Here is a 70,393-nt window from a genome sequence, read left to right on the forward strand (position 1 = left end):
ATTATTGGCTATCTTAATGGCGCTCTCATTGTCACATAGGAGTGGGATTTTGGACACATTGAGGCCATAGTCTCTCAAGGTTTGCTTCATCCAAATAAGTTGAGCACAACAATTCCCCGTCGAAATGTATTCCGCTTCGGCGGTGGATAGGGCGACGGAGTTTTGCTTCTTGGAAGACCAAGAAACAAGGGACCTACCCAAGAATTGGCAAGTACCCGATGTGCTTTTCCTAGCCACTTTGCACCCGGCATAATCCGCATTGGCATAACCAATGAGATCAAACCTCGCTCCCTTAGGATACCAAAGACCAAGATTAGGTGTGTGCACTAAATATCTAAGAATTCTCTTCACGGCCACAAGGTGACACTCCTTCGGAGCGGCTTGAAATCTTGCACACATGCACACACTAAGTATAATATCGGGCCTAGATGCACAAAGGTAAAGGAGTGAGCCAATGATGGAACGGTATACCTTTTGGTCGACGTCTTTACCTTGCTCGTTGAGGTCGAGGTGGCCATTTGATGGCATGGGAGTGTGGATTGGCTTCGCATTCTCCATTCCAAACTTCTTGAGCATGTCCTTTAAATACTTTGTTTGGCAAATGAAAGTTCCTTCCTTGAGTTGCTTGATTTGAAGGCCGAGGAAGAACTTCAATTCACCCATCATGGACATCTCAAAACGCTTGGTTATCATCCTACTAAACTCTTCACTAGAAGACTTGTTAGTAGAACCAAATATAATGTCATCGACATATATTTGGCACACAAAAATATCATTATCATGTCTTTTAGTAAAAAGAGTTGAATCGGCTTTCCCGATCTCAAAGCCGTTTTTCACAAGAAAATTTCGAAGACACTCATACCAAGCTCTAGGGGCTTGCTTAAGCCCGTAGAGTGCCTTGTGGAGCTTGTACACGTGGTTGGGATATTTTGGATCCTCGAAGCCCAGTGGTTGCTCCACGTATACCAACTCGTTGATAGGCCCGTTGAGGAAGGCGCTTTTGACATCCATTTGATATAGCTTAAAATTGAGGTTAGTAGCAAAAGTAAGCAATATGCGAATTGACTCAAGTCTAGCTACCGGCGCAAAAGTTTCACCGAAATCTAATCCTTTGATTTGGGTGAACCCTTGCGCCACTAACCTCGCCTTGTTCCTTATCACGACCCCGGCCTCGTCTTGCTTGTTGCGAAAGATCCACTTAGTGCCAATCACATTTTGCCGAGGTCGCTCCACCAAAGTCCACACTTCATTCCGGGTGAAATTGTTCAACTCCTCTTGCATCACCATCACCCAATCCGGATCATTAAGAGCTTCTTCCACCCTTAGAGGTTCAAGAGAAGACACAAACGAGTAATGCTCACAAAAATTGCAATATGAGAACGAGTGGATACTCCCTTGTTGATGTCTCCTAAGATGTTGTCGGTGGGGTGATCTCGTTGGATACTTTGGTGGATTCTTGGGTGAGCTAGATTTATCGGAGAGGGTGGCACTTGCTCGCCTTCTTCACCTTGATCCAAGCTTGAAGTAGAGGGATCGTTGGCTTGGGTCGATGTAGGTGGCTCCACTTGTGTTGAGGAAGAGGCTCCTTGTTGTGGCTCCCTAGGACGTACGTCTCCAAGAGCCAACCTTTTGATTGCTTCGCTAGGGTCCTCCTCTTCACCTAACACATGTGAGTCAACTTGCTCTACTTGAGAGCCGTTAGTTTCGTCAAATGTCACATCAGGCGCGATCTCAACAATACCGGATCCATATCCAAGCAAGAACCCCTCATCCACTTTAGGAGCAAACTTTGAGGATCTAGCCTTCTTATTAAGAATGTAGCACTTACTACCGAAAACACGAAAGTAAGAGACATTTGGTTTGTTACTGGTAAGAAGCTCATAGGGAGTCTTCTTAAGAAGGCGGTGAAGATAGAGGCGGTTGATGGCGTGACATGCGGTGTTGACAGCTTCGGCCCAAAAGCGGTCCGATGTCTTGTATTCGTCCAACATTGTCCTCGCAATCTCGATGAAAGTCCGATTCTTCCTCTCGGCTACTCCATTTTGTTGAGGTGAGTATGGAGCCGAGAACTCATGCTTGATGCTTTCTTCTTCAAGGAAACTCTCGATGCACGTGTTCTTGAATTCCTTGCCGTTGTCGCTTCGAATGTTCTTGATCTTGAGGTCGAACTCGTTTTGGGCTCTTCTTGCAAACTTCTTGAAGATGGCTTGTGTCTCACTCTTGTCATGCAAGAAGAACACCCACGTGAAGCATGAAAAGTCATCAACAATAACAAGACCATATTTGTTACCTCCAATGCTTAGATAAGCAATTGGCCCGAAGAGGTCCATGTGAAGAAGCTCCAACGCTCTTGTAGTAGTCATTACGTTCTTGACCGGGTGATGTGCTCCAATTTGTTTCCCGGCTTGACATGCACTACACACCCTATCTTTCTCAAATTGAACATTTGTTAGTCCAAGGATGTGATCATGCTTTAGAAGTTTGTGAAGATTCCTCATACCAACATGGGCTAGCCTCCGATGCCAAAGCCACCCCGTGTTGGACTTAGCCACTAAGCATGTCTCATGTTTGGCTTTAGTTGAGGAAAAATCCACAAGATAAAGCTTTCCCTTGAGAACACCCTTAAAGACTACCGAGGAATCATCCCTTCTAAATACGGTCACATCAACATCGGTAAAAAGACAATTGAATCCCATGGAACATAATTGAGAAACGGACAATAGATTGTAATTTAGAGATTTTACCAAGAGGGCGTTGGAAATGGAAAGGTCATTTGAAATTGCAATCTTACCCAATCCAATTACCTTTCCCTTTCCATCGTCCCCAAAGATGATGTTCTCTTGAGAAGTGCCATTTGGATCAAGAGATGAACACATTGATTCTTCTCCGGTCATATGATTAGTACAACCACTATCAATCACCCAACTTCTTCCACCGGAGACATATTCCTACAAGAGATCAATTTTTAGTTTTAGGTACCCATACTTTCTTGGGTCCTCTCATGTTAGTAACAAGTGCCTTAGGCACCCAAAGCACTCTCTTGATAGAAATATTTTTACCCCTTGGGCCAACATACTTAGCAACAACGCGACCACTAGCGTTCTTCCTAAGAACATAAGATGCATCAAAAAAACAATGAGAAGCATTATCATTAGGAAGGATACATTTGGCCTTAACAAAGTTGCTAAGACATTGGGGCTTCTTGATCATCACACTCTTGTCCACCCTTCCTTTAGGTGGAGGAACATACCCAAGACCGTCATGGTTGAAGTTGTCCCTTTGATAGCCTAGGTACTCCTTTAGGGCCTTACTACCCATATGGCACTTAAGTAAGCCATTATGAAGGAGTCCCATAAGCTTCTCGTTTTGCTTTTGCAAAGCACTCAAAGAAGTAGAGTTAGTAGCACAAGCTTCAATATCAATATCTTTGCACCTCACACATGGTTCATTGCTTGGGACAATTTTGGAGCACGATGCCTCGCTAGGGAGAGAGACATTATTCTTTAAGGTTTCGAACTTCTCTTCAAGAGAGAGGTAAGCTTTGTCCAAGTCATCCACTCTCTCTTGAAGTTGAGCGTTCGCCACCTCAAGATTAGCATGAGACTCTTTGGTTTGCTTGTAAAGACGTACCAAAGCCTCATTTTTCTCTCTCTCCTTAGCAAGTTCACTCTTGAGTTCATGAGACCGCTCTTTCTCACGAATGAGCAATTCCTCTTGCCTCTCAAGAGTTGCATATTGATTCTCAATTCTCCCAAGCAACTCACTCAAGTTTGGTATGGATTCCTTGGCTATGGATTTGAACAACTCGTCATCCATAACCTCATCCTCAACATCTTCCTCCAAATCACTAACAAGATCAACATTAAATGACTTGAGGGGAGAGGGTACCTTAGGCTCCTTTGCCATGAGGCAAATGGGAGCATCCTCATCACTTGAGTAGTTGAAGAGTCTCGGTGGTGATGAAGGCTTGACGGCGAACGTGGCAACTCCTTCTTCATCACTTGAGCTTGACCCGGAGTCGGAGCCGAAGATCATCCCAAGGTGAGCTTGGCCATAGCGATCATGCTTGCTATGCTTGTGCTTCTCCTTCTTCTCAAGCTTCTTCTTGTCTTCCTTGAAGTAGGGGCAATCCTTGATGTGGGGGCAATCCGTAATGAAGTGCCCGAGCTCTTTGCACACATAGCACACCCTTGCGGAGTATCTTCCACTTGACTTGTTGGAGGAATGCTTGGACGAACTTCTCTTGAAGAAGCCGCTTTGCTTCATGAACTTGCCGAACTTCTTGACGAAGAGAGACATCTCTTCATCATCGATCTCCGCCTTGCTCTTGCTCTTGCGACTCTCTTCTTCTTCTTCCTTCGCCTTCAATGCCAAGTCTTCCTTCTTGATGCTTGTGGTTGAGGTTTGGTTGATGTATTGGATGACCTCCTTGGACTCTTGCTCGAGCATGTCATGGGCAAGGATACGTCCGAGCAAGTCATGAGGTGTGAGAGTCTTGTAGTCCGGACGCTCACGAATGATGGTCACCAAGGTAGAGTTCCTTGGAGTGATTGCTCGAACCATCTTCTTGACCACAACCTCATCGGTCATGTCCTTGGAGCCAAGTCCCTTGATCTCATTAACGATCTTGCTCAATCGATCATACATGTCGCTTGGGCTCTCACCATCCAACATCACAAACCGCTCAAATTGCCCCTTGAGAATCTCCACCTTGGACTGGCGAACACTATCCGTGCCTTCATGCAAATTCCGAAGCGTGTCCCAAATTACTTTGGCACTCTCAATGCCATCCACACGGTTGAACTCACTTCCACTCAAGGCGCTAAGAATTGGATTAGCGGCTTGAGCGTTCTTGTGCTCATTCTCATCGTCCTCCTTGGTGGGTTCCTCGGGATTCTGCAAAACATAGCCTTTTTCGACTATTCTCCAAATCAAAGGGTTAATAGATTTCAAATGCATCTTCATCTTATGTTTCCAAGCGGCATAGTCCGTACCATTGAAGTACGGAGCTTTGCCGCTATAGGTGCTCACATAAGATGTAGATGTGGAGAGATAGTCATAAGGAAACGTAGCTCCCTTATCACCATCCTTGCCATTCCCCGTTTGACCCGACATGATCTCTCCAAGCGGTTAAGCCTAATTACGAGATTAGGCTCTGATACCAATTGAAAGGGTCAATTAGGCCTAGAGGGGGGTGAATAGGCTAATTTAAAACTTTATGCGGAAGCTAAAACTGAAATAAGGTCGGAAAGTCTGATCCACAGTCAGACTATCCGAAAATATCAGATAGTCTGATGTTGGATCAGACTGTCTGATCCACCAATGAAGCACAACAAGTAGATCTATCACACAAACAAGAGTAAAGCACAAACAACGACTAGATCTATAGCGGCACAATTAAGCAAAGCTAAAAGGAGGATGAAGGGAGATCACCAATGATGAAGTTCACGAAGTTGTTCCTGGAGTTCAAATCCTTGAGGGGATTCTACTCTCCGTTGAGGAGCTCACTAAGAGCCGGGTCTTTGCTAGCCCTTTCCTCAAGAGGTTGCACTAAGCACTCCTCCTTCCACTAAGGGTATCTCTTTCCTTGCGGAGGCGAGATTTGGCCTTCACAAACTTCTCTCGGCCAACCACACGTAGATCGGTGGCTCGGGAGTGACACCTAGCCGTCTAGGAGTCCTCAACTCCAAAAGCAACAAACACCACACAACTCTTGGTCAAACCCTAGTGCTCAAGATCGAGTGAAACACACACTAGGCCCTCAAACACCAAATCCACAACCACCAAGATCCACCACACAAAGAACAAGGAGGGATTTGAGAGAGGGAGAAAGAGCTCAAAGATCCAAAGCACCTTAGCACCAAGCTCAACCCAAAGTGAATGAGAATGAAATGAGTTGGGTAACCCTAGAAAAGGGTTAGGTGGGGGGTATTTATAGACCCCCCAAAAATGTGGCCGTTGGAGGGGAATCTTTCAGCCCACGTCGGATAGTCCGATACAAGATCGAATAGTCCGATATTTTCAACCTCCAAGGCAACGAGAAACAGAGAATGAAGTTCCATGAAATTTCGGACTTTCCGAGACATCGGACTATCTGATGTTAAATCGGAGTATCTAATATTTTAGAAGCAAAAACTTCATCCTTAAACAGAGACTCAAGTTCTATGAAATTTCGGAGTCTCTGTATCATCGGACTATCTGATCCGACATCGGATACTCCGATACTTAGAAAAACTTACTCGATAGGATTTTTTTTAAATCAAGACAGAGAGTGAAGTTTTGTGAAAAATCGGATAGTCCGATACATCGGATAGTCCGATTTCAAATCGGATAGTCTGATGTTGCTCAAGTAAAACTGCAATAACTTTTTACTCCGAACTCCGATTTCGAAGATCTTGGACTCTATGGAAAGCTAGTTTCGTGGGCTATCAAACCCAATATAAAACATGGTCCAAAACCTTTAAGAGATGTTGAAAAACTTGCAAAGAAACCCAGCGTAAGTGTTGTGACAAGTGAAACAACTCGGGATTGAAATTTTGACTTAGGTTTTTCAACTCACACAAAGATGAAACATTTTGAGCACTAGTATTCTACCAATAATATGCATGTGGTATCCCTCTTAATAGTACGACATTACTATGACACAATGTAAGGTAAAAGATACAATATATCATTTGATCATTGCCACATTGCATCGTGATGTCGCATTCATGGGGTATGCATCTCATTACAACATGTCGAAGACATAACAACCTTCATATTTGCTTGAATAAAAGTGTTAGTCCTCTCTAATCGCATTGTAATCAATCATCAAAATCATTAGGGGCCTAGATGCAATTTCAGAGTTCAAGGGGCTTCAAACATTTACAACTCACGTATCATCAGGGAGACAACACAAACACGTCCGAAAACTGGGATATTTATACTATTTCACAACTGGCGAGCAGTTAAACCGAGATAATCTTTACACACTTCAAAACTGACAAATAATAATACTACTTATCACCACAACAGAGAAAGGGTAAAGGAGAGAATGATGCAAAAAAAAAAAAGGGTAAACCATATATGATACTTGGCACGCTTTGATACCACCAAACAATTGCGATAAGCTATAGCTTCTCCATATGACACCCACTCTGTTCTGAAGATGGCTTTGCCACGACACAGAGCAAGACGCATATGAATCAGCGTGTGGTAGGCTCTACAGCTGCATGCGGACTGTATAAGACGGCCTCCGACGCAAAAATGCCGTTTCACAAATTCATGGAGCTCAACGTAGGAAACACCTCCCTTCAGGTCTGAAATACGGATAAAAAAACGGTTAGCTGCCATATGCTTTTTTTCTTCTTTTTTTTACATTTTCATCAGAACAGTGCCCATAGCTACAAAATGAAATTAACTTGGCATGGAAAATTAATGTGCATTCATACCGAGGTATGTTACATGCTACTCCCTCCGTTCCATATTGATTATGAGAAAGCAGAAATTCTAAATTCTAAATTGACCAGCACATAACCCTGGCTTTTGGGGTACTAAAGAACCCGTTTCTTATACATACAGGAGTTAAAGTCTACATTTTTCTTGATTTTCTTTCTCCACCACATACTCATTAAATAAAATACAAGGAAGTTAAGCCTTCCTACGGAAGGGAGGGAGTATAAAGCAACACCAAAGATAGTGTGGGTGAAAAACCGATTCTCATCGATATAGACGTGGTTTACATTTTACACAGACTTCTTAATCTTAAAAATGAGCAGAGCACACTTCGCAAGTATTATATAAACAGAGACTAGAAAACTGAGTCAACCCTGTGGACTGTATCCAAGTTCACAGGTTGGCAGTTCGAATACATCAGATAAATAGAACTAGATTGACTTTGCATTCCTATTTCAGTGACAGGGATCCTATTTGAATTATTTGCAAAAGTTTTAATATGTGGTAAAAGAAATCTACCAGGCTGTTGCCTCCTACAGGATCAAAGTGTTTTAAGGGCAAAAATTGTAGCACATCATTATTTGATATATGACTAAGAAAAGGCCACAAGATACATCCAAGAGCGACATAGAATACTTAAAGATTTCCCCCACATAGAAACCATAGAACACATAATGAACAAACAACGAAAAAAAAACAAGGCAAACCTGTTATGTCGAAGAAGGTAATAATATTCTCAGTTGCTATCCATTAAACTTTATCAGCACTGTCAGGCTCATCAGGAACGTGTCGCTTCCGATAATGGAAATAAAGAAACTGAAGAATAATCTGTGATAGATGGTCAAGGGTATCTACAAACGGTACAATAGCTCCCAAAACTCCAATAGACCTTCCAAAAAGGAACATCCAATGCAGAATAATGCAGTTCTCTAGATGCAAAGGAAGCAACAAGTCAACTTTTTATTGGAATATATGCATGTATGGAGGGAGAGAGATGCAGATGAATCTAAAGCACTGCGAAAAAGAATAACTGATATGGCAGTATGGTGCACAATAGTCTTTAGTTAAATTCCAAGGACCAGTCATTTTATCTTGAAAAATTGTTAAGCATCAGACATACCCTTCTCAGTTACATATGAGTTCAGATGTAGGATGTGCATAAATTCCTGCCTTCGGGTTCAGTGAAAGAACATAAAGCAAGTAGGAAGTATTGGCTCTAAAAGTAAAAAGCTTGCAAAAGGATACAAAAGTATCAAGCAAAACACATCCTCCAGCATCTACAAGCCACGGTAGATTCGGCTTAAGTTTTGACCAATCCATGCTTTTCACAAGTATACTGCATTGGAAAACAAGAAACGTGATAACAGTAAAAGTCCATTTTAAAATTGCGTGCACCTTATATATGTTATACGGGCAATCAACAGGTCATAATAACTAAATCTAGATAAAGTTAACTTCATATATTACCTTCCAACGTATGTCACATTTCCCACTAATGCAAAAGTAAACATTAGTGGATTGAGTCCCTGAATGAAATTAGAAGTCAAAAGGAGTTACACAATAGAAGGGAAAACATTTGCAAACAAACAAAAATAGTAGTTAGTTGAGTAGATGCAACAAAGCGATCTATTTGTCTTAACCAAATATAAAGAATAGAAAATTGAAATCGGTCTCCTCAGTAAAAATGGCGATGAACTTGCCTCAGCATTCCCTCTTTTCATCTGCAAAGTAGAGACATGTCAGACATATCATTAAAATTGCACTGCTCATTGCCTAGAAAATAAATCCAAAAAGTATAAGGTGTGTTCTACTTTGTTAGGGAAAGGCTTTGACAAAGAATTACTCTATTAGGATAAAACTTTTGTGACACAAATTTGACGTTAGTAGATATGTATTCAAAAGCATTACTTATGACTATGCTTTTGTATCGCATAAATGATATCCTAATAGAGCAATTATTGGTCAAAGCTTTGTCCTAATGAAACAAAATACGCATTATATTTTTAATGGGGGCAGTAACATTTTAAGATCAATCAAAATAGCCATATAATTTAGTGCCAGAAAAGTATTTCCGGTAATAAAAATAAAATATACAAGTGACAAAGTTTCATTTATTCAATATACAAATTTTTTTCTACTTTCCAAGTTTCCAGAACTCTCCCATGAGTACAATAGAGTGAAAAAATATGTAAGAGTATATGTGTGATTTAAAACTCAAAATGCACTTTTTACCAGTTGCCACACAAAATTGCCATGAACACATTTCTCCTAATCTCAATATAGTAAGAAAGAAAAAAACGTTGGGCTATTTGTGAAGTATTACATTTAACCAGATCTGGGGAAGTCGTCCACCCATATAGATTACCGCCATAGCCCAACCAAGGAAGCTTCCAATTCCACTTCCACTGCCATTGCTGACAGATGAATCTGCATGGTCATCCTATGAAAGAAGATTATAATGTATCAACCACTGTTGCAACTTGCAATTATGAAAAAAATCATACTAGATAGATGTACTGCTGGAGCTTACCGCCAACAGTAAAAGCCTTCTCCCGACAGGTATGACAATACCATTTGGCACCTCTTGATGGGTTGTTCCAACTAAAAAATGCAAAACACTCATACCCAAGAGAAGGGACATCCACGGTACCTTAATTCAATTTCGAAATGTTTTATTAATTCAAGCCTCATGAGATAACTAAGAGGGTATTGCAGGATTTAGCTTACCACTGAGAGAGAATTCTTTATTAAAGGAGATGCTGCATATTGTGCTGGGGAAAACTCACTGACCAAGGATTCCTTTTGGTCATCTATTTCTGGTGGAGAATTTGTTTGATGATAATTAGCCGACCATGTGCCTGACATTGGCACTGGGCTGCTTGATAGAGATCTTGCTGACCTGTAAAATAAAACGGGCACCTCAATGCTTCTGAATTTCTACATATTTTTGCCATAATGCTTGATCAGCAAGCTATTGTCCTCCTATAAGTACCATATGGATGAAACAAAGCGATATTCTAAGTTCTTATCCAAGCAAACGAAGGATGGTAACTTCAAGGATGAAAATACGAGGAAACATTATGATTCAAGAAATTACGTGTAGTAGTATTCACTGAGGCTGCTTGGGCCATGTCGATGCCGTACTATTTCTGTATTAACTGTAATTGGAGAACTTGTTGGAATAGGGACGGTTGCACCTAGGTGGCTATTGTTTCTGATTTCCCCAATAACCTTGGGCCCCAAAAGCTTTTCTCTCAATGAAGCATCAGCACGCTGATGCCTCTGAGGCTGCAAATAACAGAATATATATAATTAGGAGAGATGGAAAAAGTTAAAGCTGCCTGACAATTTCAAGTTAATCTGGCCTATGGTTGAATCAACCTTAAACAGATTCATCAAGGATAACATAATGATACAGAAGACATATGCCTAAAATGACTAAGCAATTAAAGGGTCGATGTATTGTCCAGAAAAGGAAAATAGTACACTTTACGAACACATGAAGGCAGTAGTATAATTTGCATATGATGGTTGAAGTGGCAATGCATCGCATGTTAAAATATCCATGTAGAAGCAGATGAGAACATAATAATATGCCACATCTGATGCAGTCACCTTGCTTGTTGCCCTGGCTTTTTTTGCTTTAAGACGGTGATATATGTGGCTATAGTATACTGTCTGTCCAGTGAGAATAACAGTTGTGATGGTGTATAGCTGCATTCCAAATGGCAAGTTTTTGGGTGTCAACAACCACAAGAAGAAATTAAACAACAGAAATCCAGAAACCTGATTTGGCGCCTTACCAGAGCCATGTAAAATTGTGTTGGCAGCTGCAATATATATAGAACAAGATAATTAGATAAGGATGATTTGAAGAGAGGTTTTAATATAACCTCATGGGTAAATTTCATCACATCAAAAACTGTTTAACATATCACACGATAAGCAAACAAAAATCAGATTTATCTGCCATAGATGGCATCCATAGATTTATGATCTATCTGGAACTCCTTTTCTGGGCTAGAATTGGAACACTTGTCTAAATGGCCACTTTCAATAGGGGTGTAATTATGCCTTATCTAGTGGTATTCACAAACTATACAACTCAGGTATAATAACTCCGTATCTCTAATTGGAGGAGGAAGGCATGATTTCAGAAGATTAGTGAATTGTCCCCCCCATGTTTGTAATGACCAACTCACTACACTGTTGAAAGGAAATACTACTAAATCATATGAGAGATGTTCATCAAATCAGAGCAAAAACAAGTGGTCGTAGGATATTATCATGGCAAACTACTGTTGTAGATGATTAAGAAGTTGTGGAAATAATCTTACCGTCTCAGGTTCCAAGAAGCAGCCAATAAGGTTAAAAAAGTCCCTGCGTAATGGCATAAGAGTACAAGAGAACATCAAACACTGCATTGCACATAAAACTGTCAACTACAAATATTATATATTAGTAGTATAAGTCTCCTAGAAACATCAGGAACGTGATGAAATGGCTCACCCAACAATCCATGTCATTAGAAAAGCAAGGGAAAGGCCTTCTGTTGACTTATGCTTGTAATTAGTTATGATCTGTGGCACCTCAGCAACTCCCCAGCTGATGACGCTTAACAGTCCAAGCGTCAGTGCCATGCCATCCCTCGTGCTACAAAGGCAGTACTTCAGGTAGGTTTGAGCCCATTTTGCGCAATTCGCGGCCGACGGGCAGCTAGGGCGATGTGCTCCCGCTCCACTGAAGATGCCCATTTGTGCTCCAGACCTGAAGCAAAATTGCAAGGATAAAAGGGAGAGTGTGTCAAAAGGTTGTACAGCCGCTTGGTTGTTTAAGGCACTCTTAACTACTTTACATAAAGAGTAAACAGAAAATGTTTTTGGAGCCAAATTTTAGCTTCCTTCCTGAAAAGTAATCATATTGACATGTGAAAAACAAGTTTTAGTTTTTCCTTTCTCTCTTATTACTTATTTTATCAGCAAAAGACGGAAAGGATCAAATAGTCATACGTCTGAAAAGGCAGAAAGCCGGCATAAATTAGTGACCATCACTCTCGGATTAGAAATGCAATGATAGGCAATTAGTTAGTCATCACATAGTACTACTCTTACCAGCGAACAACCATAAAAACAGACAAAAATAAAGGAACCGTAAACACGGACAAAAATAAAGGGGAGAACCGAACAAATAATTTCCTATAGAAAGTGGGAAAGCAAAAGTAGGAAAGAATATAAAAGAGGATATCCTCATATTCATCAGAGATCATAAAGTGGCATGAAAGGAATAAGAATAAGAAAGAATATCCACCGTAAATAAATTATTAATTAGTTACAGCTTGTTTCCCGGCAATAAACATGGAGCATAATTAACTAGTGCACAAATCTGAACCAGAATTTGGAGATCCTTGTCGACAAGGACTTGGAATGTGCGAGTGGTCTCCAGGCTCTCTGGAGTGTTCTCCTCCACTGTCCACACAAACCAGCCCCAAAGAAAGAGCCGAACGACATGAACAAAAACCAATTATTATTTATTTTTAATGGCTCCCGTCCTACTCGGCTTTCCCCTCCGCCATTGTTGCAGCGGGGCTGCCTAAACATGGCAATTGCTCCGCCCATCCCGACGCGTATGATGGAAGACTAAGGTGGTGGCCAGAAGCCGCATCAACCATGAATGAACCAATTAACCGAGGCACATCGAGGAATCAATCACAAACTGCAATCCAGCAAACCGCCGCGTGTTCATTGTTTTAAAGAAACAAGGGGGGTAAATCGTCGAACACAAGGCGTGCGTGCGCGTGGTGGTCTAATGGCAATGCGTCAGCGTCGCCCCCCAAAGCGACAAGAACAACCTGAAATCAAATCGGAGGCGAGAGAAAACGTATACCAACCAACCTAGTACCAATCTCGCCGCCAAGAACGCACTCTACGTGCGTTCCCCGCCGAGGAAGAAACCAAACAAACGGAGCAGGGGAACACAAAAAAAAAAAGAAAAAAGAAAAATCTTGCGGTGAAAACGGAGGGAGGGAGGGGGGAGAGGCAGGGGTTCGTACCGGAGAGAGAAAAATCTCACTGTATATATATTTTTTTAATTTCTCCCTTGGTCTGGAAGTGACGAGGTGGAGTTGGAGAAGAAGAGAGAAACAGAGAGGAAGCAGGTGAGGTGGTCTCTCGGTCTCTCGATCTCGCTGCATATTTATCGCCTCGCCGCGGCAGCGATGCTGCCTCGGCCTTTGCGGGGTGTGGCCCCCCGGGGCCGGGCCCTCTATCTGCCGTTGCGAAGTTGTATGATACAACCAACCTACGACGAGTCTTTAAAAAAAACAACCCAATGAATCTGGACGTTTTTTTTAATAATCGTCTAGATTCGTAGTAGTAATTTATGGTTTTTTTTTGACGAAGGAAATATAATGAACGATGATGTGAACGTTATAGTCTAATGAGACTGGAGCTATATGGAAGAGGAGGTGAATCATTAATATATGATTTATTAATTTATTGAGGATTAATTATTTTTAATTTTAAAAAAAGTGATTTCTTAGGGTTACGGATAAGGTATAACCGTAATAAACTTTATCCTAGGAGTTATGAGATGTATACGCTATACTAATCCTTTTGAGTTAAGGAAATTATTAAGTTTTTAAGGAAATAATCTCTATGAATAGAAGGTGTCAGAGTTGTATTCGAAGGAGATAATGATATTAACCTATCCTACAGGGTCCGTTGTCTCCGAGTCATACTTAGAGATTAAGGTGATCTGCGGTATAAATAGAGCCTCCTTGAGGGGTGCTGATCATCAAATCTCAACACAAGACACCTACAATAGCAGAAGCAATTCGGAGGACTTGAAGCCAACTCGCTGATAGATCTCATCAAGGCACTCTTGACAAGGATATCGTCGGTAATTTCGGGATTCCGTTGTTTTGTATTGTACTATGTGGTTTTCTTCATAATTCTATATAAACTGGATTAGGGTTATTAACTTACGAGGAACCGGAACCAGTATAATCTTTGTCTTCTATATGCTTGATGTTGTATCGTGTAGATCCTCGTACCAACATACCCCAATACTCTTATAATACGGTCCACGGGTATCCCGTCGATATGATTAATATGTTTTTTAAAATAACTTTCTTATAGAAAGTTTATTAGAAAACGTATCATTTAATACTTTGGGAAACATGTGTGGAAAGAAACATATTTCTATGAGTAAATTGCGTCAGTGGTATACGAACTTGGCAGGTGGGTGCAATTTAGTGCAACAACTTGAAAAATATGCAGACCGGTACATGAACTTAGCAATCAAGTGGATTTTGGTCAAAATGTTGTTACATACATATGATTCAGCCTATTTTGTTTGTTTTACTATAAGCATAACTATTAGATTATTGGTTATGAGTACAATTGAATATATTTGACTAGTAGAATCTCTTGGAAATTATGTTACAACAATTTTTATGCACTTAGTTTTAATGATCATTATATTTTTTATTGAAATCGACAGGTTATTTTATTATTGCAAGCAAGCAACAACAATACATCTAGACCATTATTATTTGACAATCATTATAACTTATTAGATTATTGGCAATGATGACTGCTTTTTTTTATTACGTGACTTAAAAGGTATGGTGTCTAATATTAATTTTTTAACTAGAATATACGTACTAGCCAAGTTGTTGGACCTAAATAATCATTTTTAAGTTGTTGTACTGGATCGCATGTACATACCAAGTTTATATACAATGGATGCAATTTAGTATATTTCTATGTTACCTTTACGGCTTTACTGTAGGCGTCATTCCTAGAACACATGGGATATAACGTGGCTGGACTGGACTCTCCCGTGTTCGGCAGGAGCCCATGCATTGCGCGCGTCTCCTAGTACTCGGTAGCTCGCCCTTCCCCGGGTAGAAATTAAACGGGAGAACTGACGGACGCCGACGTGGCATCGCCATCTACGGTCATGAGCCCACGAGGGCATGTAGAATGGTACTCCCTCGTATTTCACTGTATGACGTCATTGATTTTTTTGATAAACGTTTGACATTTCATTTTATTTAAAAAATTTATGTAATTATAATTTATTTTATTGTGATTTGATGTATCATCAAATGTTCTTTAAGCATGACATAAGTATTTTTTATATTTGCATAAAAATTTGAATAAGACGAGTGGTTAAACGTTGATTAAAAAGTCAACGGCGTCATACATTAAAATACGGAGGGAGATAACTAATAACGGGCTCTTTTTATTATCATGCAAGTAAATTTGGTGACGTGGAAAAAAAAGAGAAAATGAATGAGAAACATCGTTGTTACGTATGACAACAGCTTAGAGTCGACTCTTAGTATTTATTAAAGGAAAGTTTATTGCATGTGAAAAAAGAAAAAAAATATAATAAAAAATATTTAGTGCATTAATTATTTAGAAATTTTATTGTCTCTTAGTCTGTAGTAATACTCCATCCGTTTCGAAATGTTTGACACCGTTGACTTTTTAGCACATGTTTGACCGTTCGCCTTATTCAAAAACTTTTGTGAGATATGTAAAATTATATGCCTACAAAAAATATATTTAACAATGAATCAAATGATAGGAAAATAATTAATAATTACTTAATTTTTTTAATAAGACGAACGATCAAATATGTTTAAAAAAGTCAACAGCGTCAAACATTTCGAAACGGAGGGAGTATTAATTAATATATAGAGAGCTCATGGTACACCCTGAGCCAGCCAGCCGCGATCGATCGATGCCGTGCGCTGCGCGGGCGGTGTCACCGTGTCCGCACTCATGCAGAGGTATTTGCGTCGTCGTGTCGCGGTGGAGGGAAACGATCGACGAGCGAGTGAACAACCGGCACAATTCCATGCCCGGCCCGCACAACTGTTGAGGAGTCATGGGGCTAGCTAACAGCTCAAAGCTCACCTCCTGCTCGTACTCCTTCCGTCCCAATATACAATATCTATTATTTAACTATTTAGATTTGTATTACTAATATATGTTATATCTTATATTATATATATTTATATTGGAGTAAAGTCCATCACCGGTCTCTAAACTTGTACCGATGTGTCATCCTGGTCCCTAAACTCGTAAATCGACCGTTCAGATTCTCAAACTTGTTCGACTGTATCATCTTGGTCCCTAAACTTGCAGATCACTCGTTTAGGTCTTCCAACTTGTTCAGATGTGTCACCTCGGTCCCTAAACTTGGATTTGAATATCATTTGGGTCAAATAGGACGATCTAAAGACTTTATATTTAAAAATAATTCATAACTTTTCCATGTGAACTCTAATAAAGACAAACTTTATATTAAACTTGTAGCCCTCGACGTGATCTACAACTTTGTAGTTGAATTTTTTTATTTTAAGTAATTTTTTGTCCCAAAATGTAATTTTAAAATTAAAATTTCAAAATCTATAAACATGCAACAATATTTTGGGACCCTAAACAGTTTTAATTCAAAAACTTTTCAACTACAAAGTTGTAGGTCGCGTCGCAAAGTTCAAACTTTCAGAACCATCGACTTTGGAACAAGTTAGATGATCGTAGCTTCGAAATCTTTGCCTTCCACTCTTCTTCTATACATACTCTCTCCGTCCCAAAAAAACACTCAACCTAGTATTGGGTCTGATGTTTTTCTAGTAAAACGAATCTGGACATCGTTGTACTAGAAAACCTCCCATCCAATACTGGTAGAATTTTTTGAGACGGAGGGAGTAGAAGAAGATGAACATTGAACAATATATGTTTTTAAGGTTGTGTTTTTAAGTCGATGTTCTTAAGTCGATGTTCCCAACTTCACTAAATGGTACATTTAGAAAAATATATTAGTTTCTTTAAAATATCATATTAATCTAACTTTTATTTTTAATTAGTACTTAATAGGGCCAATGGACGTTTCATTTTACAGGCCATAGAGGAAGGGTTTCCAATGCAACACCTACTCTCGAATGCACTCTAAAGCAACACACACGCTTTTAAAGCCACTAGCAAAATCTTCACCAACCAATCAAGTGAGCCTAATGTGGCCGCTACGGCACTGCCTAAGGTTTACAATCCTATTATTGAAAAAAAAAACTCATCAGCTATATCTCTAATTTTCTAAAAAGAAACACTAAAATCATGCTTTTTTTTTTACTTGACTGGAAACCGAGTATTTTTGTGTTATCGAGCCAGCTCAATAAGTCCGACCTGCAGTAACATTCAGTGATACCAACTTAGCCTTAATAGTAGGGATCACAATTCCGACGAAAACCGGTCGAATTCCGCAAAATTTCGAGGTTTCGACGCGGCTCGAAAGTAGAAGCCGTCTGAGATTTCATTGAGATTCATCCAAATTCAAAATTGAATTGATAAAAAAGAGGAAAAAATTAAATAAAATCTTATATATGGTATGATATTCATAGAACCTATTGGGATATAAATTTTTGAAAAAAAATTGATGTATTCTGTGTATTTAAATGAAATTTACAGTAGGGAAGAAAAGAATAATGAATTAAAAAAAGGAAAAAATAGTTTACCTCTTTTTCTTGTTACCGATTGAAATTTCGATGATTTTGCTTGGAATTTCGCCAAAGAGGACCAGTTTTCCCGAGCTTATCGGTAAACTCAGGGAATTTGTAGTCAATTTTTGGTTTGTGAAATTTGTTCGGAATCTACCGGATGTGGCGAAAACCGTCATTCTGCCAGAGCTTGAAACAGAAGGCTATCTCAGAATTGTAAGCCCTGCTTGATAGAGTACAAGTTGTAATAAGCTGGCATACCTTATAAATTATGGTAGAGAAATGTGACAAAAAAAAGTTGGCCGAGCCTAAAGATGAACCATCCATCCAACACTAGCTACTCCCTCCATTTCATATTAGAAGTCAATTTGACTTTTTTCTAGTTAATCCTCTTTTAGGTTTGATTAAGTTTATAGAAAAAAAATAGCAACATCTACAACACCAAATTAGTTTCATTAAATATAACATTGAATATATTTTGATAACTTATTGTTTGTTTGAGTTAGAAATATTGCTACATTATTCTATAAGTTACCGATGTCGCCGCTAAGAGCGTACATTCCCCTAAAACCAAACAGATGGAGCAGGGGAAAGGGAAAAGATATCATGTGATGAACACGAAGAAGGGGAAGATCCGAAGAGGGGATCGTACCGATGACACTACTTGCTTCTCTCTTTCCTTGGTCTGGCAGTGATGAGAAGATGAGGTGATGCTGTGACGACGAGGTGGGAAGGCAAGAACCGAAACCGAGACATATAAAAACCGGCCGTCTCTTTCTCGATCTTGCCGCGATTTTATCGCCTTTGTTGCCTCTGCCTCTGCCTCGGCCAGGTGTGGCCCTCCTGCCTGCCTGCCTTGCCCTGGGCATGTGGCTCCGCTCGCTCACTCTTCTCATGTCTCTCTCCAACTCTCATGTCGTTGCGAAGGCCATGCATGGGGTACAACATACGACGAGTACGAGTCTATTATGACGATACTCACCTTAGAGGTCACTTTTTAAAAAAATGTTGCATATGACCTCTTTCTTTTCTGACTAAACTGCAGATTTCATCGGTACAATTTTTCAAACCGCTAAAATATGTTTTATGCAAAAACTTTTTATATAGAAGTTGCTCTAAAATATCAAATAAATCTATTTTTTAAGATTTTAATAATTAAAACTCAACTAATAACACGCTAATGACTTTCTAGTTTTATTTCCCCTTAATTAATCCTCATCTTCATCACTTGCGAATAGTAGCATTGTATTATTTTGAAGTTTCAATAAGTATTTGATGATCTAGTAACTAGGTTATTTGTAAATGTTTCAGCAAGTGTTTCTATTTTTATTTTTCAACAATTACAGATTCGATATATCACGCGTGATACAAAAATATTTCAATGAAACCAAGTATTTCACAAATATATTATATGTTTCGTATGACTTTTAAATGTTTTACTCGTTGGGACTTCATGTTTCATGTAGTGATAACCCGATATATTTTTTAATGTTTCACTTGTCTGAAACATGTTATTAAGTGGGTTGAAACAATAATTTTATAACTTAGGAACAACGATTGCTTTTTTAGACATATATATCCTTCTGTCATGTAAGATTATGTTATGAAGATTTATTAAAAAAAATCAATGGTGCAATTAGATCATACATTGATATGTATTTTAGAAAAAAAAATATTTAAAACAAGATAAAAATAAATATACATGTAAAAAAACAGAGAAAGGATTAGAGGACAGAGACGGCATGCTCTAAGCTTGCATGCGGTGGCACATGCAATGGTATACAAACGATAGTGTTAGTCTAGCAGGCACGTGGAACATAAAGATAGCACGTAAGTAGGCAGGATGGGCATTCGATATTTGGTGAAATAATGCACGTCCGGCGTGAAGACTCCTCGATTTGGGAAATTTCTTCCCCCGGCCTTCTGGGCCAAGGGAAAAAAAATCGGGCGTTTCATCCCTCAACCCGAGCGAGCAGAAAAAGCAAAAAGTAGAAAATCAAAAGAGTCATCATGCAAGGCTTCAATTGTGCATGCAGTGTGGGACTCCTGAAAGGCACAATCATGTTGAGATGGACATGTGGTGTATTAAGGGTGTGTTTGGTTCACGGGCGAGGTTGGATGGGATATGACAATATTAATTAACAACAAAAATAAACTAAGCATCCCTAATAAATCCTAATCTTAAAAATAATAATCACTAATTAATAACACAACATGCTAACTATAACCAATTAGTTGCTAATGATCGCAGTTAGGAAAGGTGGATGATCTCATTGGGACTTAATGTTTAGTGTAGTAATGACCCAATATATTTTCAATGTTACACTTTTCTGAAACATTTTATTAAATGGGCTGAAACTAACTTGAACAAAATTGCTGCTTTTCTGAGATAAATATATCATCCGATTAAAATATAGTCATGTAATATCTCGTTATAAATATTTAATTATAAATGCAATGATGCTATCATGGATATGCGTTTCAGAAGAAAAAATAGTTAAAGCTAGATAAAAAATGAATATGCATTTACTAAGAAAAGACAGAGAAAGAATTTGAGAGCAAACACTACTTGCTCTGTGCTTGCATTGGGCGGCACATGCAATGGCATGCAAAATGATATTGTTAGCCTAGCAGGCATGCATGCGCATGAGACGTAAGGATAGCACGTACTCCCTTTGTCGAAAAAAAAATTAACTTCTAGAGTTTAAATTAGTTTAAATTTTGTTAAAAAAACCAAATTCTACCATCTTACCTACTCTCAGCACGTAAAACGAGAAGTTTTATTTCTTCAGTACCCTTTAACTAAATACCACTCTTATTACTTTTTCAATGATTAAGATCATTTTAGTCATTCTCACTCTTCACTAATTCCATCTTGGGATGCTACAAATTTTTTTTTAACAGATGGTAGGTGAGACGCGCGCCGGATATTCGTTCAGCGCAGAGTCTCCTCTATTCGGGAAATTGCTTCCCATTGTCCGTTCGAGCGAACGGAAAAAATGGGATGCTTCATCCCTCAACCCAAGCGAGTAGGAAAAGCAGAAAAGTAGAAAATCGAAAGAGTCATAATGTATTGCTCCAATTGTGCATACAGTATGGGACTCATGAAAGGGACCATCAGATTGAGATGGACATGTGGTGTATTAAATCATTTGAATCTTCAAAATTCACATGATTATTTTCTTAAACCACTTATCTTATCTATGATCTAATTGTATCGTTAAATCCGTTATAATTGAATCTTTATATATGATATTTCAATATATTTTCAATGTTGCACTTGTCCAAAATATTTTATTAATTGGATCGAAACAATATTTTCATAATTTTGACGGTTGATTTTTTTGATATATTTCAATCAAAAAATAGTCACGCAAAATCTCGTTACAAAAATTTACTTACAACAAATACAACGATATAGTCGGATCACATAGTGGATATGTATTTTAGAAGAAAAAATATACACGGAGTCTCCTCTCAGAGTTCGACTACAACTAGCACGGAATAGATCATCTCTATCGGACTGAAATCTTCGTCTGTCAGAAATCACGAACCAAAGTTAGGCCGAGTTTAGTTCCAAATTTTTTTTTCAAACTTCCAATTTTTTTATCACATCAAAACTTTTCTACCCATAAATTTCTAATTTTTTTATCACATCGTTTCAATTTTAACCAAACTTCTAATTTTAATTTTAGCGTGATGTTAACACACACGTCCGCGCGCGCCTGGTGTTTCGCAGATGTCAGTGGGCTCCGTACGTGTGCGCCCTCGCCCTTCCCCGGAAACAGCCGGCTCGGGTAGAAAACGGGAGAAGCGACGGGCACCGACGTGGCGCTGCCATCTCCGGCCAGGCAGAGGCGATGTCACCGTGTCCGCACGCATGTGACATGTCGCCGCGTCCCACTTCTCACCCAGCGGAGGAGGAAACGACGAGAAAAAGAACCACCGCGCGTCAGAATTTCACACCCGTAACGTACACCGTACGTTCAGCACTCATGCATGTGATTGCTCCTAGCCAAGTTCAGAACCATCGACAGGTAACTTTCACCACCAGGCACCAAGGGCCCGTGTAGTTTGCGAACGGGAATTTTTGACGTGTCACATAAATTTAAAATATTAAAAATAGACTAATAATAAAATAATTTTAAGTATTAAATATAGACTAATAACAAAATAAATTACAGATTCCGTCTGAAAACTGTAAGACGAATTTATTAAGCCTAATTAATCCGTTATTAGCAAATGTTTACAGTAGCATCATATTGTCAAATCATGGCGTAATTAGGCTCAATAGATTCGTCTCGTAATTTACATGCAAACTGTGTAATTGTTTTTTTCGTTCATATTTAATGCTTCATCCATGTGTCCAAACATTCGATGCGATAGGGTGAAAAATTTTAGTTTAGGAACTAAACATGGCCCAAGTGAGAGGATCAAAGCTTCAAAAACTTCGTCTTCCACTCTTTCTATAAAATATACTCAAGGTATAGCTCAAGATACAACGGAAGATAAACAGTATAGCTCAAGGTATTAAATAGCGTTGTAGTGGCTGCTACAGTGAAAACGGACCTCTATCACTACCGCTATGAGATAGCGAACTAGAGATAATATTTTGTTACTTAGTGGTCGCTATTACGCGCGTCCGTTATTGTACTCTGCTATCGGTTTTGTAACCCGCTAATACACTTAAACATGGTTCTTTATGTATGGATAGGTTTAATTAAGGCTTACTTTTATATATTATTCATTTATGTTATTTTGTAATTCTTATGGTATAAAATGTTTGAGTAATTAAGCATGTTGCCTAAAACTTGTAAATTTCAAGTAAAGTGTAATTTTATGGTTTTAATTTGAATCTCGCAATTGGAACTTAGTGTTCGCAATAACACCCACTATCCACAATCCACTGTCCGGACACTATTTTGATACCAACCCATTATCTGTAAGTATTCATTACCTTGTATAGCAACTTATACATTTTTAGAGGTCACTAAACCTTTGCCAACCAGTCGTGTGATAGCCTGATAGGTTTAAGGTAACAACTACCAAGGGTTTAAAATCTTGTCATTTAACTTGAAAAACCACACTACAAGATAATTGAGCTATTGCCACCAATTTATTGCAACGAAAAATAATTCGGGGCAATATATTGTACTATCGCAATGATAATTTTTCTGTGACAAATAACTATACTTTGTTGCAACGATTTACAATCGTTGTTTTATTCAATATTTTTGTTGCAATAGGAAATAAGCTATCGCCACAAAAATATTATTATTGCAAAAAAACATGTTCTATCGCCACAAATTTAATTTTTGTGGCAATTTACACAGTACATGGTACTTTCACTATTTTCTATTGCCATGATCAACAAATTCGTTGCAATAAAAAATTTATCATCTCATAATTTAGCTTATTCTTTTCATATGGACACGGATTAGGACAAATTTTATATAAAATTTATACCTCTCGATGAGATCTACAACTTAAATTTTTCATTTGAAATCTTTTAAATACTCAAATTCATGATTCAAATCTCAATTAAGCAGTCTCAAATGGAATCATATGCATTTTAAACAAAATTGATGCGTAGGTGAGTTGGTCATGGAGAGCACGCGTGAGGGAGAGATCTTGGGTTCGAATCCTAGCCATGACAAGATATCAAAAGAAAATAGTTAGGATGATAAATTAATATTGAAATATTTAATTTGGTACGTAGAACTAATGCAACACATGGAGTGGTGGCAATAGTTATTTATTGCAACGATGTGAAGTGTTGCAATATATATTTTTTGCCACATACATTTTATGGCAATAACAAAATTTATTACAACTAAATAAAAATCGTTGCAATAACCTATTACCACGCTATTTATTATTACGGCTAGCAACGATTTTAAGATTGTGGCAACATGTATCTATTGCAACAATTTTAGCATTGATGCTACGATTTTTTTCGTGGCAATAAATTATTTTTCTAGTAGTGCCACTTGTGAGCGATATATCATGTTTCTTGTAAAAACCATTGGTAAACTAGTAAAAACCATAAAATCTGAATAAATTTTGTCAAAATTTTAAATTTTTGTTTATTTTTTAAACTTGACCGGGAAATTGAGTATTTTGTGTTATCGAGCCCTTCCAAGAAGTATGGTTTTCACGAAAACAAGACCGGTTTTCATTGGGATTATAAACTGATCTGCCACTACCTCCAACAGTGAATCATTTGTACCGACTTGTACCAAATAGAGCACAAACTGTAATAATCCGCAACACCTTATAAAATATCATAGAGATATAACTGGCATACAGATCTAACAACAAGGATACACATTGCTGCCACACCTAAAGATGAATGGTGGTTCTCCCACTAATTGCTAACTATCTTATAATCCAAAATTTTGCGAAAGAGCCTCTAACTTAGTGGTTACAAGAGTCTCAGTCCTGAGTTCGACTCCCCGTGAGAGCAAATTTTTCAGGATTTAACGGCATTGTGCTTTCAGTGGTAGGCGACGTATCCGTCGACTACGAGGCGCATGTGGGGACTTCGTCAATCTCAAGGGTTTACCGGCTCAGTCTTCGAAGATGCTCATAGGTGACTGTACGTGTGTTGTGAGTGTCTGCGTTGTACGTTGTACTGTGTAATTCTTAAAAAAAAAATCCAAAAATTTTAAATATATAGTCTTTTGTTAGGATAAATATGACCATTTTTGCTAATTTTTAAGGGAATAGATACAATATATAGACTTTTGTTAGGATAAATATGACTGTTTCTGCTAATTCGTAAGGGAATAGATACGATTGTGGAGTAATTTGTGCATGACTATATTTAGTGAGAGAAAGAAAATTATAGCCTAGACAAATCTAACTAAATTAATATTTGCTAAAAAAGATTATATTTTCAGTATCTATAATACTAACTCTGCGCGTTCATCAAGGACATATGCGAACATTCTGCAGCGTCTAGAAGATTGTTTTGCTCTCAATGACATTTATATTTAATTTTAAGACACGGGAACATGATGCATAAATTTCAGAAGTAATTTAACAAAATTAAATAGTTACTATATACAATATTAAGAAAATATAGTTAAAGATATATTTTTGAACACGTCGGTGGGAGTACGATCGTAGCGTACACCCCGCGAGCGGTGCGATCGCGATCGATCCGCTGCGCGCGCGTCTAGGTTGCCACACTTGCCACGGCACGCATGCGGCAGCGTCGTGTCGCGGCGTCCCAGCGGAGGAGGAAACGACGAGCAGAATTCCACACCCGCACGCTGTTCAGTAGTCATGGGCTAGCTAGTAGCTCACCTACTACTACTCCTAGCATCATGGCCCCCATCGGTTGCCACACAAAAATAAATCAAGGTCAAAAATTAACTTTTAGAATTTAATTTTGAAGTTATATTTTTAATATATTTTCAACGTGATTTTCTTAGGATTAATTTTTAAATTGCTAAAAGTTTTACATATAAATTATTTTTTTATCGCTAATAAGCTGTCACGATTTATGATAAGTAATTCAAAACCATCGATGTAAACAACACACGGTACCAGTGGAGTAGGTCAATTTGGCTGCTCGCTCTGAATCGCTGGAGATAGAGCAGCATGGATCGGAGCAATCCAATCAGCTCTACGCTTCTCACTTGAACCTGTTCATGTCTACTCCCTCAATCCCATAAAAAACCAATGTAGTACTAGATGCGACACATTCTAAGAGCAGGTACAATAGCAGACTATTAGCCAGCTGTAAATATATTTTAATGAGATAAAAGATGAGAGAGAAGATCAGCGGGCTACAGATCGCCAGCTGCAGTACGGACTCCAAGACGTAATGTGTGTATTACATGTGGGACCATATATTAATAGAATAGTAAACAACTATTGTATGAAATGGTTATTAGATCGGTTATAGATGAATTAGAGCCAATAGTGGGCTATACTATTAAACTTGCTCTAATGCTACGAATCTGAGATTTATTGTACTAGAATAAATCATATCCAGTTCTAGATTTATTTTTTTTTGGGACGGAGGGAGTATATGAAACTCTGAAACTTCTCATCGAAAACTATTTCACAATTTCAGATTTTTTTTCCCAACGAGGATAAGTTCAGTTATCACCATCACGCAGGATAGGCACAGACAATGCTGCTCTCGATCCATGCCAAATCGCACCAGACGAAACAAATTCAACCAGAAAAAAAAAAATGAAAAACACTAGCATCAGACAATTAATCATCCACATGCCAATATTATTTGCACCAGAAAATTAAATCAGGGTGTCAAAAGAACGGATTGATTAATACGTACAAAATGTACAATCGCAATAATTAATGCCCTCCCAAGTAATTAGTAGAACATGCCTAAATACAATAATGATGAGCGATTAAGACAATCCCCTGAGCTGTCAGGTTTTGTGTTCGCTGCACATAACCTAATATTCGATCTTTTTCATGGGGTTCAAATTCAGTTCATCCGCCAGGTAGGTCTAGTATGCACACACACCGTCACTATGATTGATCCACATGAAAATGATAGTACACTAATTTTGCTGGATTTTCATGCGCTGGCTGTCTACATATGCCATCACCAACTTCTCTTTTCTCAAAACTATTATATCTGCAGTTTCGTCAGTTGTGAAGAAGGCCACTTTAATTTGGTGGCCTTATGCAATTTGATAATGACAATAATGAGGCGATCAGAAATCATATGGCTGTAAAGTTCTCCGTGCACACGTTTTTTAAACTACTGAACGGTATTTTTTAAAAAAAAAACTATATACGAAAGTTGTTTTAAGAAATCATATTAATCCATATTTTTTAAAAAGTAAATACTTAATTAATTATAAGAAAAATATGTCACTCCGTTTTTCGTGCGGAGGAAGTGAGTTCCCTACTCAATATAACAAACACTGTCTATGTATTGCTCAGGGGCAGATCCAACATGGGGTGGCGGGGTCTCGAGCCTCCACTACTGACGTAAAGACTACTATAAGAGCTCTCATGAAGATCCCACTAAATTTTTTTACCATATGTATATGGAATGATGGACTGTAATTCTATCTTCCGCTATTGGTATTGCTCCACCAGATAATTAAAAGAACCTGTAAAGATATCATCAGAGAGAAAAAAAAAAAAAGAGGTGGATGAATCATCAGAGCATATCCATTCGCATCGGGAAAGGACGATGCTCGCTGGGATTTGGCTGTACCTGACTGACAGTGTTCGTCGCAACGCGAGAACCAGCTAGAGCTAGCCTTTAAGCTTGGCTTTGCTCTAGTTGTTTGTTTCTTGGTCACTTTCTTCCCCTCGATTGATGGATGAGAATATAAGATAAGAAACGGATGCAGTTGCCATGGTGTAAAGCTAATTTGCCATAAGACATATACGTATTGATTGGCAGCGATTTATCCCCCGAAATAACGGGGCCTGCTTGGATCGAGCTTTCTCCCAATAATGCCATGTTCTGATGCTAGCTCGATCGCCGCTTCCCATTTTGAACATGACCTTGTTTGTTCTCTTGTGTTTTGTTTTGCTTGGTATGATGGTATCAGGTAAGGCGCTGGTAATAAACACCACTGCTCCGAGACACAATTATGCTCGCTCCGTTTTTAAATATTTAACACCGTTAACTTTTTTAAATATATTTAACCGCTCGTCGTATTCAAAAAAAATTTAAGTAATTATTAATTCTTCTCATATCATTTGATTCATTGTTTAATATACTTATATTTATACATATAGTTTTATAAATTTCATAAAAGTCTTTCAATAAAATGAACGGTTAAATATGTGCTAAAAAATTAACGATATCAAATATTTAGAAATAGAGGGGTCTGTGGCATCAAATTTTCAGGCAGAAGAGTGTATATAACCTATCTCTACTACTTGAGAAGAGAAGTCTTTTTGTTCCTTTCCCTCCGCAGAGTAGGCTTCTCTTTCGTGAGTGTAATCACCCTCCTTAAAACCCGAAAACAAGTTGAATAATATATGATTTCAATATCCACACTCCGAGCCAATCCAGTTATATGGGCATATAAGTTGATAAATCAATGTCAGTTGCTATAGACGAGCATATTGCTAGTCTATCTAAAGTAATAGTGATGCATAATATCATCAAGGAAATCTTCTGCTATTCAGGATAACATATCGATGATACGAACTTTGTATGGTCTGCTGAATAAATATAAAGAGAAATCCATTAATTGGTGAAACTTTTTGTCCAACATCGAATAACATCTTTTATAATCTAATCCTCCAAATTTCTAGCCTTACGGTAAAAAATATTTAAAGAAGTAGGGCATCCCTTCTTTCTATATAGTTAAGACCCAAAGCTGATTTGTGGTTAAGCCACGTCACCTGTAAAATCTCAGCCATTCAATCTAAATTGCGATCTAATCTGGGCGCTCGGTCTTCTCCTTTCTCAGCCGCCGCCAGATGCGCGCTCTTTCTCCGTCCCGCATGCGCCCGCGTGAGCTGCACTGTGGGCCCGCCGCAGATGCGGGTTCCCCTCGCCCACCGCGCTCGCTTCTCCTCTGCCCCCGTGCACGCGAGCAAGATGCGGTGTGGTCGATTCCCCTCCCCCGGCGTGCTGCTTCCCCCAGCACGCGCGGGCCCACCAGCCGGCTTGCTCGTTTCTCCTCCCCGTGTCGCATTGCCTCTGCCGTCCCCCACGCGCCAGCTACACCGCAGCGCCGCGCCCCTGTAGCCCTAGCCTGGCACTGCTGCAGGTATCGCGCGTTTGAAGAGCCCTAGCACCATGCCGGCTTCAAACGCCCTTTCCCTCATCCTTTTCAGCATTAGAGACGGTATTCACTTCCTCCCTTAATCACCTGCATTTACAATAAAAACCGCCAAATTAATTGGGTGAGGAGGCGCAGGGGTTAATACAAGTCATGTGCTCTACTCACTGCAACAATTTTACTCAAGATTGTCGCATCGCCTACTCATGGCCCTGTATAAAACGGCCAGCCTCTCCGGTTCTACATCCGTCATGGTCTCCCTTTGAATTCCTCTCCTCTCATATTCACAACAGGCAAGTTAAATCTGGCTCTCAGAACCATAAACAGATATTCGGATCATGCGAGTGTGAGAATGTCTTGCTGTTTATTCTTCGCAGTTGCATATGTTGAGGCTGCTATTGTAATTTTCTTCTTCTTGATGCAGCGTTCACATTGGGAATTTTGGTTACCGTACCATATCCTGCACATTGCTTCTTCTTCAGTATCAAGGTTGGTCCACTCCCACTGTGTTTCTTCCGTTACTTCTGCATCACCTTTTTGCTTACATACATATATATTATATTGCTGAAAATAGTTAACCCCTAATTTTTATTGATCCAATAATGGTTAATGGTTAATGGTTTATGGATATGTATTTGGGCTATGTGCGAAGGGAATGAATTCAGGTACATATCTGATAGTTTCAGAGATTTGATGGTTACGACTTAGGAGCATGGTGAAATCTAAATCACTATATTTTTTTTTCTAAATAAGCTGCTCTAGGTTTGTTGACCCCGTGTTCACAAGTTTGGGTTGCTTAGTGCAGATTGCAATTGCTGTCAGGCAATGCTAATTTCAACTTGAAGTTTTGTTTATAACTAATGGCCAAGTAAAGTTGTTGGTTGCTGAATTTTCACACTAATCTTTAAGTTTTACATGGTTAGATAACATATACATGCTCATCTCTTTGTTTTGAATCATATTGAGTCAAATAAATCTTCTGTTTTTGGTGCTTCCTGTTTCATGTGTGCAAGTCACTGAAACAGCTCCGAGAAATTAAAGTTTATGGTGGAACAAACATGATAAAGGTGAGCCTTTTGTAAAATCATATTAGCATTTCATGAACGATTTGACAAAACCAATTTCTAAGGGTCTAAGATGTGTCCGGAATTGGTCCTTCAAAATTGTTTGTACTTTTCTGTGGGCATGATTTTATAGGACTTAGAGTTGTTTGGTCTGATCGAATTCCTTGGCACATTTCAGTAGCTAAGTGTAATTTGTTATTACGTGCTTTACTCTAATTGTGTCCTAGCAAAAGAAAATGTAAGAGCATGAATGGCTAATTGTTTTTTAGTTGTAGGTGATATACCCGTCGAAGAACAAAACATCCTTCGGTGACCAACTAAATGTTAAAAATATGCTGACCCTATCTCTTGGAGGTGCCTCATAGAGTTAGAGTGTGCATATGTGCCTTTATAGGGATAAGTGTGTGAGTGTGTATATGAGCTTGTATCTTTTTATTGTTGTCCAATTTTTTTCTTGATCCTTTGACAACAAGATCCTTTGACAACTTGTCAAGATCCTTTGACAACAATTTTTTTAGGGACTGTTAGGTTTCACTGAATTAAAAGATCGGAATTTCACTTACCCCAAATCAAACACTGGATTTGAGGAGGCGTGCAGTAGACTCCAACCTAACATGAAGCAGGAGAGAGGAATAGTAAGCAATAAGCGAGTGAACAAAATATACACAAGGATTTAACATTTCCCCTTATTAAGCAGAGATATTTAATTGTTGTACTAGATTACGAGTGTGTACGTACTGTTGAAACATTTTGTAGCGAGTATTTAAGTTTGCTATATCGATTCTCTCTTTTTCTCTCTACCTATGGAATTAGTTTATTTTACATGTAGCATATTATCTTCTCTTAAAACATCATCCATACGAATTTCATCCAAATTATTTCTATAAAATCCCGCAGCAACGCGTGGGTATCATCTAATTAAAGCAAATGAGAAATACCTAAGACTAGCAAACAAGCGCTCACCATCACCACGCTTTCACCGGCACTGGAAATCACCACGTTTAGCCTACCCTCCGTCCGGCATAGCCACTCTCCGCCATGGCTGCCTACCTCGCTCTCCACCGTCCAAGTCCAAGTCCAACACACTAGTGTTGTGTTGTGACTCCGATGACAACACACACAGCCGATTCTTCAGTGTTGCCCCTTGTCCGCCGAGGAGCTCACCAAGCCTGCCCACCATCTTCTCTCTCCCAACCACCTCAAGGGCCTCATCATCCTAGCTCGCCTCCTGCATTAATTCGCTAGTAAGAGCATCTCCAACAACCTCTCCAAATGACTCTCTAAGCTAAATTTTAGCCATTCCAGCGAAAAAACGTGCTCCAACAACCTCTCCAACCGAATGGCTAAACCATCCGGTTGGCCAAAACCCTCCCTCCACTAGCTAAATTTGGCAAGCCAAAAATCACTGGCCATCTGTGAGCCCCACACACACATTCCGGCTTTCTCACTCGCATGGCCCCCAGTGCCGACGTCTCCCGCCACAACCGCCGCCGTCGTCCGCGCCGCCGTCTCCCTTTCCTCGCAGCGGCTCCTTCTCGTCCTGATCTGCACGCCCATGCTACCGTCCTTGATCTGCTGGCACAACGCCGCCGTTGTCGGCCTCCTAGTGCGGCGAGGGAGGGAGGGAGTGGCGGCGGGGCAGCTCGACGCCTTCGCCACCGCCTCCGCGGCGTCGCCGTCATCCACGCCGTCACCGGCCGCGCCATCGCTGGCCGCGCCGTTGCCCGCCGCAACCGTCGCTGCCGTCCGCGACCTCCACCATCGTTCGCGTCATCGTTGGCCACGCCGTCACCTTGCTTTCCTCACTTTCGCCGTCGCCTGGCACGAGCAGAGGATTGGAGAGAGGGGGAGGAAGAAGAAAGAGGAGGAGAATGACAAGCGGGGTCCATTGGTTAATAGTGAGTGGAATGTGGAGAGTCTGTTGGAATAGAAAATAAATTTGACTCTCTAAATTTGTACCAGGCTAGCCAATAGGTATTTGGAGAGTCAAAAATAACCATTATGTTGAAGATGCTCTAAGGCACTCGCTGAGATTTGGTCACCGAAGTAAAGGAAGAAGTCCGATCTAAATCGGTTGTCTTTTTACACATATATTTTTAACGATATTTTTTTTCAATCCATATTTATCTTTGTTACATTTTGATTGTGTTCATGTGTTTTATTTTGTTCAACCGGAGCCCTCTGTCACATCGATGGTTTCTTGATGTTGCAATTAGTAGTTTTTTTAGTGTTATATATGGTTAAAATATTTTTTATTTTAAGTGATATAAAACATAGATAGGGTCCGACCTGTAGTCACTTCCGAACGTTAGGCCATTAAAGTATACTTTGACTCCCTCACTTGTAACCCGAGTATGATTCATGACCTCCAACCATAAAACCGGGTATATCGACTCCTCCAACTATCAAAACCGAGCAAACTCTACCCCTAGGTTGTTTGGGAAGCGGTTTTAGCTGACATGGCGCCCACATGGCGGTGTTGACCCAGTCTTGATCCCACGTGTCGTCGACGTGTCGCTTATGTGGCATTAGAGAAAAAAAATTGTGGGACCGACATGTCATTCACACAAAAAAAAATAGTGTAACCCACCGACATGTGGACCCCACATTTCATCCTCACCTCCCCCTCTCTCTCTCTCTCATTTTTTCCTCTCTCACCTTCCATCAGCCGGAAGAAGCACGAAGCACGAAGCGGAGAGGTGACGAACTGACGATGGCCGGCGAAAGCACGAGCTCCTCCCCGAAGCCGCAGTCAGGGGAGGGAGGAGGAAGAAGGCGGTAGCGCGTGGACGGCCGAAGAGCTACTTAGGCTGTGTTTGAGGAGAGGAGATAGAGGAGATTGGGAAGATACGCAAAACGAGATGAGCCGTTAGCACATGATTAATTGACTATTAAGTATTTTAAACTTCAAAAATAGATTAATATGATTTTTTAAAGCAACTTTCCTATATAATTTTTTTTGCAAAAAACGCACCGTTTAGTAGTTCGGGAAACGTGCGCACGGAAAACGAACAAAACTCACTCACAATCACCCGGATCACCCAGGAAAGAACACAACCTTAGCTTATCTAAAAACATATCCGGAACAGTGAAAGCATATGCAAGCATGCATATGCATCGATCGATCGATATATACATATGCCCAAATTAAAGCACGGCTAGCTCCTCCCCGGTAGGTGGACGGCCGGCGAGCTCCACGCTCACACACGGACGCCGGCGAGCTCCTCCCCTGGCGCGCAGACGGCAGGCGAGATCCTCCCCCACGCGCGAACGCCGGAGAGCTCCTCCCCGGCGCGCGGACGGCAGGTGAGCTCCTCCCCCGTAGGCGGACGGCAGGCGAGCTCCAACCCGGCACGCGGACGGCAGGCGAGCTCCTCCACCGCGCACGGACGCCGACAAGCTCGCGGGACGGCCAGCAGGCTCCTCCCCCGCGCGTGGATGACCGGTGAGCTCCACACTCGGCAGGCGGACGGCCGGCGAGTCTTCCCTCACGCGTGGACGCCGGCGAGCTCCTCACATAGTAGGCAGACGGCCGGCGAGCTCCTTTCCCACGAGAGGACGCCGGCGAGCTCCTCCCCCTGCGCACGGATGACCGGCAACCTCGCGGGACTGCCGGTGGGCTCCTCCCCCGCGCGTGGACGGCCGGCGAGCTCCTCCCCCGTATGTGCACCGTCGCCGTCACCGCCGCCCTGCCTCTAGTGTTGGAAGGTGAGAGGAGTGTAAAAGATGAGAGAGAGAGGGGGGAGAGGTGAGGATGACATGTAGGGCCCACATGTCCGTGGGTCCCTCTATTTCTTTTTGTGTGAATGACACGTCGGTCCCACAATTTTTTTTATTACTTTTGTGCCAGATAAGCGACACGTCGACGACACGTGGGACAAAGACCGGGTCAACACCGCCATATAGGCGCCACGTCAACCAAAACCGCTTCCAAAACCACCCTGCATCGGTTTTGATAGTTGGGGGCATCAATATACCTGGTTTTGTTTTGTGGTTGGAGGTCATGAATCATACTCGGACCATAGTTGAGGGAGTCCAAGTATACGTTTTCCGATGATATACACGTGCTTGTTTCTAGTGGGACGTATCAGATAGCCCGCAATCATATTCCGACCCAATTGAAATCTGATACCGGGCTGAGCCGTATCCATTACTAGAATGAATATACGGCCCAATTGAAAGCTTACAGGCACGGCGTGAGCGCGGCGTGGCTTAGCCCAAATCGACCGACCGATCGATTCCAGGAGCGTCGAGCGCCTCCGCCGCGCTCCGCCGCCGCCGCTGCTCTCCCCGCCCCTCGCGGGGAATTCGCGCGAGGCGTCGTCGGCGGAGAGCGCGCTGTGGTGCGCCGCCGCCGCCGCGGCACCCTACGCCCTTGTCCGTGTTGAATAGTACTACTACCATATAAACAGTCCGTCGCCGGAGGTTCTGCTAGGGTTTCGGCGAGCGGGGTGTGAGGTGGGCCGTCCGCCGCCCCCTCGGCTTGGAGCTTGGCCACCCCCTCGGCAAGGCCGGCGCCGCGCTGCTCCGCCGCCTTCCCCTCTCCCAGCCAGCGCGCGCCGCCGCCTTCCCTGAGTTCCTCCCTGACGGATCCCGCAGGTTCCTTGCTATTAGTAATCGTTAATTTTTTTACTGGGTGATTTCATGTTCTTGTAAAGAATTTCAGGGTAGAAATCCGAGTAATTTCTTCTCTCTCTGTTGATGTTTTTTTTCCATCAAATTTTCTGTTCATGCGTATCTACATGTTTGTACAGCCAAACTTGAAACTGTGCATGCGCATCACCTTCATGCCCAAAATTTACATGAATTCCTTCCAAACATAGTATCACCTTCATGCCCAAAATTTACATGAATTCCTTCCAAACATAGTAAAGGAAATGGTAACCAAACAATGCATTCCTTCCAAACACAGTAAAGGAAATGATAACCAAACAATTTCTTCCTTTCATTACTGTTTGCGGTTTCAGACTCTTACCAAACACCACCTTAATTTAAATCTTGCTCCAGTTTTGCACCTTATTTGACATATATGCACTGTTGTATATTACCCAGCCCCATTGTTAAAGAGGAACGTAGTAGATGTGTACTACTATACCACAGTATATTATCTTTTGGGGTTTGAAAGTAAGCCTTGTTTCCATGAAAAAAATGTTCCGACATCCTTCCTTTGTATCGAAGACCTTGTTTCAATTAGTTGTTTACATATTTAACGCAAGCTCACTTGTGTGGTACGAATTCTGTAATGCTATTATGTGCTGCAAGTATAATATATTTTTTCATTCTTTTATGTAGTGAAACCTGAAGTTTTTAGCCAATGGTTTCTGAGATCAGCTGTATTATTCAGATTTGTGTAGTGAAACCTGAAGTTTAGCCAATGGTTTCTGAGATCAGTTGTATTATTCGGATTTATGCCGTGAAACCTGAAGTTTAGCCAAAGGTTTCTGAGATCAGTTGTATTCTTCGGAGGAGGGATAACAATATTTATGTTCTTGCAGTTGGCTGACTATCATTTGAGAATGGACTCACGATCACCAAAAATTCCAAGGAGAAGTCCTGATTCCAAGGATAAGGACTCTGATAGGAACAAGGAAAGAGATGCCAAGAATGATTGGGACTCATCAAGAGCATATGGCTCTGAGACTGATTGCAAGGAGGAAATGTGTGATAGCAATAAGAGGAAGGGTTTGACCATGGGGGAAATTGTTGTTGACAATAGCAGATCAGTGGATAGTTGTCATGAAACTGAATTGCATGTGTTAAGAGATGATCGGCAGGATAAAGCTGTAGAGATAAAAGATATTTTGCATGATGGAGTTGCAAAAAGTGACTATGCTCAATTCCAGATAGACTTGGATAGTGAAAGAAGGAATGGTACGGGAGATAACTCAAGGGTGGATGTCCTGAGAGATGACAAATTAGACAGCGGAAGGGACAGAAACTGGAGCGACAGAACACGGGAGCCTGAAGGATCTAAGGACTATGTGAGGAATCGTCAGTGGCAAGATTCTAAGGAGGCAAATGATTCTGAATGGAAGAATGCACATGAAAGACTAGATGGTGGGAGTTTCCATGGGCGAGCTGGTTACCGGCGAGATTCTAGGGGTAGATCTGAAAGTATTAGAGGTTCTTCAACCTATGGAGGTCGGTATGACAGTTCTGATTCAATAGAGATCCGACCAAATAACAATCTTGATTTTGGACGAGAGGGCTCTGTTTCTGGAAGAAGATATGATGTGGGAGCTCATCGGGATGCAACACCTGGAACGAATGGTGATAAATCCGCCAATCCTGAAGCAGATCAAAGTGGTAGTACCAGCACGATTTCTCAATTTCCTCAACATGGTCCTAAAGGTGATAGATCCTCAAGAGGAAGAGGTAGACCAAATAGCAGGGATTCTCAAAGAGTTGGAGGCACATTACCAATTATGCCCCCTCCTTTTGGTCCTCTTGGTCTGCCACCAGGACCAATGCAACATATTGGGCCTAATATTCCCCACTCTCCAGGCCCTCTTCTACCTGGTGTTTTTGTGCCGCCATTCCCTGGGCCTCTTGTGTGGCCTGGGGCACGAGGTGTTGATGTGAATATGCTTTCTGTTCCACCCAATCTTCCCATCCCTCCAGTTGCTGCTGAACATAGATTCGCTCCAAGTATGGGAGCTGGGCCTGGTCATAATATTCACCTAAACCAAATCGGCTCTGGAATAGGTGCTCCGACAAATGTGTCTGGATTGAGTTTCCATCAATTGGGCACGCAAAGTCGTGAAATGGCACATGATAAACCGCCTGCTGGTGGTGGTTGGACGCCACATAGAAACAGTGGACCAACCAGAAAAGCTCCTTCAAGGGGTGAGCAGAATGATTACTCACAGAACTTTGTGGACACTGGCATGCGACCTCAAAATTTCATTAGAGAACTGGATCTTACAAGTGTAGCAGAGGACTATCCAAAATTGAGAGAACTCATCCAGAGGAAAGATGAAATTGTTGCCAATTCTGCTTCACCACCAATGTATTATAAGTGTGATCTGAGGCAACATGTTCTTTCTCCAGAATTTTTTGGTACAAAGTTTGATGTTATTCTTGTGGATCCTCCATGGGAGGAGTATGTTCACCGGGCACCAGGAATCACAGATCACATAGAGTATTGGAATGCGGAGGAGATTATGAATTTAAAGATTGAGGTTGCTCTCTTTGTTTAGTTGTTTCATTCTTTCGGTTTTGGATCTGAAGTCTTCTTTTGGTGTTCAATTTATGCATACAATTAATGTGCTTCAGTGCATTTTACGATCATACAGGCTATAGCAGATACTCCATCTTTTGTCTTCCTTTGGGTTGGTGATGGTGTAGGTCTTGAGCAGGGCCGTCAATGCTTAAAGAAGGTGAGGTGGATTTTAATAGTTGTGCAATTATTCTTTATAGTAAGGCCATCCAGGCTTCTGTAAGCTTGGATATCCGTTAATTCAAGATCTGTAAATGATTGCACGTAGCTTTTTTAATAAAAAAAATCAACTCATGGATGAAATGGATCCTGACTGAAGCTTGTCTTTGTCCAGTGGGGATTTCGTAGATGTGAGGATGTTTGCTGGGTAAAAACCAACAAGAAAAATGCAACACCCAGTCTGCGGCATGACTCTCATACAATACTGCAACACTCAAAGGTAGTGTTATACTTGACTTCAATACTTTATGCTCCAGAACATCTATCTTCTGTTTTTACCTCATTTTTTCTTTATCTTGCTTGTGAAGTTTCACTCTTTTATTTATCCAGGAGCATTGCTTGATGGGTATTAAAGGAACAGTGCGACGTAGCACTGATGGACATGTTATCCACGCTAATATTGACACAGATATAATAATAGCTGAAGAACCAACCGATGGTATTGTTTCTTATGTTCTATTTCGATATTCTTATTCTTCATATATGCTTTGTGTACTGAATTGCTTTGTGGCACAAGGCTTTACATGTACAGTCTACGCCATTATTTTTGTTGAGAATGTCAGTATGGCACATCTTTATGAATAATTATGGTATTGTCCTTTCATATGTAAGTTCATATTTTACCGGCACTGTCACTAAATTGTTATGCTATCTACTATTTGTTATGCATGATTTTGTTGCCTTCCACAACACCACTTAGCAGATGAACTTTTCTCCTGTTGGTTTTGCTAGTCGTTCGTTTGTTTATGTACAGAACAAATTTTGAATTTTCTTCCAATTTTATTGTACAGATATGTTCTCATCTGTTGATTCTCTAGAATGCAGCTTGGGGATTTAATTCTCCACGTTTCTGTATTTTAGAGTATAGCTACTTTTGAATAGTGCATATTCCTAAGCATACTGTTTTGGTTGAGTATGGTTAGCAACAAATGAAATTTGTGTACTGATGCCTGGAACTGTTTGCCTGATCATACAGGCTCAACTAAAAAGCCTGAAGACATGTACAGAATAATTGAGCATTTCGCTCTTGGAAAGAGGCGCCTTGAACTCTTTGGAGAGGATCATAACATTCGTCCTGGTTGGCTTACTCTCGGGAAAGGTTTATCGTATTCCAACTTCAACAAAGAGGTAAAGAAAGCTGAAAGCCCAACTTTATGCGTGTGTACCCGAGCAAGGAGTTTTCATGAGTTCCTCATATGGTGATTTTTTTTTTCACATTCTTTCCTGCAGGCTTATATCAAGAACTTTGCAGACAAGGATGGGAAAGTATGGCAGGGAGGCGGTGGACGAAATCCTCCTCCGGAGGCTCCCCATCTAGTTGTGACGACACCTGAGATTGAGGGCCTCAGGCCAAAGTCACCCCCACAGAAGAACTAAGGGCAGCAGCCATTGGGCTCTATAGGTGTGGTTGCAAGTGCACTTACAAGCGAGCAACCTGGTAGAATATCCCCGAGATCAGTAGTTACCGTGATTGGTTCAGACTTGAGAGGCTAATTTTTTCGTACCTGTAGCTTTATTACATCGCATTTCCTCTTATTGAAGTTTAGCTGAGGTGGTGCGGATGGATATTCAGTCTAACAGACACAATGAACGCTTTGTTGTATGACTTGTACAGTACTGGCTGCTCGAACAGGATGGTTCAGCTTCCAGAAATTTGGCAACGCTCCATTTCAAAGAAAATCATTCAGTATTTGCCTTCTTGTTGTTACATTGATCTCATATAAAGTCACTTTGATCGTTGACATCTTGTTTTTTGGTTCGTTTGCCATGGTAGTTTCCCTTGCTGCTGGGAGGATTGCCGCCTGAACTTTTTCTTTTTTGCGAGGATGTTATTTTTGCCAGACAAGAACGGGAATAAGCAAATTGTTTGGTGGAACTAAAGTAAACTCGATCGAAGTGTATTATTTTCACGTGTACCATCAATTTTTTTGAAAGTAAATATTTTTCCCCTTTAACTAATGTTCACTTTGGACCGGATAATCTTACCTTTATTTAACTTTGGGCTATCTAACTCTCTTCTAAAGCATATAAACGATCTTGAGTACATCGATTCCTACTTATCATTTAACTCTTGTAGCTTAATGTAAAATTATTTCTTTGAAATATTTCTTTGAAATATGATAAATTGGATGCATATGAATGAAAGAGTCAAGGATTAAGTGATTCCTCAAAAAAAAAAAAGAGTGAAATTTTATTTATTTTTCCCCTTTCGACACGAAGAAGGGCTTGGTTGGAGGAAAATGGCCCAGATTCAGATGACCGAGGCCGAGTACCATGGGGCCCACAAGAATAATAAGCCCCGAGCCCAAACGCTAAGGCCCACGAGAAGCCGTGCGCTGGAAGAAAGAAAGAAACCGCGGCCGTCTTCACACCGAAGCGGCGGACGAGACGACTCGCAGTCGCAGCCTCCTTCCTCCTCCGTCTCTCTCCCCTCTTCCTCTCCTCCGCGCGGCGAACGAAGCGAGCGAGCGGCGGCCATGGAGCGGCTGCAGCGGATCTTCGGGGCGTCGGGGATGGGGCAGCCGCCGACGGACTCGCCGCTGCTCGACTCCTCCGAGCAGGTCTACATCTCCTCCCTCGCCCTCCTCAAGATGCTCAAGCACGGTCAGTCCCCCTCTCCTCCTCCTCAATGATGGGGGATATTAGGGTTTCCGTTGATTTTGGTTTTGCGGCGCGCGCAGGGCGGGCCGGCGTGCCGATGGAGGTGATGGGGCTGATGCTCGGGGAGTTCGTCGACGACTACACCGTCAGGGTGGTCGACGTCTTCGCCATGCCGCAGAGCGGGACGGGCGTCAGCGTCGAGGCCGTCGACCACGTCTTCCAGACCAACATGCTCGACATGCTCAAGCAGACCGGGAGGTAATCCCCTCTTGCCCCCGCCGCCGATCTAGAGAAAAAAAACGGCGGATCTGTTGGTTCCCTTTCTATCTCTCTCCCTTGTTCAGATTTGGTGCGCTTTGCTTGATTAATCTGCGCAGGATTTGCCCCCCCCCCCCCCCCCCCCCCCCGCGCCCCCTCTTTCAGGGCACCTTAGATGAGCTGATCTTGATACATAACAACTACTACTATTTTCTCCTTCAGATTGGTGTAGATGGTTTTGTGTATACATGCGTTAATTTTGTAAACGGTCCTTTTATTTTTTAGATAATGGGAATGGATTACATCTCCGGCCTTTTCAGCGGGCACACAACCAGAATTGGCTCCATTACAACACTTGGCTCAACTGACTTTGGAAATATCTACTGTTCATAGTCATAGAGCAGTTTGGGGCAACTCATTTAGGCATCACAGCTGAAAAACCCTCTAGGCAGTAGAGTAACATTAGTCTGTGTGAGCACATTTTTCTTTTATTGTGTACTTGTTTCATGATAACAACCAAATTGCTGTTTTCTGCATTTTTTTGTGGGCTTTGTGCTGTCATCACAAGTCAGTTTGTAGACTGCATGCTTGAATTTGGAAGCCAAAGTATAAGTCAATGTTGGTAAAAGCTCTAGAATCAGTTGTGTTTCTTGCTCTTTGATGCATCCAAACATTCATGTGAAGAGAATAAGGTCCCAATGCAATTCTTCTGAAGGATTACAGTATTTTTACTTCCTTGAGATGTTCTAAGCAAATCCTTTGGATAGTTGACAAGGTTCCCCCAAAGAAAAAAAATGAATGCTTTGTGTAAAGTTTGATAATATATAGTGATTGAGTTGATGTTGGAGATAGATCTTTGTATCTATTTGAACACATACCACTAACTCGCTGTTCAGTAACAGCTAGGCCTACCAGTTGTATTATATAATGCATTGGTAGCAATGTCATCCTTATCGTTGTTGAATTGGTACATTGGTTCACATCCTTATCATTGTTAACACCACATCGATGTCTGTGCATCATAGTTCTACGGCTGATATTTTGTATGGAGTACCTAGCAAACAAGTAAGTTGGGGACAGAAGTACCTAGCAGCTGTGAACACCTTATATACATCTTATGTTCTAATGCGTGTTGTAAATAGGATTTTGGTTACTGGGCCTACTTGTTTGTTATGCTAGGGGAATATTTTAGAAATTGCTTAAGAAGGAAGACGCTTTCTAAATGAACTTCTTCTCAGTTTTGTCGATGCATTTCTAGGATATGTTACTCCCAAGTGCTAGAAAATTGTTTGTACAGTAATACTGGCCATGGTCTTATATCTGTTTCTTTTATCAACACTCTCAGTCTGATGATCTAGAATTATTTACTTTTATTTACACCGTTGTTTTTAGGCTGTTTAACGTGATTTTGTGGCCACTTGTGTTATCTTTACAGACCAGAAATGGTGGTGGGCTGGTATCACTCCCATCCTGGATTTGGATGTTGGCTTTCAGGTGTTGATATCAACACTCAGCAGGTGCATATGCTTATTCTACCTTTTTATAAGTTTTGTTAAAAGGAGCAATTGTTTCACATTTGACAAATGGAAACAATTGATGTGTCCAAACATGTGGCACTGCATGCAGCATGTCAGTTAATCAAATATCAAGAAATAATTTGATCAATTGAAATGGGTAAAGAGAGTAAAAGGTGGCATACATTTGGTATCTTTTATGTTATCTTATGTTTCTTCTGCTTATCCCATTGTCATCAAGTAGTTATATGCTTATATCGGTGGTAGTTGGTCTGCAAGGATGGTCCATACTCTTGAAATTGACTGACCATGTTTCATATCTACCTCGAGCTTCTGTTCACTAATCACTAGCTTGTTGGAGCTGATGCATATTTGGTGAACAGTATGAATCTTATGTCTAATCTGGGGCAGGGATCATAAAATATACAAATTTAAGAATACTAGGTGGTGATTTGTAAATTCTTCGAAGGGTTAAAGCTTAATTTGTTGCAAAATATGTTGACACTTATTTTTCTATGTAAACATGCGTATTGAAAGTGAGTATGTCTAACAGCTTAAATGGAATTGTGCAGAGTTTTGAAGCTTTAAATCCCAGGGCTGTTGCAGTTGTGATAGACCCAATCCAGAGTGTCAAGGGGAAGGTGGTCATTGATGCATTTCGTCTCATTAATCCTCAGACCATGATGCTTGGCCAGGAACCGCGACAGACAACATCAAATGTTGGGCATCTAAACAAACCATCTATCCAGGTAAAGTTCTCACTATTAATAATACTGCTACCAATGAACTTTTGCTCTATCAATTATCTATATTTGATTCAAACTTCTTTGTGTTGTAAGGCTCTTATTCACGGGCTGAACAGACACTACTACTCCATTGCAATCAATTACCGCAAAAATGAACTGGAGGAGAAAATGTTGCTTAACTTACACAAAAAGAAATGGACCGACGGATTGATTTTGAAGAGTTTTGACACTCATTCGAAAACCAATGAGCAGACTGTTCAGGTGCGTGGCATTCTACTTTCAACCGTACCATAGATGATCCTTCAGAACAACCCTTTAATTCATGTTGCAAAGTTTCGTACTAGTTAGCTACTACTAGTACTTATATGTGTGTTTTCACGTGCAGGAAATGCTGAACCTAGCCATCAAATATAACAAGGCAGTGCAGGAGGAGGATGAGCTGCCACCTGAGAAACTAGCGATTGCCAATGTGGGACGGCAGGATGCCAAGAAGCACTTGGAAGAGCATGTCTCAAATTTGATGTCGTCAAACATAGTTCAGACCCTAGGAACCATGCTCGACACGGTTGTGTTCTAGTCTCCTGCTACTGTTGTGTCAACCCTATACAGACCCCCACCCAAATTATTATTTATGTTTATCGAAGCCTCTGCCGTAATTCTGTAACTTTTGGTGCCAGCTACATTCGGGTTCTAACAGTTCGACTTGAAGAATTTGTTTTCTTTTAGCACGGTGTACTGTTAATCTTCTGTTGATTTCGCTGCATTTTCAAGGTTCCATCACTTGATGACTTGAGATCCTACGTTATTGTTCAGGTGTACCTTCTCTCTTCATGATCCATGCAGATATCCGTGTTGGGGACAAACCACTTCATTTAACACAGATATGTTGTTAAGTTTTTGTTGTAGAGCAAATTATTAAATACATTGATACCAATACGAACGCTAAATTACTACTCACTCTATCCCATAACGTAATATATGCACGTGTTTTAATAATTAACTTTTAAAAACATTTAACCAATAATTAGTTGAAAATACGTATTGTTAGTTAAAAATACGTATTTTATTTACAGAAAGCACATGAGCTATCAATTTTATTTGTTGAAAATGATATTATTGGATTGGCAATTGAATGTACTTTTAGATGGTTATAACTTCATTGCAGCAAAGCTTAATTAGAAATTAGTTTTAAAGATTGTCAACTTTAATTATGCTTTATATTATAGGATGAAAAGTGTACATAGTTAATTAACTATCAGTACTCCGATTAATTGCTATAGACGTTGTCAATCATTCGAGTCTCGTGAAGTACTCCCTCCGTACACATAAAGAAAGTCGTTTAGGACAGCAATACGGTCTTCAAAACACAACTTTAACTTCTTGTTTCTATAAAAATATTTATTAAAAAGTGATATATGTATACTTTTATGAAAGTATTTTTCAAGACAAATCTATTCATATAATTTTTATATTTTTAAACTCAACAACTTAAGAGTTATTCATGATTTATATTTCCAATGTTTGACTTAAACATTGTCCTAAACAACTTTCTTTTATGAGTATAGAGGGACCAAAAGAAACAAAAGTTAACGGTGAGCTTCTACTTCACAGGTTGTCATTAAAAATGTATTCACCTATTCCCTCCGTCTCAAAAAGTGCCAACTTAAAAGGAGATGTCTGAACATTCATTGGTCCATATTCGTTGTATTAGAAGGGATCACATCTCCTTCTAAATTATTTTTTTTAACAGATGGACGTGTAATGTTGTGGAAATCAAAATTTAAGCCTTTGTAGCTCGAGTATCACTTTTATAGCTCATGTGCTACCTGTAGATGAATCTTGTAGTCGCGATTCCAAGCAACTGCGCGTAGCTAGTCAACTTGTAGTCAACTCTCTCCGAGTCAAAGCGTGACCTGGTCGTTGACTTGAGAGCCAAGCTTTGTTCACTAGCTCACGAAACCACTGCCCTTCTTCTTCCACTAGCTTAGCTTGCAAGGATTCTAATATCTCGGTGGACCTCCACCTGTTTTTTGCATATCAACTAAATGAGTATAAATTTTTTAAAAAAATATAAGATAGATTAATATGTAATATATCACTTCGCAAATATACAAGTTCAAATTCGATTTCTACATGTTGTAACAAAAATAACAAATAAAACTCTAACTAGTGTACGTATATTCACAGTCAAATTTATTATTTTTGTTATAATTTGTAGAAGTCGAATTTGAATTTGCATATTTGTGAAGTGATATATTACATATTAACCTATCATATTAGTTTTTTTTGCAAATTTTTCATAACCATTTAGATGATATACAAGAAACGAGTGGACGTCCAACCAAGTGTTCAAAACAGTTTCCCTTAAAAGCTTGTTTCACTTCCATCGCCGCCTTCTCATGGGCCACGACGCCGCAGCTCACCGCCGGGACGGCCACGACCGGCGCCACCACCCTTACCGTGGCGCGGAGGCCGGAGCCGCACGCGCAGGCGCGGCGAGCCTCCTCGTCGGCAGCGGCGAGCAGGGCGCCGGTCAGGTCCTGAGCTTCCGTTCCGGCGGCCGGCCTTGGCTCGGGCTCGCGTTCGCGGCGCCGCACCCATGGGCGAACCGGGACGAGCATGTGGTGCAGCGCCACGACGCGCCAGAGTTTGCGCCACCGCCTCCTCCTCGTCCTTTCTCCTCCTGGGACCGCGTGCCCATGGCGGCGCTCGCCGCCGGTGAGCCGTTCTCTGGTCGAGCGACGGGAGGCGATGGTGGTGTGCGGAGCGACGTCATGGCTCCTCCTGCGATGGCGGAGGAGGCGAAGGTGTCGTGCCTGCCGCTCGCGAGGGAGGTCGGCCGCAGGGCGGCGGCGGCAGGCGGCGGCCAGGGGCGCAACTTCATCGTCTCGCCGCTGTCCTTACACGCGGCGCTCGCGCTGGTGGCCGACGGCGCGCGGGGCGAGACGCAGCGCGAGCTCCTGGGCTTCCTCGGCTCGCCGTCGCTCGCCGAGCTCCACCGCTCGCCGACGACGCGGCTCGTCGCGAGGCTCCGCCACCTGCCGAACACGTCCTTCGCCTGCGGCGTGTGGGTGGACCGCGGCCGCGCGCTCACGCCGGAGTTCGCGGACGCCGCCGCGTCGCGCTACGCCGCCGTCGCCGAGCCCGCCGACTTCGCCACCCAGCCCGAGCAGGCGCGGGAGCGAGTCAACGCCTTCGTGTCCGACGCGACGGAGGGGCTCATCCGCGACGTCCTCCCTCCCAACTCCGTCGACTCCTCCACGGTGGTCGTCCTCGCCAACGCGGTCCACTTCAAGGGGACGTGGTCGCTGCCGTTCCACCCGTCGGCGACCTTCCACGCGCCGTTCCACCTCCTCGACGGCGGCGCCGTGCGCGCGCCGTTCATGACGACGGAGATCCCCTTCGAGCGCCACGTCGCCGCCTTCCCCGGCTTCACGGCGCTCAAGCTCCCCTACAAGAACGTCGGCGGCGGCGGCGGCGGCGGTGGCGACGGCGTGCCCCGAGCCGCATTCTACATGCTCCTGCTCCTCCCCGACGGCGACGGCGCGCTCAAGCTTGCCGATCTCTACGATATGGCCGTGACCACGCCGGAGTTCATCAAGAAGCACACGCCGGCGGCGGAGGCTCCGGTGAGGCGGCTCATGGTCCCCAAGTTCAAGTTCTCGTTCAAGTTCGAGGCGAAGTCCGACATGCGGAAGCTGGGCGTGACCCGAGCTTTCGCCGGCGGCGACTTCTCCGGCATGGTGACCGGCGGGGACGGTCTCTTCATCGCCCAAGTGTATCATCAGGCCACCATCGAGGTGGACGAGCTCGACACCGTGGCCGCCGCCTCCACCGCCGTGGTTATGATGCAAAAGGGGAGCTCACTGCCGCCGGTGGACTTCGTCGCCGACCGGCCGTTCTTGTTCGCCGTCGTCGAGGAGCTCACCGGCGCCGTACTGTTTCTTGGGCATGTGGTCAATCCTCTTGCTGAATAAATAAGGGATTTAGGAACAAAATTATTTGCCCAGTTGTGATTTGTGAATCTGTATTTGCCGAAATAATTTCAGTTTGTAACTCTCATGCAAACTTTGTACTATTTGTTTGTAATCAGTGATTTGGTAAATTCGATAGATGGTTCAAATGATCTGTACAATTCCGTTTTTAGCCCTTGTTGGACGAATGGATTTCACACTAAGGAAATAATTCAAAACGGAAGACAATATGAACTTTTGTTCCACAGCGGCCTCAGGTTGGTTTAACATTAGCCATTAGGAGACTACGGATCATTATATTAAGACATTACAAGCCTCAGAATATGAGAAAGAAACTGAGGCAATGGACAACAAGTGTGTTCTTTACCTTTGCCATCATATTCCAATATGTGAAAAGATAAATGTTACATGTAACAATCGTGCTACAGTTCAATGACACAGCTACACCTGCAAACTGTGATTTGCTCATTTGTCGAAAAATCATCTTTACAACAACTCTACGGAACCAGCCTCGTAGTAGTACCCGTGGAAGCACAATCAAAGAAGATATAACAAACACTCGCAAGCAGCAACAACCAAAGATTCGTCAGAATTCAGATAGAGAGGCGTTCATCTATATTTCATATTTCCATTCAAGGCTCATCCATTGTCTGTATTGCAGGTGGCGTGACGGTCGGAGCGGAGGAGCCGCTGTCTGTCCTCTCGCGGATCTCCCTGTACTCTTGACATATAGCACACAGGTGACAGAATAAGTGCGTTGTTAAATCGCCACATGGTGCTTCCTGCAAAAGAAAATATATTTGAAATGAACATGTTAGAATCAGTAAACTAGATTTGCCATGACTCAACAACCATACAGCCCTAGTGATGTACTCCAGTATCCTATCAAATTTAGCCAGTTGCATACAGATCCCTTTATCCCAGCTCTTGCTCTTGTAAGCTTTCAAAGCATCCAGTTCCAGATACATGCAACTAAAATATAAATTTACTATGTTTTACTGTAGATTTATGAACAATGCATCGACAACACATCAAAAAATCATAGTCATGTGGAAGCCTAGATTGGCTCCTATTGAGATTAACAATTTGGTCATGACCTTTGTAGCTGAATCAAATTACACACAAGACACTGAAACCAGCAACCAAATGCATGTTTCAATTGACAGTTAAAGATTCTATTCACTTACTACTGTACTGCTTGCAAAAGAAACATACTTTGGTAGGCAAGACACCATGGCAGAGCTCAAATTGCTAGACTAATAGCAACAGTGGAAGGATTGCCTTATATGCAGTCCTTACATATATGTAAGGTAGATTTCAGTTTCAACTAAAGTTCAACTATGAAGAATTTTCACCATAAATCCCACTATTGATTAAATTGTGCAGTAAGGAAATATCATCCATTTATATCAATATGTCGTGAAAAAACTGCCTCTATTGACTACTAAATCTAAAACATGTAACCAGTAACATCCGAGAAATGTCAAAGACCAGAAAAGAGTAAGTTTCAAGCTCGTACCGGAAGATTGTATTTTGCTCTTAGTGCTTGTCGATATCCACAAGCATAACAAGCAACAGCAGATCCTGGAACTGCCAATACAAGGCCCCCAGTAAACACACAGCAGAGACTTGTGAGAAGGCCCCAAAGCATGCAATGTGTAGTGCATGATCCAGCAAGAGTTCCAGATCCCAAGAATTGTGCATTCCTTCCAAAAAGGAAGCAAGGACAAGTTGCACCAATAAAACCTACAAAAATCATCAGGAAATTTGAGGCTATAAGAATATAGTTCTGTTTTCTTCAAAGTGAAGGGACCTTTTCAGAAATCAGAATGCTGATAAAACTTGCTTATTGGATTAATTATACTTCTTGCAATATCCCTGAATGTGCTAAAAATTAAACCAATACTGTAATGGCCACTCAAGACTTAAGTATAATGAAGCAGAACTATTAGGTGGTTGGCTACTTTGCATTTCAGGCCTCCATTGGCATAAATACCAGTTTGGCAAATTGACAGTACAAAATATTGGATGTCATACCCAACCAACTTATCCTTCACGGCTTCAGTGCTTCACACATGATATGCTTCGTGGAATGATAAACCCAATAATAACATAGCGATAACACTAACTAGGAAACTATGTTCAATGCTTATTTTCTTATCCATATCCTAACATGCAACCAAATAGCACCTTTTATCTTTCCTTCTGAAATCAAGGAGTCACAGGTCAGAGAGTAGCATACAGCTCTGTGGATCATCAAAACAAGCACAGATGCCTGAAGACCATTGTGTAGGATCCCGGGTTAACTTGTGGCGCGCGGCATCGTTCTCCTCCGCAGAAACGCGATCCTCCTCAGTATCCAGGCCATATAATGGAATGTACTGAGGCGGAACGTAGCTCCCTTTTCCGGCCATCTCTGCGACGCAGAAGGAAGATTTGTTCAGATACAAAAAGCATCAAAGCTTCAACAAAATAAAGATATACCGCATGGCATAGGTCAGGTCTAGTGCAAGAACCAACACAAGCATTCCAAAAGTATATCAAATTTCCTAGCGTGTTTGTTCATTGGTGATGACAATACATCGGTTAATTGGAGGAAATTGCTGCGAGCGCCGCACTACACATCAAAGAAATCCTCAAACAAATGGATTACAAATGGATAAGGGTTAATTGGAGGAAACGAAATCAAGTTCGTATTGGATCTCCACCTCGGCCACTACGGCACGCCCGGCTCAAGAGGTGGCGAGGAGGAGGAGGAGGAGGGCTACGAGAGAGAAGAACGGATACCTTCGATTCGATTCGAACAAAGCCAAGACGGAGGCCGGCGCGGTGGAACGAGGTCGCGGCCGCGTCGCCTTTCCCCCCCAAACCTGCTCGCTCGCTGCTGGCCGTGCGCGCGCGCGCGCGCGAGGTTGCCCGCCGCGCAAGGGAAGATGGCTAGGGCGGGTGGGAGACGGAGGGAGGGGGTGGGCGTACACAGCACCCGCGCGGCTCCGGCGAGGTCGCCGGCGGCGGAAGAGCGCGCGCTGCGGAAGCTGGAAACGGAGAGGAAAAGGAGGGGACCGATGGAAGAGAAATTTCAGTATTAACCATCCAATACGATGACCTTTAAAAAATTGCCACCCAATACGTTGGCCTTTCAAGATCTACCACCAGACACGTGAAATTCTTCATTTCATGCCATTCCGTCTGCTTGTCCGCGTCGTCCATCTTTGTCTTCGTCTCCGAGCTCGTCGGCCGTCGTCACAAGGCTTGACCATCATCCCTGAGCTCACTCCGGCCGCGGTTGCCGGCGAGGGACGTTGCACCTTCGACAGGGACGGAGGAGCACATGGTTTTGTCGACGTCTAGATGGTAGACGGGGACGGAGTTTGCGGGCATGGCGGTTCAACAGCAGAACACGAACTCAGGGGCGATGGCAAATGATCGGATGAGAGCTTGGGCATGGCGGCGACAGCGGAAAGCTCGGGGGCGACGGCGGCGACAGCGGAACGTGAACTCTGGGGCGACGACGGTGGCAGCGGAACGCGAGCTTGGGGGTGACTACAGCGGCGACCGGACGCGAGTTCGGGCATGGCGGCAACGGCGGAACGGAATGCGAGCTCGACGACAGCGGCAGACGAGCTCAGGGACGGCGGCGATGGGGCGCGAGCATGGCAACAGCGATGAACGAGCTTGGGGATGGGAATGGTGGCGATGGAGGTTGGGGACGGCGGTGGCGACGGTGCCGAACGAGCTTGGGGATGGGGACGGCGGCGGGGGCGGGATGCGAGGTGACGACGACCGTGCCTGGGCGACGACGCCACCTAGCTCGGGGGACAGTCGCGCGGATGGACGGCGGGGCAGGCGGACGGAGTGGCTCCAAATGAAGAATTTCGCGTGCCTGGTGGTAAATTTTGAAAGGCCAGCGTATTGTGTGGCAGCTCCTTAAAGGTCATCGTATTGGATGGTAAATACTGAAATTTCTCCCAAGGAGAGAAACAAAGGAGTGTATTTTTCATTGACCATTTTCTTAGTTTTTTCTCTCTTTTTTTACTTTTTAAATATAAAGCTTCTGATTTTCTTTTTATTATTTTATTATAGAAAAATGCATGTGAGTTGCAACGGGTGAAATCTATTTTAATCTTATATGGTTTAGTTAAGATGAAATTCACTATAAGAGTTCGCTTGGATATATATTTTTTTAGAAAATAATGAGATGTAGTTAGGAATCCGATTATCTCAAGTTAGCATGCGAGTTTTTTTAAACAGATTTCTTATATTATTCCTTCCGTATTACCAAAAGTGAACGATCTTAAAAACCGACTTAAACATGGATATGTATTTCCAAAAGCAAACGAACTTAAAAACCGACTCATACACGGATGACGTACCAAAATACCGGCAAAAACATCTTCAATTTTTATATTTACTAGAAAAAAATACCCGTGCATTGCAACGGGTGAATGCTATTTTAATTTTATTGTTGTTATACGGTCTAGTTAAGGTGAAATTCACTGTAGGAATTCACTTGGATATATATTTTATTAGAAATTCATGAGCTACAATTAGAAGTCCGATCGTCTTAAGTTAGCATGCGAGTTTTTTTAAAAGAGAATTCTTATACGACTCTTTCTATGTTTCCAAAAGCGAACAAACTTAAAAACCGACTTAAATACAATATGTATTTCAAAAAGCAATCGAACTTAAAAACTGACTCATACACGGATGACTTACCAAAGTACCGGCAAAAATATCTTCAATTTTTATAATAGTAGAGAAGTAGAGATTTTTTTTTTTTGACGGACGAAGGAAACGTTTTCAACTTTTTAAGTAGTGCATGCTTTTTAAACTACTAAACGGGGGAATCGGATCTACTTAGGATGCGTTCGTTTTCGCTTGTTCCCGACCCCTCTCCCTTGTTTTTCACGCTCACGTTTTTTAAATTGCTAAATGATTTGTTTTTTTTTTTGCAAAAAGTTTATATACGAAAGTTGCTTAAAAATCATATTGATCCATTTTTGAAAAAAAAATTATCAAATACTTAATTTATCACACGCTAATAGATCGCTCCGTTTTCCATGCCGGAGGCCCAGCCTAGGGAAACGAACGCAGGGGAGTCGGACTTTTTTTTCCCATTTTTAAGGGGTATCGGATCTAGTCGAACTTTTTTTTGTTATTTTTTTCGCTTTTTTTTGTTTTGACGGACGTAGGAAACTTTTTCAATTTTTTAAGTAGCGCACGCTTTTTAAACTACTAAACGCTTCTTTTTTTTTGCAAAAAGTTTATATACGAAAATCATATGGATCCATTTTGAAAAAAAAAATTAGCAAACACTTCCTCCGTTTCACAATGTTTTGATGTTAGGGTTGATGTTATTGAATCTAAATAGATATATATGTATAGATTCATTAACATCAATATGAATGTGGGAAATGCTAGAATGACTTACATTATGAAACAGAGGGAATACTTAATTAATCACGTGCTAATGGATCGCTCTATTTTCCATGCCGGAGGGCAGCTATGCAGGGGAGTTGGACTTTTTTTTTTGGTTTTTAAGGGGGAATTGGATCTTAGGGGAGTCGGACTTTTATTTTATTTTATTTTTTTGCTATTTTTTTGTTTTGACGGATGAAGTAAATTTTTTGTATTTTTTAAGTAGTAGAGAAGAGAAGAGATATGCGATTGAAAGTGCTAGTTTTCCAATCACCACTAGAACCCATCATTTTCTCTTACAAGATATTAGCCTTGTTTAGAAGATTTTCGATGTCAAATATTTCAAATGGTTCCAAGTAAAAGTATGGTATCGCCCTTGTGTCGGCAAATCCATTCCACGGCACCTTAAACAACAGCATCTGCAAATCCTTGCAAGTAGAGGCGAAAACAGCTCGAAAAAGGACGGAAACTACTCCTACTGCCCTACAGTCTACTGTTTTCGTTTATATATGTATTTTTCTGGAATTGGAATCAAAATAAGAAATCTCAGATGCGAAAATAGAATCAAATATTATCAAACATCATCACCAAATACAGTAATTAATATTTATTGGAATATGAAAATTACGATCTCAGGTCTCGATTTCAGATTTGAGAACACTGGACTGTGAAAACAATGCGGCTATTAACTACACCCAACTAGATGATTCACTCCCCTCCAAGCTCAGAGGTGAGACAAAGATTCGGTGAACATGTTAACAAGAACATTTGAGGATGATTTCACTCAATCCCAGCATCAGGCAGTTCCCAATTTGAAAGTGGACAAGAATTCCAGGTAGAATTGCAAGAAATCTTTGGTTGTTTTACCTTCAAAATGATCAAGCCCAAACAACCATCAACAGATACGCAAATAAATCTTACTAACCACAATTGCCATCCATTGATGGAACAAACATAATGTCTAACTCTTAGTATCTAAAAGATGTCATTGGGCTAGACGATTGCAGCAAAACAATCATTACCTTTACAGAGTGTACATGATAACATCCTACGCTGAAAACTAGCAAGGGCACAAGGAGATCCCTAAACCAAAACACTTACAAGAGACAGAAACAAAAGCATTTCCCATCTCAGGACTGAGAAACTGACATTCCTGGTGAGACCGGCTCATGACCATGGACCCGGATGCGGTAAATGCAGGTTAGCGCGGAGCTTCCATGGTTTGAAGTGAAGTCCAGTCGGACCATGTTGATGATACCAACATCTGGTGCTGTAATGTCGAATGTCTGGACATTCTTCTTGTCTAGATCATATGTGAATTCAGTCAAGACATACATCTTTGCGCTTGCAGCATGACCTGAATACGCCTCATTATGTGCCTCTTGATACCACCCAGAAACCCGGCAGTCCTTTGGCGCAGTCGACATATCATATGCTACATCCTGCATGTCATGTGACAGAAGTTAATCAGTAAATATCTGAGAATAGTTTTTGTGACAGGAAAACCTCTCAGTGTGCAAAATCAAGTATTTAGTAAGAAATCCATTCTGCAGAACTGTATAACGAGACTTCAATTGGAGCATGTTCTACGCAAACATAAAAATAGGCGGTACAAGGTTATAACTTATCAAGTTATCAGGCTTCCAATAATAAACTACAGGTTATAACTTGAGATAACCAAAAAATTAAAGTAAATGATGCCCATAAAATATTAAACAGGAAAAATAAAAGACAGCATCATAGGTTTAAGTCCGGCATATGACAAGAAGTGATCAACCATCTTAGCAATTCAAGGGAAGATATGAGTTTCTTTGCAGTTGCTTAATCATCAGATGTATTGTAATGTTTTACAACCAAATTAGAAAAAAGTCGACTCACAATTCGGAAGGTTATGTTCTAAAATAATATTCAAAAGGTAGTAAAAAAGATTGCTTGTTCATGAGCAACTGAAGCCTACCATTGACCATTAAAAAGAGAGACATATAACACAAGCGGGATCAGAATGCATTCAGCTTCATATCAACATAGAAGTTAAAGTTAAAAGTGTGTCTTTCCAATTACCACTGAACATACAGCAAAGAGAGAATTCATAGAAGCAGCAGTATTGTTGTCATATGAGTCCTATTTGGTGGGTACACTACGTAATGCTTAAGATGATTCGGTAACTACAAACAAATGTCATATAGAATTATAATTAGTTGCAGACAAAACATACAAGCTCAATAATGCTAATAGCGATACAAAAGTAAGTGATTCTCTATAATGGTTTGCTAAAGAAGGGTCTTGCTTAAAATTGTTGTCACCCCCACTAACTACTATGAACTAAAATGCTACAAGCTTATGCATAAGACCTACCCACCAAATGACACACCTCTACTCATCGGTCATCCCTTCAGGTCAAACATGATTTGGTTTTAGACAGACATAGTCACAGAATTTTATTGTGCGCTAGAGAAGTAATTAACCAAGGCGCAAGGAAGCAAATATGATATAATTCCGTAAACGAATCACCAAGAAAGTTACCTTTGAAACATGTTCAAGTGTAATTGCATCAGGGACAATCCCCTTCCGCAGCTTGATCTCCACAAACCCGCTGCTCCCCTGCAGCGGAAAGCACTGCCCGGGCTCTCCAAAGCTTGGCTGAAGGATCTTTTTTGGGCTAGCAGCAGTATCTCCACTAAGCAATGAAGAAAAGAAACCACCACGTTTCCCAGCATCATAAGCATCCGAATGGCGGACGACTTTCCCCCCAGCCGATGCCACAGCGTAGTCTACCCTACCAATCCCATCAGCCGCGTGCTTCTCAATCTCCCCCATGGTGATCTCTCTGGCCAATGCACGAACTTGATCGAGGTCAACCTCGGTGCCGGGGCCCGAACCCAGGCTCTCTTTCACCTCGTTCCAGAACTTGTCGAACTCGTCCTTCCTGAGGAACTCCATCCGCTTGAGCGCGCCGAGCGCGTCGCTCAGGTCGTCGGCCCTGGCGTCGAGGCGCTTGAGCTGGCCCTCGAGCTCCAGCCTCTTCTCCTCCAGCAGCGCGGCGAGGTCCCCGCGGACGGCGCCGACCTCGCCGTCGATCTTGCGGTCGACGGCCTCGAGCTGCACCTGCAGCATCCGGAAGGCGCGGGCGAGGGACGCCTCGACGTCCGCGACGCGGGCGTCGTACCCGGCCATCGCGGCCTGGTCGACCGGCCGCGGAGGGGCCGGGCGCGCCGCGCGCCAGGCGAGGTCGCCGACGTAGAGCAGCAAGGCGAGGAGCACCGCGTTCTTGGCGGCGACGCTGAGCGCGGTCTGCCACCTCGGCCGCGTCGACGACGACGTGTGTCCCGCCTTCTTGCGTCGCGGGGGCGGCGGCTGCGCCTGCGCCACCCCCGCCGCCGCCGCAGCCGCAGCCGCGGCGGCGGAGGAGTCGAGATTCGGGGTGGAGGGGTGGGGGCGCTGGTCGAGCAGGAGGACCGGGCGCTTGCGGAGCGCGGACGCGGCGGCGGCGGCGGGGCGGGAGGCGCTGGCGGGGCTGGTGGCAAGGTCGAGGGACGTCAGCGGGGAGGCCGCGGCGGCGGCGAGGGAGGGGGACGCCATGGATGGGATCCGGTCGGCGAGCGGCGCGGCGCGGCGCGGCGGCGAGAGAGAATGGAGAGAGAGAGAGAGAGAGAGAGGCGGTTGGGCTTTCGGCGAATCGGAGGGGAATTTGGGAAATTTTGGGCGGAAATCGAATCGAATCGAACGGAGCGGGGCGCGGAAGAAAGAGAGGAGAAGAGAAGACGAGGGGACACGCATGGGAAGTTGGGGGGACGCTTCTAGGGCTCGCTGACATGTGGGGCCGGATGAATGTGCCATCGCATTCACATGGCTTAGATCAAGTCGGTTTCTCATAGAATAAGATGGAAGTTGCAGCGAATCATTTTATATTATTTTTTCGATGAATTTTCGACAAAATTTTGTGAAGGAAATTTCCGCGAATTTCTTTTCTAAAAAGCACACTCACTTTTTTCTATACGTACATCTCCAAAAGACTGAGCTGACACATCTTAAAATTTATGCGAATTTGTTTTCTCGTAGAATTCATATGGGTGTCTTCTTCTTCTTCTTTTTGTCAAGGAGTGTACGATGTGAAAATTTTGCATGAGACCAAAGTTTGACCCTCAAATTTTACTGACAAAATTTGTAATTTATATGTTTATATTTCTTGAAATGTTAGCCCATACAACGTAAGTTTCTTCGATACTGGGCTTCCAGTTGTACTAACATCTTGGGCTATTTGTTCACGAAATTCACTTTTCCCTGGATCGGAGTTGTCGAGATGGTAAGATGGCTTGGAGGCGAGGGAGAAGAATGATTCGAGGCGTCGCACAACAAGCAACCTTTTCTCTAAAACTTCTCTGGAATTCCCAATCCTGCGCAGTGTATTCCGAAAGATACAGGCAAATCTTGTGTTTTGTCAATCTGTAATTAATAAGTTCATTTTTGGTCCCTCCATTTGTCCCCGAGTCTGAAATTCATTCCTGCACCGCAGAATATGAAATGTCCCTCAACTCCTAAAACTAGTGCAAATAAGATCCCAACGTGATTTAGATGACGGTTTCGGTTGATGTGGCGCTAATGCGGCATAGTAGCAAAAACAAAAAAAAAATAAAAAACATTTGTAGGCCCCAATGCCGGTGAAACAACATCTTCCCCTCCCCCCTCTCTTCCTTCCCCGCTCTCTCTCTCTCTTCCTTTGTCCTAGCCAACCAATGCCTGAATGCTGTCACCGCAGAAATTGAGTGGAGGGGGCGAACTCTGCAGAGTGTGATGTCAAATCGTCAATGATGACAGCAGCGTTAAGGTAGCACCTTCTCCACCGCCCCACCACTCCGCAAGGGTGCGCTTAGCCCCCACTGACAATGACAAGGATGAGGAGGAGGGGCCACGGGTGGCACTACAGTGGTGGCGGCCGCTCTAGCATAGGATGAGAAGGCGATGGGAAGGGGTTTCTCTTTGTCATAGTGGAGGTGGCGGCGGTGGCGGCAAGGCTTGAGGAGGATCGATGGGTCGCGGCAAAGTTGGCGGCGGCATGGATGAGGACCGACAACTGCTTCTCTCCCCTGCCATCGCACTGGCACCGGCAGTGTCTTTCTACCGCCATCCGGAGAAGACCCCTGAGAAGGCGATGTCAACAACATTTTTCCAACGACTGCTTCTCTCCACCGCACCCTGCTCCTCTCTTGCCATAGCCACTCAACTCCTCTCTTGTCGTCTGTCGTCCTCTTCCATCGGTCGCCGCCACCGCCCATCTCTTCTCTCATCACCCGCCGCCGCTCAGCTCCTCTCTTGTCGCCCGTCTCCCTCTCTTACGCCATTGATGCCCTCCTCTCCTATTGCTCGCTGCCACCCTGCTCCTTTCTTGCCGCCCGTCGTCCTCTCCCACACTACCAACGCCCTCCTCCACACCGCCAGTTGCGCCTTGTGGTCCCACCGTGCCGCCAATGCCCAGTCGGCGCGCCGCCCCCCTGCTCCCACCTATGTCGCCAAGAAAAGGTTGAGAGATACATATAGAGAAAGGAGATTGTTACTTAAAGGTAGGGTCCACAAGTTTTTGTTTATTTTTTATTTAGGCTAAGGCGTCCTGACATTTGGGTTTCACGATTGACTCAGCCGTCACGTCAGCCAAAACCGGCCACCATACTGCCAGGGACCAAAATTAACACAGTATTGTGAGTTGGGGGATGTGCTACACCTATTATTTCGGTTTAGGGACGAATTTCAGACTCGGCGACAAATTAAGGTACCTAAAGTGAACTTCCATTTGTGTTTTGTCAGGGTTACGGGAACAAGATTCTTGGCCCAAGTCCAGCCTGCCAAGCCCAAGCTTGCAAACGGGAAAAAGAAGAAGAAAATTAAAGCGTGCCAGCGAAGGCTGTGAATGAAGTCAACCAATGAACAGGCTGAACAAGTGAACAATAATAGTGAATAGTTTTTTTCTCCCGTACTAATTTATCTCTATCTATGATCCACATCACCATCTCCGATCACATACATCGGATCTGATATATATCACCTTCAATCTCGGCAAGAACCCTGTCAACTGATCGAAGCCAAAGTCTTGGATAATAACTCACCTGAATATCAAATGACATAGCATGATTGATCTTGTCTCATACCGTACATATATATGCTACTCCCTCCGTTTCACAATGTAAGTCATTCTAGCATTTTACATATTCACATCATTATAAATGTGTAAAATGATAGAATGACTTACATTGTGAAACGGAGAAAATAGTACTATAGTAGTACTAGTATTACACTCCGTATGATCCCCTGTTTTTCCGCATGTGAGATAGATAATGTCAAACATACTATGCAGCAGCACACCATGAAAATCGGGAAATGATAATAAAATCTTGAGAGGATATATATAACCTCTCGTCTTTTTTAATGTCATCTAAATAGCTATTGAATTTTTTAACAAGATAGATTAATATGTGATATATCACTTTATAGATATGTAAATTCAAATACTACTAATTTCGAGGAACTGAAAATTAATTGATTCAACGTGAGATCATGATCATGCTGTGATTTTTTTTCTGCATTTTGTAAGTTTGAGGGATAGGTGTGGTAAATTGAGTGGTCGATTCATTAACCATCACGTTCATCAAAACAATTAATTTTTTTAAGAAAATGGAAAGATCAAATAAAATTGAATTTAACAACTAAGCGTACAGACACGTACGTACGTATTCACACAGCAAAACAAAACAAACAACCCGGACATACATATATATAGCGTGTGTGATCACATCACCAGCATTGCTGCAACTAACCACTGACGATGATGCCCACGAGATCGACCAGCGGATACCCGACTGACAAATCTCTCGCACGCTAGCTAATCCGCTTGCCCTATAAATAAACCTCAGCTAGCTTGCCTGACGGAGCAAGACAAGACTAAACAAAAACACCGGAACACACACTCACACTGAGGCTGTGTTTAGTTCACACTAAAATTATAAAAAATTAGAATGATGTGATAGAAAAGTTGAAAGTTTATATGTAAGAAAGTTTTAATGTGATGAAAAAGTTGGAAGTTTGAAAAAAAAAACTTTGCAACTAAACACGGCCTAATCTGTTTTGTTTGGCTAATTATTATGTTGGCTTGTCTAATTTGGCAGCTACCCCCGCACGCGTCGTGGACGTAGACGCACTCCCCTCGTATGCTCGCGGTCCATGACAACGACGCACTGCATGCTATACGCAACAAACACGCGCGCGCCAAATGCAAGGAATATTTTTCCTCTCCATCTCTCGATGACCGCTAGTGGCGTGCAATCCTCTCGGTCGCGTGCGCTCCAAAGGTAAGGTTAGCTAGCGTAGCGCGCGGCGTACAGTGGAAGACAGAATCATTGGCCCCGTCGACTCGTAACCGGGCAGCAACGACACACACTAGCTTGGCCTAATGATGATAACCCCATTGCCAGTGTGCCACACCTTAGGTCTAGGAGAGGGAGTGCTCATCATCCATTTTTTTTAAAAAAAAAATCAATGTGAGAGTTACGGCTATCAATAAGCCGAGCTCGAACGATCGAGCTCACCTGCTTAAGCTCGAACTAGCTCATCTCTCTAGGCTTGGGCTAGACAAAAGTTCGAGCTGAGTCTGTGTAACCGTTCGAGCTTCTAGACATGCTAAAACTCGACTATTGAGTTTAGGTCATAAGTAGTGCTACATATTCTATCAATAAAAATAACTAACTTTTATTTAATCATATTAATGAATGAAGAGGAAAAGAAATAAGATAAATATACAACACCAAAACAACCTATTTCATTGCATGGATACATTTATATAAATGGTATTTGATCTACTAGTTTAAAAAATAAATAATAAAAAATATTATGTACTGTTAATTAGGCTCGACATAAGCTCTAGCTCGACTCAACAAAGCTTACGAGAATTGGCATGTTTAGGCTTGGCTCGTCTAGAGCTCAAGCCTATAAAATGAGTCGTGCTCGAGCAGGCTTGCGAGCCCCGAGCTTTGTGCATGCCCCCTGGTCAAGCAAGCTAACAATGATATATATTTTTTGATAATGGAAGTACCTCCAAGTATCACTTTCGGTCTCTGTACAAATTAGGAGTACATCAAACACAATGGATGTGTGTACTGTCCAGTGTACCACTGGACAAGCTAGCTAACAGCGGATATCTTTTAAGGTAATGGAAGTATGTATCGTTCTGGTCCCTCTGCACTAATTAAGATGCACAAAAATTATATGGAGAATGCTTCAGATCGAGCGTGCCCTTACCTAGGAAGAGTATAATGTATGATTAAACACAAGTAATCAAGTCTACTAGAGAAAGAGTGAATGGTAGGAACGCCAAAAATCGAACTTTTAGTGCAAATAAAGGTTACCCTCGAATCTAATGGAGATGCACCAGTCAAACTGCCAGATAAAAGCCAGTTAGGCCGAACCCTAGCCGCCGGTTAGACCGCAGTGATGCCATCGGTCAGACCGCCTACCACCCATCGGTCTTCCCGCTAGTCTGACCGCTCCTATGCCGTTGGTTAATTAAACCGTCGGGGTTCAGAGAAAAACACACCAAAGATGCTCTTGAAGATGGATCATCTTTATTGCATCTCATAAAGTGCATCTAAAGCATTCATCTCTAAACTCACGAACTAGAATTCAAGCGTCGAAGCGAAACCTATTTTTTTTCTCTCCCAAAAAGTTGATATAGATGTATACTTCTAGCCTCAACCCCTGTACTATTTATACTCAAAACATGGTTGTCCCTGGCCACAAATCCAATTAGAACTAGGACTCCTAATCATATAGGACCCCAACAAATTAACTAGGGAAATAACATCCCCATACAACTCTATACTCTAATCTTCCCAAACTTGGACTCCAATTAAAATTTGACTCCACTTTCCATATGAAAACATTCACCTCCACGTACATTGTTCTCTATCCTGAGCATCCTTGCATGATATCCTTGATCGTCTGAACTTCAACTTTTCCCAAGCTTAGTCTCGATCCATCATCGGCTATACTCTCATTGCCTCAAGCAACGCATGCACATGAACAACAAAGAAACTCTACATCCAAGTGCAAGTTCCGACCAACTTGACTCATATCAGCACACAATAGTATCACATACGAATAGAAAACCGTCTAAAAGTTATATAATGAAGCAATCTATAATTTACACGAAACAACCCGAAACCGACTCCCTCTTAGAGCACCCGTAATGGTAAAGTACGGTGCTATCTATAAAACATGTACATCTCAGCAATAGACTAGATTAATAGTAAACCACTTCAATGGTATGTCTACATGGGTATCTATAGCTCTCTAATCCATTACCTCGTTTTTCTCTATAGACTATCTCCAGGTTAGTAGATAGCTTTGCTCTCTCTCTTCATTTAATCTCTTCTAAGTAGGAAAATATGCTGATATGGATCTCTTGTAGAGAGCCTGTAGATAACCATTGCGGGTGCCCTTAGAGTCTGTCGGTATGATCGTCGGTCAACCCGGTCTAACGAGTGGTCTCCCAGTGCCGACCGCATTGTTCACCGACCGAAAACACTATACATGGTATTTTCAACAAACACTCATCTTTAAAAATTAATCATCACATGATTTCACATATAATTGGACGCTCCACGCACATTATGTTGCATTCGCCTAATATATTCACATGCGCCCTCTCGTTTTTTTCTCTTGCTGCTCTCTTTACATGCATGTAACAGTTTTATTAGCAAATTGTAAATGTTTTTTCTCCTAAACTATTCATCGGACACATGAAACTAATCATTATTATATTATTAGCTGATGCAGAGGCCAGATGTTATTTTCATTGTAAAAAAAATACACCGTACTACACGTACACCACATTTACACTCTTGACACTTGTAAAGAATTTTCATCAGAAGCACACGCACATGTATATATAGTTGTGCTTTTGCACATTAAAAGTTGAACGTGTTGGCACCTTTTCGAGTGCCAAATTTGATTGTCAACGGAATGCGAGTGATTATGGTGGTGTTTGGAAAAGAGAGACTTAGTCCCTCTCACAAAAGTATTATGTCCCTCCCATAGGGACTAAAATTTTTATAAGAGCGACTAAAGTTTAGTCCCTCCTTCCCAAACACCCCACACACACACACACACACACACACACACACACACACACACACACACACACACACACACACACACACACACACACACACACACACACACACACACACACACACACACACACACACACACACACACACACACACACACACACACACACACACACACACACACACATATATATATATATATATATATATATATATATATATATATATATATTCATGCACCCACAAATGAAAAATTATATGCGTTTTGGAGTATCAACGAATTCGTATATACGTTTTGGAGTAACTATACGAATGGTCGAGGGTCAATTCCTCTATGCTACTACAGCTCGCTGATGGATGGAGTGTGGAAGCAATGAAGAGAAGGCAAAGCATCACCGGTGTTTACCAAACCGTTTGAGATGGGATTACCGCTGCGGTTTGGCGCTTATAACGAGATATACCGTGGTTTCAAAAATATAAAGGTTACCGCGCGTGATAACCACACACGGTTTGGTAAACCTGATCATCACACAATCGAGTGCAAATTAAAACCCTTTTGATCTGGAGAACAACCTTCTTCACTATGGCAATTCAAATAACTAGTCGATCGATCGTCAGTCTGAACAAGCAAACTGTACATATCCATATCCAGCTGTACGTACTGCTACGCATCACGCAATAAGACATGCCGCGGAATAATTTGAGTTGCTCGTGTCAGCGTTCTCCGGCGACCGGTATTTAATTAGTTTAATCTAGCAACTTAGTTTAATTAGCACATTGTATACTGTATACTATACTAACAAATTAATACCTATAGGTCATCTGGTGAAAAGTGCATGTACAAGTGTTCTATTTTCAAGGTAGGTTAGGTACATGATCTGTAGTATATGATAAATATAATAATCAGGTGATTGATCATTTCGTAATTCCTTGCCGCCATGGCAGGGGCCACTAAAATGGATAGTCTCATTCGTTAATGGTCAATATATATATTCTGCACGCGTGTTATTAGCTAGGGTTCATTAATTCTTGCTTGCTGGTGATGAAAATTAAAATCAATGGCAGGAGAGAAACTTTTGGCCGGTCGTCTTCAACGCGACTGCCGCCATGATCGAGATGTTCAACCGGTTTGATGATTTGACGACGAACAAATGAGAGCACCGACAAGCATGGTGCATGACAGCATGAAAGCCAAGAACATAGATAGGGGGTATATATGCAGGAGCAAGAGACTAATTATGGCGACAAAACAATTCTCAAGCAAGTTTCTTTTATAATAGATTGAATCGATCTAGTCCTTCACTTTAATAGAAACTACAGCCATTTATTATAAAACTAGATGATGCTTCGCGCTTTGCTGCGGAATATATGTTAGATATTGGAGAAATGATGAAATGATTTAGAATGAAATATTATGAAAATGATTTGAGAATGATGATTTAGTATGTGTATGCTTAGTTTCAGAATGAAATAAATTGTAATTATAATTACTATTTTCTCTGTTTCAGATTATAAGACATTGTCACTTTGGTCAAAGTCAAATTGTTTCAAGTTTGACTAAGTTTATAGGCAAATATATTAATATTTATAATACTAAATTAGTTTAATCAAATCAATAATTAAATATATTTTCATAATAAATTTGTCTTGGTTGAAAATGTTATTAATTTTTTCTACATACTTGGTTAAATTTGGTTAAATTTAAAGCAATTTAACTTTAACCAAAATCAAAATGTCTTATAACCTAAAACGGAGGGAGTATATGCTTGCATTCGAGCTTTGTGTGCTTAATGGGTTGATGTGATATGCTTGCATGTAGGTTTTAGGAGTTCTAATAAATACTATGCTTGCATGTTGAGCTTTAGATATTTAGTGAGCATTAGCTTTATATAAAGAAGAGATTCTTAGCTTAAAACCAAAATATAATATTATCTAGCAAAAAATAAAGAGACGCCACGTTATATAAAAAAGGCACCAACAATAAGGTTGGATGTACAATTTATTTTCAAATAGTAATCCTATTGCTAAATCTTCATCCAAAATTGATGAAAATGTACATAATTGTTGTCTCCAACTGTCAGCACACAACATAAATGAAATCCTTATACTCTTTACATTTACATTTTTGTAGTTGGCCCAAAACTAAATCTAAAATGTTGCCTTGAATTCTCAAGCAAGTTTTAAATTTAATAACATGTCTTTGGAAACAAAAGCGATACATCGGCCTTGTTTCTCATATAAATTGACTTTTACTTCTTTTTTTTTTTAACCTTCACACACACATGCATGCTCTGAAACCAATTACAACACTGCTACCATATACCCGTAGCTTATGTTCAAGGGGCATGATTTCATCCACGAGGATCAAAATGCTTGTGGCCACGAATGTTACCCACATATTTTGTTGCAGTAACTTTCGATAGAACTCAACAAGGTAGAGATTTGCCGTTGGTCTCTATCATTATCTCAAATAGGCAAATACCTTCACATTACAATCTTTGTAGCCCAAATTTATATGAGAATTGCTAAAGAAAACGACGATTTTCCCCAATCCCCCCCCCCCCCCAAAAAAAAGAATTGTAACCATCAAATCGTATCGAGATTTGTGCATGAGGGATCTACGCATGTGAAGGGATTAATTGTAACTATATTATAGCTACAGTATAATTACACTATAAATATACCGTAGTTATATTTAAACTTTTTAAAGAAATTTTGTGACAATTTATTAAGCCTCATTTTAAATTTCCACTATTGAAAACCCAGCATATCACAGCAACCACATTGTACACACCTCTGTTCGGGGCAACCCTCACTCCTTGGCACACAAAACGAAGCAACGTTTTAATGCGTGATTAATTAAGTTTTAGCTTTTTAAAAAAAATAGATTAATATGATTTTTTAAGCATCTTTCGTATAGAAATTTTTTCAAAAAAACACACCGTTTAGCAGTTTGAAAAGCGTCACACAGAAAATGGGGAGATGAGTTGGAAACTAGTACTACCGAACGAAAAAAAAAAAACTAATCCTACCCCAGTCCGGCCAGGTGTTGGCGTCCAAGCAGGCAAGGACGACGGACGCGTCCACAGGAACGGATGAAACCCCAGCCCCAACCAGTCCACCACTCCACATTCCCCTCCTGACAAATCGACATTCTCTGTTGCCGATTTGTTCGCTTGCCGTGAGTATCTTGCATCTCTCTCTCTCTCTCTCTCTCTCTCTCTCTCTCTCTCTCTCCAACCACTCCAACGATCGATCCGAACCCCAATGCACCGTGTGTGTGCATATGCCGCCTTTTTCTCTGCTTAATAGTATAAACAACAGTAATTATAATTATAATACTAATAGATATTGAGGAAGAAAGAAAGAGACAGCAGGTAAGCCATTTTTTGCTTCTGTTGATTTAACTTTGTTTTTCTACAGTACCTTTCTTTCTCCTTGAGAAGACAAATTTTCTTCTTTTAGGAGACCAAGCAAAAACATAATCATAATACTATACTACTAGTACTACTACCTCTTTTTTCTCTCTCTATATATACCTATCCAAATTTATTTTTTTTTTAAATTTTATCTGCCTACCTTTCTCTCTCTAGAATTTGGAGTTTCTTCTTTAACTCTCTCTCTCTAGCTAGAGTTTGGAGTTTCTTTTACCTTTCTCTCTCTGAAAATTGCAGCCACCAACTTTACCTTTGATGATCCATCCATGCATTTGCCTTTCTTCTTGGCCTCCTCCTTTTTTTCTCTTTATTCCTTTGCCTACTTGCTGCTGCTGCTTTACATTGCTCTCCATTTCTCCCAAGCTCCAAGCTCTTCTCTCCTCCTTCCATTTCGCCATTGCACCACACCATTTGCATTGCACCAAGAGGAGATCGAGGTGTAGAGTAGAGCTTGCTCGCCGGCGGCGGCGGCGGCCATGAGGGAGTTCTCGTTCGAGGAGGTGGAGGCGGCGACGGGGGGATTCGCAGCCAAGAACCTCGTCGGGAAGGGCAGCCATGGCAACGTCTACGTGGCCAGGCTTGTGTGCGGCGGCGATGGCGGTGGCGGGAGGGTGAGGAAGAAGAAGGTGGTGGTCGTCGCCGTCAAGAGGGCGTCGCACGCGCTGGGGGAGGCGAAGCTCGCGAACGAGATCGCCGTGCTCGCGGCGGCGGGGGAGGTGGCGGGGGTGGTCAACCTCGTCGGCGTGGCGGCGGGGAGGAGGGAGGGGGAGAGGATGCTCGTGATGGAGTACATGGCCGACGGGTCGCTGCACGACCTGCTGCACCGGCCGACGACGGCGAGGCAGCCGCCGCCGCCGTGGCCGCGGCGCGTGGAGATCGCGCTCGACGTGGCGGAGGCCGTGCGGGCTCTGCACGGCGGCGAGCCACGCGTGATCCACCGCGACGTCAAGTCGGCGAACATCCTGCTGGGGCGCGACGGCCGCGCCCGCCTCGCCGACTTCAGCCTCGCGGTCAAGGTCCCCGCCGCCCCCGGAGGAGGCGGCGCCACCGCGGCGGCGGCGGGGCCTGCGCCGGCGGGCACGATCGGGTACCTGGACCCGTGCTACACGGAGCCCGGCCGCCTCGGCCCGGAGAGCGACGTGTTCAGCTTCGGCGTCGTCCTCCTCGAGCTCGTCAGCGGCCGCAAGGTGATGGACGTGAGCGCCTCGCCGTCGTCCATCGTCGCCTGGGCCGTGCCGCTGGTCGCCGCCGGCATGGCGCGCGAGGTGCTCGACGGGAGGCTCCCCGCGCCGCGCCGCGCCAGGGAGGAGCGCGCGGTGGCGCGCGTGCTCGCCGTGGCCGCGCGCTGCGTGTCGGAGGCCGTGGAACGCCGGCCGGCGATGTCCGACGTGGTCGCCGAGCTCCACGCCGCCCTCGAGAGCGCCGGCTGGCCGCGCCGCCCCCGCCGCCGCGGCGACGCGCACGGCCTCGCCGGGACGCTGTACAGGCGCGTCGTGTCGTGGGGCGCGTCGCGCCTGCACGTGAGGAGGAGGAGGGTGCGGACGAGCAAGATCGAGTGCACGGAGCACTCCGGGTCAGAGGGGAGCGGTGCACAAGCACAACCCAACTACCCGGGTTCAAATTCTCGTCTATCAAATTCAAATAAAAACATTTTTGACATAAACTGATATTTTTCAAATCATGATTTGTTTCTTGTTACTGATTTTAGAGGCATGCCAATTGTAGAGAATGATCATATAACTCTTGAGGAAACGATCAGGATTTCTCGATCTGGACCGTTCAAAAAGTGACATTCCTCCGAAAAAGATTGATTCGGTGGGTTCACTGTTTTAGCTTAGCTAGTGTTTATTTATTTTTAGTTCCCTACATAACATGAATGCTATTGTCACAACAATTGTAAGATTAATCCGTGCCAATTTTGTTGTGTGCATATCTCTTCTTCCTCAAGCAAATATGGGTCGCTTTCGAGGGATGGGGTGTAAAAGGGGGAGAAAATACCTAATGTCTGAATTTTTCAGGTCTCATTGCCTCAGGATTTTGACTTCTAACTCATGGTGATCCATTCCATTGTCTTTGTAGTAAGTATCTATCTTCCACGTAAGTCTGAAAAATCCTAATGAAATTTAACAAAGTAGGGCTATATGATATGGTATCTTGTAGACTAGTAGAAGCCAACTAGGGCAGGTTAGATAGGAAGCCGAGTTGAGAGATTGTGGCACGGGTAGCTCATGGAATTCAGGTAAAATTAACGAAGGCTGGCACATGCAGCATGGGAGCTACAGTTGAACAGTAGTAGATGGGATTCTTTGCTTTAGCCATGAGATGACCATTATGCTGGAACCCTGGAGCTGAATTCATCATGCACACTGTGTAAAAGCTGCACAGGTTGATGCAGTTCTTGATCTGAATCTCTGTCCATCTTCTGATATAGAGTGGCACAAAGAGAGAGGGAAAGAAAAAGATGGAGATGTCTGAACTTAATCTAGCTAGGTGGATGTGCTGGCAGTGTCAAAGCTGTAAAAGTTTGATCAATTGTGTAATTTTTTTTTTCTCTGAAAGGGTCATCATGAAATGATATGCTAATGGCCTAATGGGAATCTACTTTTGCTGCTAAGATGCTCTCTTCCTCTTGTTCCCTTTCCTTCTGCAGAGAGGGGAGGATAAATGCCCATTATGCATAATCATTCAAAGGAATAATCGGTTGGAAAAAAATCCACTAGTTGAATTTGTATTTAGTGAAGGCTCAAAATTGACAAAAATGTGTACCCAAAATTGACAAAAATTTGTGCAAGAAAGCAATTGTACTCGCGGGTTCTCAATAGACCGAGGGTCGATTTTTGTGTTTGTGTGTGTGAATAAACACTACATTATTACAAACTAAAAGAGAGAACTGTTTTTAGCGCGTAAGTGAATTAGAGAAAAATGGGTAATATAAATGTAGTATGAAGTATGAACCACTTACTGTAAACAAACTAATATAGTAACTTTTTTGGCTCTTTTGTTTTGTCAAAAAAGAAGTTTGGCACGGTGGAAGCCAGACCTTTGCGTGAATAATAATCTTACCTGATTTGAATAATAATCTGGCATTTATTTCCTCTGATTTGTTTAAGATTAAAGAAATCAGAAACGTTTGACCATTGAAAAGTTATCTGTTTTGTTGAAAAAGCAATAGGCTCAGAACCACACAGAAAGATCCAGTCGACAGGACAGAACTGCAATTTTTGACGAATTCCTCGTTGAATAATCCTCTTTTTTAGATTTCTCCCCCTCTTCTGGACAAACAAAAATCCATATAATCCAATTTTGAAAGATCAGAGAAAAATCTTTAACTGTCGTTTTCCCCCATATGTTCTCACAAAACTAGACATCCCAATAATAATGGATTTCTTAAGTTGCCTCTCCTTTTTGAATTTAATACAGATGATGGAGTTTTATATTTCAAAGGCTGCAACAGGTACATGATCGTACTAAATTGACAAGACAAATAAAATTGCTATCGATGAACCTTTCAAAAAGTAAAAGGCAAGAACGGGGGAAAAGAGAGGATAATAAAGGGCAAACTCACACTTTCGACCTGGTACTCAATCATAAGATCTGCAGTTAGCTTTTGAAACAAAAACAAATCTCTCCTCCCGTTGGAAACTCTGATTAATATCAGCAATAAAAAAAAGTACGTAGATTATTGTTGTCGCAGAACATTGTGTAATCAGTAATCCTGCACATTGAGAAAAAGAAAGAAAAAAAATCAACAGCATACACAAACAAAGGGTTTCATAGTTCCTGAACTTCAGCACCATGCTCTACAAGAAGATTATGACAATTTGGAGGGTAAAAGCATCATTGTACCATGATAACACAAATGTTGTACAACTGCAAACAAAATCCAAACGAAATTACCAAACATTCCTGAGAAGAAAACAAACAACAAACATGTTCATTCCCATAACCAAATGCTGTCAGTTTTCAAAGCTACACTGGTTACTACCACCAGGAGAGTAACTAGATGGCATCTCACTTGGCCATCATCACCTTCACGAATTCTTCGTAATTGATCTGACCATCACCATCGACATCAGCCTCACGGATCATCTCGTCCACCTCCTCGTCTGTAAGCTTCTCACCAAGGTTGGTCATGACATGACGGAGTTCAGCCGCCGAGATGAAGCCATTCTGGTCCTTGTCAAATACACGGAAGGCTTCCTTGAGCTCCTCCTCAGAATCAGTGTCCTTCATCTTGCGTGCCATCAGGTTGAGAAACTCAGGAAAGTCAATCGTTCCATTTCCATCAGCATCCACCTCGTTGATCATGTCCTGAAGCTCAGCCTCAGTGGGGTTCTGCCCTAATGAGCGCATCACAGTTCCAAGCTCCTTGGTGGTGATGCAGCCTGTCCAGAACGCAGCCATTACTCAGTTACATATTACATGTCATCAAGATAAAGATGGTGAAAGAAGACACAAATACAGTTCAAACAATTTACCTCTAGGGCACTTCAGTAAATAATAATTAATGAACGATTCAGTAAAAAAAATTATTAATGTCATGTAAAGATGTGAAAGAAGACACAAATACAGTTCAAACAATTTACCTCTAGGGCACTTATAATTAATGTACAGTTTAATGAGAAAGATAATAATGGTGTGTTATCAAATCAAAGCAGTCCCCAACTCCGCATACAAGGTCCCTTTTTGTTAAAGTAGGTATATAACAGGCAAGTAATTACAAATATTGATTTCCTACAGAGCTTTCTTAAAATTTAAACAAAATAATAATCCCATCATCTCTAGATTTTTTTTTTTTTGAAGAGACCCATCATCTCTAGATTTGCACATTATTTTTGGCATGACATAAGTGGCGCTCAGCTGCTCATGTAATTGAACCAAGTTTTTATAAATAACATAAAAGTGTATCTAGTAAAACAAAGATGGATATGAAGCCGAACAATAAATAAGAATTTAGGGTTAGTAATCATGAATTTAGGGTTTGTGAATTCTCATAGTAATCGTGCACATTGTCAAAAATAAAAGAAGGGAGTTATCGTGCTACATAACACTACATGAATCCTGGCATCTTGCCAGTGATGGGATAATATTTGGAACAAACATGCATCATGAAGTGACATTTGCACATCTGATTCTAGTACAATA

The 70,393-nt window shown here is 42.0% G+C and overlaps 8 protein-coding genes across 9 annotated transcripts in view; 4 read left to right on the top strand and 4 right to left on the bottom strand.

The window, feature by feature from the left end:
* Window positions 1-6,903: 6,903 nt before the first annotated feature.
* LOC127780755 (uncharacterized) lies at window positions 6,904-13,624 on the bottom strand. The gene is made up of 14 exons (XM_052307708.1): window positions 13,484-13,624; window positions 11,944-12,201; window positions 11,772-11,814; window positions 11,238-11,264; window positions 11,050-11,148; window positions 10,532-10,722; window positions 10,162-10,333; window positions 9,965-10,084; window positions 9,758-9,874; window positions 9,135-9,155; window positions 8,902-8,960; window positions 8,680-8,770; window positions 8,142-8,262; window positions 6,904-7,298 (listed from the first exon to the last, which is right to left on the bottom strand). Exons 2-13 carry the CDS (start codon window positions 12,186-12,188, stop codon window positions 8,185-8,187), a joined length of 1,263 nt encoding a protein of 420 aa, XP_052163668.1. The 5' UTR covers window positions 12,189-12,201; window positions 13,484-13,624; the 3' UTR covers window positions 6,904-7,298; window positions 8,142-8,184.
* Window positions 13,625-33,969: 20,345 nt separating this feature from the next.
* Window positions 33,970-38,878, top strand: LOC127784757 (N6-adenosine-methyltransferase non-catalytic subunit MTB-like). Its single transcript, XM_052312122.1, has 7 exons — window positions 33,970-34,349; window positions 35,043-36,931; window positions 37,046-37,129; window positions 37,304-37,408; window positions 37,519-37,627; window positions 38,165-38,316; window positions 38,419-38,878. Exons 2-7 carry the CDS (start codon window positions 35,234-35,236, stop codon window positions 38,563-38,565), a joined length of 2,295 nt encoding a protein of 764 aa, XP_052168082.1. The 5' UTR covers window positions 33,970-34,349; window positions 35,043-35,233; the 3' UTR covers window positions 38,566-38,878.
* Window positions 38,879-39,554: 676 nt separating this feature from the next.
* Window positions 39,555-43,032, top strand: LOC127760367 (26S proteasome non-ATPase regulatory subunit 14 homolog). Its single transcript, XM_052284607.1, has 6 exons — window positions 39,555-39,792; window positions 39,870-40,047; window positions 41,483-41,564; window positions 42,134-42,310; window positions 42,401-42,568; window positions 42,693-43,032. Exons 1-6 carry the CDS (start codon window positions 39,666-39,668, stop codon window positions 42,882-42,884), a joined length of 924 nt encoding a protein of 307 aa, XP_052140567.1. The 5' UTR covers window positions 39,555-39,665; the 3' UTR covers window positions 42,885-43,032.
* A 1,674-nt stretch (window positions 43,033-44,706) lies between these two features.
* On the top strand, window positions 44,707-46,499 carry LOC127764795 (putative serpin-Z12). The gene has a single exon (XM_052289748.1). It carries the CDS (start codon window positions 44,707-44,709, stop codon window positions 46,282-46,284), a length of 1,578 nt encoding a protein of 525 aa, XP_052145708.1. The 3' UTR covers window positions 46,285-46,499.
* Window positions 46,500-46,559: 60 nt separating this feature from the next.
* LOC127764931 (cell number regulator 5) lies at window positions 46,560-49,353 on the bottom strand. 2 transcript variants are annotated; one of them, XM_052289758.1, is made up of 4 exons: window positions 49,069-49,353; window positions 48,524-48,697; window positions 47,801-48,027; window positions 46,560-47,063 (listed from the first exon to the last, which is right to left on the bottom strand). In XM_052289758.1, the coding sequence occupies exons 2-4, from the start codon at window positions 48,693-48,695 to the stop codon at window positions 46,914-46,916; spliced, it is 549 nt and encodes a 182-aa protein (XP_052145718.1). In that variant the 5' UTR covers window positions 48,696-48,697; window positions 49,069-49,353; the 3' UTR covers window positions 46,560-46,913. The 2 variants fall into 2 exon arrangements, with proteins under 2 accessions (XP_052145718.1, XP_052145789.1); XM_052289829.1 differs by lacking the exon at window positions 49,069-49,353 and having other exon boundaries at window positions 48,472-48,680.
* A 2,928-nt stretch (window positions 49,354-52,281) lies between these two features.
* Window positions 52,282-55,428, bottom strand: LOC127764302 (SUN domain-containing protein 1-like). The gene is made up of 2 exons (XM_052289164.1): window positions 54,223-55,428; window positions 52,282-53,141 (listed from the first exon to the last, which is right to left on the bottom strand). Exons 1-2 carry the CDS (start codon window positions 55,276-55,278, stop codon window positions 52,830-52,832), a joined length of 1,368 nt encoding a protein of 455 aa, XP_052145124.1. The 5' UTR covers window positions 55,279-55,428; the 3' UTR covers window positions 52,282-52,829.
* Window positions 55,429-65,462: 10,034 nt separating this feature from the next.
* LOC127769462 (serine/threonine-protein kinase-like protein At5g23170) lies at window positions 65,463-67,825 on the top strand. Its single transcript, XM_052295052.1, has 2 exons — window positions 65,463-67,063; window positions 67,267-67,825. Exon 1 carries the CDS (start codon window positions 65,725-65,727, stop codon window positions 66,913-66,915), a length of 1,191 nt encoding a protein of 396 aa, XP_052151012.1. The 5' UTR covers window positions 65,463-65,724; the 3' UTR covers window positions 66,916-67,063; window positions 67,267-67,825.
* Window positions 67,826-69,049: 1,224 nt separating this feature from the next.
* Window positions 69,050-70,393, bottom strand: part of LOC127778924 (calmodulin-1) — a 3,329-nt gene continuing 1,985 nt past the window's right edge. The window contains exon 2 of the mRNA XM_052305574.1: window positions 69,050-69,633. Within this exon, the coding sequence (XP_052161534.1) occupies window positions 69,260-69,633 (374 nt within the window). The 3' untranslated portion in view covers window positions 69,050-69,259. The remainder of the gene's footprint in view (window positions 69,634-70,393) is intronic.

The sequence above is a fragment of the Oryza glaberrima genome, chromosome 1 (genome assembly GCF_000147395.1).
Source record: "Oryza glaberrima chromosome 1, OglaRS2, whole genome shotgun sequence".
Classification (NCBI taxonomy): Eukaryota; Viridiplantae; Streptophyta; class Magnoliopsida; order Poales; family Poaceae; genus Oryza; species Oryza glaberrima.

Bases quoted from the DNA above. Each gene is read 5' to 3' on its own strand.
- LOC127764795 (XM_052289748.1), top strand. From the start codon at position 44,707: ATGGGCCACGACGCCGCAGCTCACCGCCGGGACGGCCACGACCGGCGC.
- LOC127760367 (XM_052284607.1), top strand. From the start codon at position 39,666: ATGGAGCGGCTGCAGCGGATCTTCGGGGCGTCGGGGATGGGGCAGCCG. The intron at 40,048-41,482 runs GTAATCCCCTCT...TTATCTTTACAG, and splicing joins ATGCTCAAGCAGACCGGGAG to ACCAGAAATGGTGGTGGGCT. The intron at 42,311-42,400 runs GTAAAGTTCTCA...TTGTGTTGTAAG, and splicing joins TAAACAAACCATCTATCCAG to GCTCTTATTCACGGGCTGAA.
- LOC127764931 (XM_052289758.1), bottom strand. From the start codon at position 48,695: ATGGCCGGAAAAGGGAGCTACGTTCCGCCTCAGTACATTCCATTATAT. The intron at 48,028-48,523 runs GTATGCTACTCT...TGATTTTTGTAG, and splicing joins TTTTGATGATCCACAGAGCT to GTTTTATTGGTGCAACTTGT. The intron at 47,064-47,800 runs GTACGAGCTTGA...TTTCTTTTGCAG, and splicing joins GAGCAAAATACAATCTTCCG to GAAGCACCATGTGGCGATTT.
- LOC127780755 (XM_052307708.1), bottom strand. From the start codon at position 12,188: ATGGGCATCTTCAGTGGAGCGGGAGCACATCGCCCTAGCTGCCCGTCG. The intron at 11,815-11,943 runs GTGAGCCATTTC...GCCATTACGCAG, and splicing joins CTAATGACATGGATTGTTGG to GGACTTTTTTAACCTTATTG. The intron at 10,334-10,531 runs GTAATTTCTTGA...TTTATTTTACAG, and splicing joins CTCAGTGAATACTACTACAC to GTCAGCAAGATCTCTATCAA.
- LOC127769462 (XM_052295052.1), top strand. From the start codon at position 65,725: ATGAGGGAGTTCTCGTTCGAGGAGGTGGAGGCGGCGACGGGGGGATTC.
- LOC127784757 (XM_052312122.1), top strand. From the start codon at position 35,234: ATGTTCTTGCAGTTGGCTGACTATCATTTGAGAATGGACTCACGATCA. The intron at 37,409-37,518 runs GTAGTGTTATAC...TTATTTATCCAG, and splicing joins CAATACTGCAACACTCAAAG to GAGCATTGCTTGATGGGTAT. The intron at 38,317-38,418 runs GTAAAGAAAGCT...TCTTTCCTGCAG, and splicing joins ATTCCAACTTCAACAAAGAG to GCTTATATCAAGAACTTTGC.
- LOC127764302 (XM_052289164.1), bottom strand. From the start codon at position 55,278: ATGGCGTCCCCCTCCCTCGCCGCCGCCGCGGCCTCCCCGCTGACGTCC. The intron at 53,142-54,222 runs GTAACTTTCTTG...CATGACATGCAG, and splicing joins CACTTGAACATGTTTCAAAG to GATGTAGCATATGATATGTC.